The following is a 71,370-nucleotide window of genomic DNA, read 5'->3' on the forward strand; positions in this document are numbered from 1 at the left end:
AAGCTTCACCTTTACCTTACAAGAGCAAACCAGGTTACAAGCTTTGCGAGACAAGAACTACAGAGAAAGCCGCCGCAGCTGAAAAGACCTCAAGGCATATGTTTCACTCCAGGAATGGCCCGAAAAAAAACGGGGGGATTCTCCTTGCTTTGTGAAAGAAATTACTGCTGTGGGTCCGGGAGTTAGTTAGTTGTGAACATGGTTTATTTCCGGAGCCTTCAAACGGTCCCCGAGGTCTCGCATCTTCTCTCCATCTGGAATGGATGCCTCCTGCTGAACGCATTTTCTTTCCTCCCCTTTCTTGCAAAATACATCATGCACCATTTACAGCCAAGCGTCTCCTCGGCTTGGTTTGCAAGATGCTAAAACGACTGTTCTCCAGTTCTTCGGATTTTTTCATTCCTCGCCTCATATCCTTTTTTTGGGAGGGAGGGAGGGGGGACAAGGCTGAATTTTTCCCTATTATGTTCTCCCTTACTCTCTTTTTCCCCCTGTTGTGGCTAACCAGTGGCCAGCAGCAGAGTCAGACAGTCAGGAGGTTGGGGAGGAACATGGGCCAGTGCTGGGGAAGGTTCAGACAAGGGCTCTGCGTTGGAGGCAGAGATGGGGCCAAGGCCACCTGGCAGTGATCAGGTGCCTTCAGAGCTAGACAGCAGTGAGGCAGAGGAACAGCTGGAGCCTGTTCCCAGTGTGCGCACGCGCAGAGCTGCCAGAAGAAAAGAACAGCTCAGAAATCAGGGTCGACTTGGGAGTAAAAGCACACGTGGACGGTGAATGGCCCCTCCCGTAGGACATAAAAGAGGAGCGAAAGAGGAGTGGGCTTTTGCAGGCAACAATTCGTTCGTTCCTTTGTTTCAGGAGTGTGAAGATCTGTCTGTGAATCTCAGAGACTCTGTGCCAAGTCTTTCCTTGGACAGCACTGCTTTGGGGAAAATATTTACAAGGCAGCTTTCCAAGCTAGATAAGGTCTGTGGTCATAAATTCACCTTCGAAAGACTGTTTGCCAGGCCTTGGCTGAAGGCGAATGGGAGGAATTCACATTCGTTTAATAAAAGGGGTTTTGTCGGGACCAGGAATCTGCTTCCTGCTTTTTGGGGAAGCCAGAAAACACTTCCTTTCGCCAAAACCCTCCCTGGAAAATTCTTTTCTTCTCCCACACTTACCTTCAAAAATTGCCGGTCATTCAATCTTTGCTAATTCTTTTGGTGCAGACCAAAATTGGGATCGATGTTTTCTGTCCTCTCCAAGCACTGATGAAAAATCATGCACAGGTGTGTAGCATTGATGAATTGTTTTGGTATGTGCTCAAATTAGCCTTTTAACAAGCTGTTTAATGTGGTTCTTTCAGTGTTTTAATGGTTTTTGTTTGTTGTTATTGCTTTAAAATATTTTTAAGCGTTTAATTGTAATATAATATTTCTGAGTGTGTGCTTCCCAGTCATTTGCTGATAAGGGTGGCTATAGAAATGGAAGGAAGGAAGGAAGGAGGGAGGAAGGGTAGGAAGAAAGGTGGGAAGGAAGGAGGGGGGAAAGGAAGGACGGAAGGATGGAAGAAAGAAAGAAAGAAGGAAAAAAGAAAGAAAGAAAGAAATTTCCACACCTGTGAGAATAAGATCATTCGCAGAGCAAACTTGGTTTCCTGAGAAAACAAGGGTGTTACCCTAAAACTTTAGAAGGGCTTAGTCACATCATTAAAAAATAAAATAAAATAATTTGAAGCTGAGTTGCTCGGGTTCTGTGGGAAGAAAACTGGGATTGAACAGAAGAAGAAGAAAAAAATACAAAGGAAAGTTCAAAGGAAGACAAAGACTGAGGCTACGGTTTGAGACACGCAGAGTTTGGGTGCGGCCAGCAAAAATTGGTTACGAGTTCTAATTCATCAGAAGGAACTGAACAGAGTGGATTGGAATAAGAGAGTTGGAAGGGACCTTGGAGGTCTTCTAGTCCAACCCCCTGCTCAAGCAGGAAACTCTATGGCCTATAGCAGTGTTTCTCAACCTTGGCAACTTGAAGATGTCTGGACTTCAACTCCCAGAATTCCCCAGCCAGCATTCGCTGGCTGGGGAATTCTGGGAGTTGAAGTCCAGACATCTTCAAGTTGCCAAGGTTGAGAAACACTGGCCTATAGTACCATTGCAGAAAAATGGGTTGTCCAATCTCTTCTAAAAAAAACTTTCCAGTGTTGGGGCATTCACAACTTCTGGAGGCAAGTCGTTCCCCTGATGAATGGTTCTCACTGTCAGGAAATTCCTCCTTAGTTCTAGGTTGCTTCTCTCCTTGATTAGTTTCCATCCGTTGCTTCTTGTCCTGCCTTCAGGTGCCTTGGAGAACAGTTTGACTCCCTCTTCTTTGGGGCAGCCCCTCTAATATTGGAAGAAAGGAAGGAAAAGGAAGGAAGGTGGGAAAGAAGGAAGGAGAAGAAGGAAGGAAGGTGGGAAAGAAGGAAGGAGAGAAGGAGGGAAGAATGAGAGAAAGAAGGAAGGAGGGAAGGAATGAGAGAAGGAAGGATCTCTCCTTGATTAGTTTCCAGGTGGGAAGGTGGGAAAGAAGGAAGGAGAGAAGGAGGGAAGAATGAGAGAAAGAAGGAAGGAGGGAAGGAATGAGAGAAGGAAGGATCTCTCCTTGATTAGTTTCCAGGTGGGAAGGTGGGAAAGAAGGAAGGAGAGAAGGAAAGAAGGAAGAAGAGAAGGAAGGAAGGAGAGAAGGAAGGAGAGAAGGAAGGAGAGAAGGAAGGAGAGAAGGAAGGAGAGAAGGAAGGAAGGAGAGAAGGAGGGAAGGAATGAGAGAAAGAAGGAAGGAGGGAAGGAATGAGAGAAGGAAGGATCTCTCCTTGATTAGTTTCCACCCATTGCTTCTTGCCCTGCCTTCAGGTGCTTTGGAGAATAGCTTGACTCCCTCTTCTTTGGGGCAGCCCCTCAAATATTAGAAGAAAGGAAGGAGACGGAAGGAAGGAGAGAAGGAAGGAAGGAGAGAAGGAAGGAGGGAGGGAGGGAAGGAAGGAGAGGAGGAAGGAAGGAAGCAGAGAAGGTAGGAGAGAAGGAAGGAAGGAAAGGAAGGAAGGAAGGAAGAAAGGAAGGAAAGAAGGAAGGAAGGAGAGTAGGAAGGAAGGAAGGAAGGAGAGAAGGAAGGAAGGAGAGAAGGAAGGAGTGAAGGAGGGAAGGAAAGGAAGGAAGGAAAGAGAAGGAAGGAATGGTGGGAGTGAGGGAGGGAAGGAAAGAAGAAAGGAAAGAAGGAAGGAGGGAGGCCGGAAGGAAGAGGAGAGAGGAGAGTAGCATGAATGGGTGGGAAGGGAGAAGAGAGGAAAGAAAAAAAAAGGAAAATGGAAAAGAAAAAGCAAGGCCCTGCCCCACCGGGGGGGGGGGGGGAGGAAGAAGGCAGGTGAAGCCAGTCCACAATCTGAGTTCCATTGGAAAACCGGAGCTGGGATGTCTGTTTACTTAAAACCAAATCCAATGACGTCCCACCGTCCTTCCTCCATCCACCTCTGACCTGCTCAAGGGACGCCATCTGCCTGCCCCTTCCTATCATACCTCCCCCATAAAAAGCGATGGAGGAGGTGGTGGCAAATGGGGGAACGGGAGGGACCCCCACATAAACCCCTCGTGCCAGGAGCAAGAACCTCTCCAGAGCGTGGTTCAAACAATAAACATCTGGCAACGCACATTAAAAACAGGTGGAGCTCCGAGTGCTGGTCTTTGATTGCCGTTTTGGCTTTTATTTAAAAACAACAACAACTACCACACCTTGCAAAAACCCGTTGCGATCCTCCCCAAATTTGAAGGTATTGGATAGCCATTTGACTGAAACGGTATAGGATTTCCTGCCTAGGCAGGGGGTTGGACTAGAAGACCCCCAAGGTCCCTTCCAACTCTGCTATTGTATTGTAAATGGATCCCTCTGGTCCCTACCCCATTGCTGGGGCCTTGAAACTTTTGAATCAGAATAGAGCTGGATGGGACCTTGGAGGTCTTCTAGTCCAGCGCTCCCCACCCACCCCCTGCTCAAGAAGGAGATCTTATACCATTTCAGACAAGATGAAGTCCAGTCTCTCTTGAAAAACCTCCTGTGATGGAGCACCCACAACTTCTGGTGGCAAGTAGTTCCACTGGCTAAATTGTTCTCACTGTTAGGAAGTTTCTCCTTCATTCCAGGTTGTTTCTCTCCTTGATTAGTTTCCATCCATCCATTGCTTCCCTCTCTTTTGGAGAATAACTTGTCCCCCTCTTTTTTGTGGCAGCCCCTCAATTATTGGAATATTGTGGTCATGTTCCCCCTAGTCCTTCTCTTCTCTAGACTGGCCATACCCAATTCTTGCAACCATTCTTTATATATTTTAGTCTCCAGGCCTTTAATCATCTTAGTTGCTCTTCTTTGCACTTTTTCCAAAGTCTCAACATCTTTTTTGCAATGTGGTGACCAAAACTGGACGCAGTACTCTAGAGGTGGTCTTACTAAGGCTTTATAAAGCGGTACTAATACTTCACATGATTTTGATTCTATGTTTATACAACCAAGATTATATATTTGCTTTTTTGGGGCTACTGCCCTACATTGCTCATAGTTAAGTTGAGTTGAGTTGTTGTGATGAGTTGAGTTGTTGAGTTGAGGAATTGAGTTGTTGAGTTGAGGAGTTGAGTTGAATTGTAGAATTGAGTTGAGTTGTTGAGCTGAGGAGTTGAGTTGAGGAATTGAGTTGTTGAGTTGTTGAGTTGAGTTGTTGAGTTGAGGAGTTGAGTTGAGGAGTTGAGTTGAATTGTAGAGTTGAGTTGAGTTGTTGAATTGTTGAGTTGAGGGGTTGAGTTGAGTTGTTGAGTTGAATTGAGTTGAATTGTAGAGTTGGGTTGTTGAGTTGAGTTGAATTGAGTTGATTTGTTGAGTTGAGGAGTTCAATTGAGTTGAATTGTAGAGTTGAGTTGAGTTGTTGAATTGAGTTGAGTTAAACTTGGAGACCACCTTGGCAATTTTCCATCATTTTTGGATAGGACAAAAAAAGAGGGGTGGGGAACAGAACATAATGCAGTTAGTCCTTGACTTATGGCCACAATTAGTATTAGATCTTCGGTTGTTAAACAAAGCAATTGTATTGTGACCAACTTTATACAGATAGTCCTTGACTTGCAACTGTTCACTTAGTGTTCGTTCGAATTACAACGGCACTGGAAAAAGTGACTTATGAACGTTTTTCACACTTATGACCATTTTAGCATCCCTACGGCCATGTGACTTACATTCAGACGCTTGATAACTGACTCACTTTTATGACGGTCAGTGTCCCAGGGTCACTTGATCCCCCTTTTAACGACCTCCTGACAAGCAAAGTCAATGGGGAAGCCAGATTCACTTAACAACCATATTGCTAATTTAATCACAGCAGGGATTCACTTAACAGATACAGCAAGAAAATTCGTAAAATGGGCCAAAAACTCACTCAACAAATTTCTCACTTAGCGATGTAAATTTGGGGCTCAATTGGGGTCGCAAGCTGAGGATTACCTGTAATCTCCCCCCTCCACCCCAGTTGTTAAGCAAACCGCTGAAGTTTTGACTCTCCTCCATCATTCAGTCAGAACTGAGGAAGCTTCTTGGGTGAGAGGCGAAACCTCTTCAGGAAAAAAATGAAGAAAGTCCAGCTGCCTTTTGAAAAAGCATCTTTGGGACCACCGTGACCTAGATGATGAAGAACCTCCATAGAATAATACCCAGGAACATTTCTTTGACCCTTGACCTCTTCAATTCCCAGCCCTGTGTCAGATGGACGAGGAAGCTGCATATCATTTTTTAAAATCTCTAATATTAACTGAGAAATTTACTTTTGAAATCAAGCCACAATCCGTGCCTGCCTGCCTATCTACCCGGACTTCAAAAAGGTAACATAAAAGATTTCCGTTGGAGAAATATTAACTGTTTATTTTTCTCGGTAATTATTAATCGCCCCCTAGAAAACAAAGGTTATATGATGAAGGTTTTCTAAAAGAGCACGTGGCAAATAGGGAAGGCTTAAGTCTTTGAAAAAGAAATGAAAAGAATTATTTAAAGCTGGGAGCATTTAAAATATTTTGTTGGCTGGTTTTTTTTCTTTTTGAAAGTACCGGTATGTCTGGTGGCTCTTTATCTGTACAGGAGTGTTAAATTGTCTGGAACAATTTAACCACTTTGAGATTTTTCCACTGTTTCAAAAGATTATTGTATTGTATTGTATTGTATTGTATTGTATTCCATTCCATTCCATTCTTTATTCTATTCTGTATTCCATTCTATATTCTGTTCTATTCTGTATTCTATTTTATATTCTGTTCTGTATTTTATTATATTGTATTGTTTCATATTCCATTCCATTCCATTCCATTCTGTGTTCTGTTCTGTTCTGTTCCATTCCATTCCATTCCGTATTCTATTCTATTCTATATTCCATTCTATATTCCATTCTATATTCCATTCTATATTCCATTCTATATTCCATTCTATTCTATTCCATTTTATTAATTCTGGATTCTATATTCTTTTCTGTGTTCTGTTCTTCCTTTCCATCCTTCTCCTATACATCCTTCCTTCTTTTCTTTCTTCTCCTCCCTCCTTCTTCTCCATTCTCTTCTCCATCCCTTTCTCTGGGTCCTGCTTTTCCTCCTCCTTCCCCTGCTCCTCTTCTCCCTCTTCTCTTCTTCTCCCTCCTGCTTATCTTTTCTTCCCCTTCCCTTTCTCTGGATCCTACTTCTCATCCTCCTCTTTTTTCCTCCCCCTTCTCTTCCCCTTCTTCTTCCTTCTCCTCTCTTCCTATTCCATCCTCCTCCTATACCATCCCTTCCTTTGTTCCTTCCATCTCATCTTCTCTTTTCCTCTTCTCCCTCCTTCTTCTCTTCCCTTTCTCTGGATCTTTCACCTCCTCCTTTCCCTCCTTCTTCTCTTCTCTTCTCTCCCCCTTCCCTTTCTTTAGATCCTGCTTTTCCTCTTCTCTCTTTCTCCTCCTCCTGTTTTATTTCCTCCACATCCTTCTCATCTTCCTCTTCTTTTCCTCCTCTTCTCCTTCCCCTTCTTCTTCCTTCTCCTTTTCCATCCTCCTCCTATACCACCCCTTCCTTCCTTCCATCTTATCTTCTCCCTCTTCTCCCTCCTTCTTCTCCATTCTCTTCCCTTTCTCTGGATCTTCCTCCTCCTCCTCCTCCTCCTCCTCCTCCTCTCCCTCCTTCTTCTCTTCCCCTTCCCTTTCTCTAGATCCTGCTTCTCCTCTTCTCTCTTTCTCTCTCTTTCTCCTCCTCCTGTTTTCTTTCCTCCACATCCTTCTCATCTTCCTCTCCTCCTCCTCCCTCTTTCCTCCCGCTCCTCCTCCTCTTCCCTTCTTCCTTTCCTCCCTTCTCCTCCCGAGCAGATCAATCAGGCGAGTATTCCTATTCGGGAGCAGTCAAAACTCCGGCGCCTTTTTCTTATGCTAATCCAGACTGACATCACCGCTCCGCTTCCAAGCCCGAGAGGAAGGCGTATAAAGCAGGCTGCCGGAGCCCGAGGGGGAAAGAGAGAGCGGGCTTGGCCGCTGGCCGGAGGCTGCGCTCCCGAAGCGTTCCCGGAGCCTCGTCTTGGTGCAGCCCGGTCCTCCTTCTTCTTCGACGGGGGGGAAAGCTTTGCCTGGATCTCCTCCCCCGCCGCCCTCTCCTCCAGCCCCTTCCCAGCTGTTTTGCCCTGCCAGAGACTTATTAGCCTCCGTCGGACCTTCTGCTAAGCCCCCCCCCCCCCAGGCGCGCTCACCGTCCCACTCCGAAGGTGCCGGCTGGGGAGAGAAAGGGGACCGGGAGGAGAAGGAGAAGGAGAAGGAGAAGGAGAAGGAGAAGGAGAAGGAGAAGGAGAAGGAGAAAGGCGGTGGAAGAAAAGGTTTCCACTTCTTTTTGAAAGGAGAAGGAAGGAAGGGAGGAAGGAAGGGAGGAAGGAAGGAAAAATAAGGAAGAAAGGAAAGAAAGAAAAAAGAAAGAAAGAAGGAAGGAAGGAAAGAAAGAAGAAAGGAAGGATAAGGAAGGAGGGAAGGAAGGGAGGGAGGAAAGAGAAGGAAGGGAGGGAGGAAAGAAGGAAAGCAATAAAGAAAGAAGGAAAGGCAGGAAGGCAGGAAGGAAGGAAGGAAGGAAGGAAGGAAGGAAGGAAGGAAGGAAGGAAGGAAGGAGAAAGGAAGAAAAGAGGACAAAAGAAGAGAAAAGAGGACAAAAATAAAGAAAAGAAGAGAAAAGAAAGCGACCAAAAAGGTAAGCAAAACAAGATCCCTAACTTTCCCCAGCTTCTTTTGGGGAAACTATTAAAATTGGGGGGACCGTGGATCGCTGGGGACAAGGCGGGGCTGAAATCCATCAATCCACCGCCCCATCTCCCAAAGGGTTGCCTTGTTTTTTTTCTTTCTTTAAAAGCAACACCCCCCCCCCCAAAAAAAAACCCCTCGGTTCTCCCGCGGGTGCGGAGCGCGCTCAAGCGCTGCGGTATCCACACGGGAGAGAAAGGAGCCGATCGGGATCGCTCCGAATTTGCAGCGCGGCGGGCTGCCCGGCTTGGGAAGTCCGTTTTCTCTATGTACAAACGCAGCTCGGAGGGAGTTTCTGGGGGGGGGGGTGTCTCTGGGGCAGGATGGGTCGGGGCGATAACCAGGACAAGGCAGCAGCAGAAGGGCCCTTGGGAAGGAATGGATAGAGCTGGAAAGGGACCGTGGAGGTCCTCTAGTCCAGCCCCTTGCTCAATAGATTCAATATATAGGGTAGGGTAGAGTAGGAAAGGAATGGAGAGGAAAAGAAATGAAAGGAGGAAGGGAAGGGAAGAGAAGGAGGAAAGAAAGAAAGGAAAGGAGGAAGGGAAGGGGAGAGAAGGAAAGGGAAGGAGAAAGAAAAGAAAAGGGAATGGAAGCAGGAAGGGAAGGGGAGAGAAGGAAAGGAAAGGAGAAAGAAAAGAAAAGGGAATGGAATGGAATCAGGAAGGGAAGGGGAGAGAAGGAAAGGAAAGGAGAAAGAAAAGGAAAGGAAAGGAAGAAGGAAAGGAAAGGAAAGGGGAAAAGAAAGGAGAAGAGAAAGAAAAGGAGAGGAGGAAGGAAAGGAAAGGAGAAAGGAGAGGAGGAAAGAAAGGAAAAGTAAAGAAAGGAGGAAGGGAAGGAGGAAGGGAAGGGAAAGGAAGGAGGAAAGGAAAGAGGAAAAGGAAAAAAAAGGAGTGGAATGGAATGTTATGGAATAGAATAAGAAATCAGAATAGAATAGAATATAGAGAAGAGAAGAGAATATGAGAAGCAAAGGGGAGGTGAAGGGAGAAGAGAGAGGAGTGGAAGTAAGAAGAGAACAGAACAGAATGAAAGGGAAAGGGAACAGAACAAAACAAAGCAGAGCAGAGCTGGATGGGACCATGGAGGTCTTCTAGTCCAGCCCCTGCTCAAGCAGGAGAGCCTATGCTATCTCAGACAAGTGACTGCCCAGTCTCTTTTTGAAAACCTCCAGTGAGGGAGTAGCCACAATTTCTGAAGGCAAGCTGGGGGGGGGAGGAGGGGGGGAGATGTGAAGTCCTGAGTGGGGCTGTCCTGCGGCCATCCAGGCGGAGAAGGGCTGGGGAAGACCCTGAGAGCCGGAGGTTCTCCGGGGTCCCAGGAAAACGTTGGGAAGCCACCTGGGGTTGTGTGCTGAGAAGGCATTTGACAGATAGCGAGAAAGCTCCAACTTCTACAGGTATAAATCTAAATCTAAACTTTTGCTTTGAATATTTTTTAAACATTTCAATTTTTTTCTGGCTTGTCCTTTGGTCCCCTGGGAGCCGGTTGGTGGCCTTATAGGGGAGATGGGAGGTAGAAAAATATAGGATAAATAATAAACAAGTGTGTGTGCGTGTACTTGTTGAAAAATGTCATCTATTGGGGGGGGGGGAAAGAAACCAGCAATACGGGTGCTATTGAAAAAAGCCTTTGTGAAATGGGATTCAACCATCCTATTATTTGGGAAGTTTTCCAAAATCCACCTTTAAGGCTCAAAAAAAGTTTGGGGGGAGGGAGGCAGAGATGCTACCAACATATTTATTTATTTATTTATTTATTTATTTATTTATTTATTTATTTATTTATTTATTTATTTATTTATTTATTTATTTATTTATTTATTTTATTTCCTTCCTTCCTTCTTTCCTTCCTTTCTTCCTTCCTAACTTTCCTTTCCTTTCTTTTCTTTCTTTCTCTTCTTTCTTTCTTCCTTCCTTCCTAACTTTCCTTTATTTCTCTTCTTTCTTCTTTCTTTCTTTCTTTCTATCCTTTCTCTTCCTTCTCTCTCCTTTTTCTTTCTCTTATTTATCTTTCTTTCTATTTCCTTTTCTTTCCTTCTCTTTCTCTCCTTTCTTTCTTTCTATCTTCTTTCTTTCTATTCTTTCTTTTCGTTCTTTCTCTTCTTTCTTTTCTTTTCTTTCTTTCTCTCATTCCTTTCTGTTCTTTCTTTCTTTCTATCTATCTCTTTCTTTCTCTTTTTACACTAGGCGGTGGGGGCACAATGAAACTATAAAACGGTATATAGAAAAAGGGAAATGTTCAGAGTTAAACATGATAGAATTTAAAAACAAACATGAAAATAATTTTTTTTAAAAAAACTTTTTTTTAAAGGAGGCAGAGAATCATTCATTGGCTGTGCTTCTACTTGTAATCTGAATTTATTTATTTATTTATTACATTTCCTGCCTTTACAAGGTGACTCTGGCCGATCCTGAATTAAGCAAACCAAAAGGGACATGGTGGCTCAGTGGCTAAGATACTGAGCTCGTTGATCAGAAAGGTCGGCAGTTCGGCAGTTCGAATCCCTAGCGCCGCGTAATGGAGTGAGCTCCCGTGACTTTCCCAGCTTCTGCCAACCTAGCAGTTTGAAATCACGTAAAAAATGCAAGTAGAAAAATAGGAACCACCTTTGGTGGGAAGGGAACAGCGTTCCGTGCGCCTTCGGCGTTGAGTCATGCCGGCCACATGACCCCGGAGACATCTTTGGCCAGTGCTGGCTCTTTGGCTTTGAAACAGAGAGGAGCACCGCCCCCTAGAGTCTGGAACGACTAGCACAGATGTGTGAGGGGAACCTTTACCTTTATCTTAAGACAGTGGTTCCCAAACTTGGCAACTTTAAGACTTGTGGACTTCAATTCCCAGAATTCTCCAGCCAGCAGAGCTGGCTGGAGAATTCTGGGAATTGAAGTCCACAAGTCTTAAAGTTGCCAAGTTTGGGAACCACTGTCTTAAGAGAACCAATTAACCCCAGCAGTTCGAACAAGCCCAACTTCCAAAACTACCTTATGTCAAAACAAATCAAGGTTGTGGTACGGTACCAATGCCCTTGCTCTGTTTGTTTGTTTGTTTACTTATTTATTTATTTTACTGAGTTGGTTGTGTGTATTTGATGGACCCAGCCGCTGTTTGCTCCCTACCCTGCTGCTTCCCTTCCGTGCAACACCACGAGGTCTAGAAACTTGGGTGGGTCGGGATAACAAGAGAAGAGAGCTGCTAGTCCACAACAAGAGTAGTATTGAGGGTTTGTATTCTGCCGGTAAATCCAGCATCTATTTGACAACAATTCCCATCAATTTGAAACACGTTGAGGCTTCCAGAAGCCTCTTCTAATCCTAGAGGATTGGCCAAAGGAAAGCATAGTTTGCTACTCCCCGCAATGCACAGAATAGGATTGTGTGTTCGATTCTATCCAGGGGACAAGGATCCTGTTCTGACTGAAGCTTCCCAAGATCATGAAGCCGACTCCTCGTCCCGATAAAACCTCTTTTATTTCGGTTAAAAGGAATTCCTCTCCAGCTAAGTCCCGGCTGTCAGTCTTCCATGAGATTTCACAACTACAGACCTTTATCAGGCTTGGAGAGCTGCCAGGCCCGATATCTTCTAAACGCCACGCTGTAGCAGCAATTCCTTGGCAAGGAATCAGGAACAGATCTTCACCCTCATGAATTGAACTCCTGCAAACTCCACTCCCCTTTCGTTCCTCTTTTATTCCCTGTGGGAGGGGCCATTCATCGTCCACCTGTGCCTTTACTCCTGAGTCGACCCCCTGTTCCTTAGCTGTTCCCTTCTCCAGGCAGCTCTGCGCATGCGCACACTGGGAACAGGCTCCAGCTGTTCTTCTGCCTCACTGATGTCTGACTCTGAAGGCAGCTGATAACTGATATACAGCCCTGGCCTCCTCTCTGCCTCCGACACAGAGCCCTCATCAGAGCCTTCCCCAGACTCCAGGACTGGCCCAGGTTCCTCCCCAACCCTCCTCACTGTCCGACTCTACCACCAGCTCCACTAGCGGGCCACAACACACAGCAGCTTGTATGCATTTGTAAAATCAGGCAGCAGAGAAAGAAGCTCTCAAATCCCGAAAGTTACAGACAGTCCTCGACTTACAACAGTCACACTTAGTGACCATTCGAAGCTACAACAGCACCTGAAAAAAGTGACTTACGACTGTTTTCCCACACTTACATCCGTGGGTATCATCCCCGTGGTCACGTGATTGAAATTCAGACGCGTGGCAACTGACTCATCTTTACGACGGTTGCGGTGTCCCTGGGGGGGGGGGTGTTACATGTTCCTCTTTTGCGACTTTCTGGCCAGCCATAGGGACAGGCAGATTCACTTAACAACCGGGTGGTTAATTTAACCGCTGCTGAGATTCACTTTCTTTTGTGAAGAACGGTCTCGCTCAGCAACATAAATTTTGGGGCTCAATTGCGGTCAAGGATTATCTGTATACACTCAGGACGTGATTTAAGTTGCAGAATTGAAACTTCTCTTTGGAGGTTTCAATGGATAAAAAGGAATTACTAAAATAAAAAGGAGGGATTTTGGGCATGCTGCTGTGACCCACCAGCGACCAACAGAGCTGGCAGCAGATTCGGACAATGAGGAGGTTGGGGAGGAAGATGGGCCAGTCCTGGAGTCTGGGGAAGGTGTGTGTGTGTGTAAACATCTGGTATGGGAGCTGGATTAAACACAGGGAACAAATACTTTTGATTTCCCTAGAATTTGCCTTCTGAAGGTAAGGAGAGGGCTAAGTAAACATTGTGTAAAGGAGATACAAAGAGTTCACACTTTTAGGCTGGGGGTGTATTTACTTGGCCTTTCTTTCTGTTGAAAAAAAAAGCCAAGGTGGCGCAGTGGTTAAATGCAGCACTGCAGGCTACTGCTAGATCAGCAGTTCAGCGGTTCAAATCTCACCGGCTCAGGTTTGACTCAGCCCTCCATCCTTCTGAGGTGGGTAAAATGAGGACCCAGATTGTTGGGGGCAATATGCTGACTCTCTGTAAACCGCTTAGAGAGGGCTGAAAGCCCTATGAAGCGGTATATAAGTCTACTGCTATTACTACTACTGCTACTGCTATTGCTATTGCTATTGGGGAAGGCTCTGATGAGGGCTCTGTGTCGGAGGCAGAGAGGGAGCCAGAGCTGTCTGACAGTTATCAGCTGCCTTCAGAGTCAGACATCAGTGGGGCAGAAGAACAGCTGGAGCCTGTTCCCAGTGTGCCCATGCGCAGAACTGCCAGAAGAAAAGCTCAGAAATCAGGGTCGACTTGGGAGTAAAACCACAGGTGGATGATGAATGGCCCCTCCCAGAGGGAATAAAAGAGGAGCGAAAGGGGAGGGGGCTTTTGCAGGAAACAATGCATTCGTTCATTCCTTTGTTTCAGGAGTGTGAAGATCTGTCCGTGAATCTCAGAGACTCTGTGCCCATTCTTTCCTTGCACTGCGTTTGGTAAAATATTTACACGGCAGCTTTCCAAGCTAGATAAGGTCTGTGGTCATAAATCCACCTTCGAAAGACTGTTTGCCAGGCCTTGGCTGAAGGCGAATGGGAGGAATTCACATTCGTTTAATAAAAAGGGGTTTTGTCGGGACCAGGAATCCGCTTCCTGCTTTCCTAGGTCAGAACAATAGCAATATTTCTGCAAATATTGAAGTAGGGAATCGACAGAGAGAGAGAAAAAAATACATTTTACGTGGAAGGGCCTATTTACGCATTTCATCGCCGGTGACTAACTGTTATAAAGGCAGAAGAAGACAGATGTGCCTTTCCATTCCTGGGAAGGCCAACTGGTTTTTTGTGACTGTGTGAAGAGAAACAAGTTTTTCCAGGCGACTCCGACAAGCTTTTCAATCCAGACATATGAACGTTGATTTGTATCTGAATAACACCCATTCTTGGGAACAATCGGTTTGCATTTAAGGAGGGGGAGGGGGTGGAGGGGAAGAAAGCGTAACTCTGGGTATTTAAATTGGGGTGTGTGTGTGTGTAAACATCTGGTATGGAAGCTGGATTAAACACAGGGAACAAATACTTTTGATTTCCCTAGAATTTGCCTTCTGACGGTAAGGAGAGGGCTAAGTAAACATTGTGTAAAGGAGATGCAAAGAGTTCACACTTTTAGGCTGGGGGTGTATTTACTTGGCCTTTCTTTCTGTTGAAAAAAAAAAAACGATGTGAAAATTGTTCCTTTTCTTACTCAAATTTTGGTCAGCCGCTATCGGCAGGGTTTATCCTGGGCTCCAAAGTTAACCTATGGAAGGTTTTAAGGTTTCTGCTTCTGTGACTCCATCCAGCCACCTCCTGCTCTGCCGTCCCCTTCTTCTTCTTCTGCCCTCCATCGTTCCCAGCATGAGGCTCTTCTCCAGGGAGTCCTTCTTCCTTCTCATTAGGTGGCCAAAGTCTTTGAGTTTCCTCTTCAGGATCTTCGAAAGACAAGCCAGGGTTGATCTCCTCTAGGACTGACCGGTTGGATGGCCTTGCAGTCCAAGGGACTCAATGCAGGAGTCTTCTTCTCCAGCACCAGAGTTCAAAGGCCTCCATTCTTTGGCCCTCAGCCTTCCTTATGGTCCAACTTTCACAGCCATCCATTGCAATTACATTTATCTCTATATCTGTCTGTCTGTCTGTTTTGTCTACATTCATCCATTCCCCCCTCTCTCCCTCTCTCTTTTCATTTATCTCTATCTACTGGTATCTCTCTCTCTCTCTGTGTCTCTCTCTGTGTCTATCTATCTACCTACCCCCTACCTATATTCATCCATCCATCCATCCATCTTCTCCCCCCCTCTTTTCATTTCTCTCTCTCTCTCTCTCTAACTATCTCTCTCTCTCTATCTATCATCTACCTACCTACCTACCTACCTACCTATATCTATCCATCCATCCACTCTCTGCCACTCTCTCTCCCTCCCCCTACCTATATCCATCCATCCATCTTCTCCCTCCCACTCTCCCTCCCTCTCTCTCTTCCCCCTACCTACCTATATCTATCCATCCATCCATCTTCTCTCTGTCACTCTCTCTCCCTCCCTCCCTCTCCCTCCCTCCCTCCCTATATCCATCCATCCATCCATCTTCTCCCTCCCGCTCCCTCTCTCTCTTCCCCCTACCTATATATCTATCCATCCATCCATCCATCTTCTCTCTGTCACTATCTCTCCCTCCCTCTCTCTCTCTCTCTCCACCTACCTACCTACCTACCTACCTATATCCATCCATCCATCCATCTTCTCTCTGCCACTCTCTCTCCCTCCCTCTCCCTCTCTCTCTCTCCCTACCTACCTCCCTACCTATATCTATCTATCCATCCATCCATCTTATCTCTCTATCAAATGGGGAAACCGTAGCCTTGACTAGACACACTTTTGTTGGCAGGGTGAGGTCTCTGCCTTTTAGTCTGCTGTCAGGAGGGCCTGGAGGAAGGTTGTCCATGGGGTGGCGATGGGTCGGATACGACTTCGCAACTAGCAACAACAAACTCGGCTATTTAAAAAGGAAAAGTCATAAAATCGGATGCAACTCACTTGGCGACCGAGTTTTCTTGTTCCAGTGCTGGCTGTACGTTGAGGACTGCCTGCCTATGAATATATGAAGATTAGTATTTTCCTGCAGATTTCATTGGTCACCCTCTGTTCAACAACAGCGAGTTTCTGAATTAATTGGCCATGGCTTTATAATTATTTGGCATCTGGAAAGCAAATCATATACAAAATAGTTCTCAACTTACAACCATTTGTTTGGTGGCCAAAGTGACAACAGCACTAAAAAAAAAAGCAATAGCAATAGCAATAGCAATAGCAGTTAGACTTATATACCGCTTCATAGGGCTTTCCAGCCCTCTCTAAGCGGTTTACAGAGTCAGCATATTGCCCCCAACAATCCGGGTCCTCATTTCACCCAACTCGGAAGGATGGAAGGCTGAGTCAACCCTGAGCCGGTGAGATTTGAACAGCCGAACTGCAGAACTGCAGTCAGCTGAAGTAACCTGCAGTGCTGCACTCTAACCACTGCACCACCTTGGCTCTTAGGAACTTATGACTGTTTTTCACACTTACGACTGTGGCAGCCTCCCTGTGGCCACGCGATCAAAATTCAGAGGCTTGGCAACTGGCATGTCCTTATGACGGTTGCAGTGTCCAGAGGTCACGTGATTCCTCTTTGGTGACCTTCGGACCAGCACAGCTGACGGGGAAGCCAGATCCACTTAACGACCATGTGACTCACTTAACAACTGCAGCGATTCACTGAATAAGAAACGTGGTGCAATGTGGCAAAAAAAAAATCACTTCCCCAATGTCTCGCTTAGCAACTGAAGTTTAGGGCTCATTTGTGGGTCGTAAGTTGAGGACTATCTGTAGTTATAGACTGCAGGTTGGAAATGGTGAGTTTGCATCCTTCCATGGGCACAAAGCCAGGGGAGACTCTCTCTCATAGGTGGCTCAGGGGCTAAGATGCTGAGTTTGTCGATCAGAAAGGTCGGCAGTTCGCCGGTTCGAATCCCTAGCGCCGCGTAACGGAGTGAGCTCCCATGACGTGTCCCAGCTTCTGCCAACCTAGCCGTTCGAAAACAGGTAAAAAAATGCAAGTAGAAAAACAGGAACCACCTTTGGTGGGAAAGGAACAGTGTTCCATGCACCTTTGGTGTTGAGTCATGCCGGCCACATGACCACGGAGACGTCTTCGGACAGCGCTGGCTCTTCGGCCTTGAAACGGAGATGAGCAACGCCCCCTAGAGTCGGGAACAACTGGCACAGATGTGCGAGAGGAAGCTTTAGCTTTACCCTTTCTCAGCTCTAAGAAAAAAGCAATGGTAAACCACCATTTATCATTGTCCAAGACCTACAGCATTGACAAGGGAGGGATGAAAGCCAATTTTTAAAATGAATTTAAAACGAAAGATTCTGCTTGGGATTTAAGCGTTTCCCCCCCCCCCGCCCCCTGCTTCTTAAACTAAACAAACTTAATACAAGATTTATTCTGGGATATTTCAATCTTTCCGAAATTTACTTTAGGTGACTTAAAGAAGTGGTGGTTTTTATCCTTGCGGTAGAGATCCCTTGCGAGAGAGACAGATCACCCCCCAATGGATCCCTCTCATCTATTTTCCTCCCCACCCTTCTTGCTGAAACAGATCACATGGCTATGTCAGAAAACAAAAACCCGAATTAAGACCAAGCGTTCCTTAATTCTTTGAAAAGGGGAGAAATGGGCTTGATCCTATGTAAACAGGACTTGGGGGAAGCTGACTGTGGATTTGCAAGTCTGCTTCCAAAATCTCTTTTCTTTGTTTAATCTTCTGTCCACACATCCCCTCCAGGCCCCCAGGCTCCAGCCTGCCTCCTTTCGCCTTGAATGCATGCAAAATACACCTTGCAAATATATATATATATATATATATATATATATATATATATATATATATATATATATATATATATATATATATATATATATATATATATATATATATATATATATATATATATATATATATATATGTTATATTTGTGCTGATAAATAAATAAAGGGAGACTAGTATAGATCTATTTCAAGATATTTAGCTCTCATATACACACACACGTGTGTGTGTGTGTGTGTGTGTTTATTTGTGCTGATAAATAAATAAAGGGAGACTAGTATAGATCTATTTCAAGCTATTTAGCTCTCATCAGCTAGCCATACCCTTACTGGGATTTGAACTAAGGGTATGGCTAGCTGATGAGAGCTAAATAGCTTGAAATAGATCTATACTAGTCTCCCTTTATTTATTTATCAGCACAAATAAAAAAAACACAAATATAACAAAGGCAACAGTAAAAATATTGGGTTTCTGTCGTGATGGACTCTTGTGACGAGCCGATTGACAGATGATGGAAGCAGTTAGCTTCCTCCCATAATTGGGGCTTACCAGGGGTTGTAAAAATCTAATATATAGGGAAGTCACAATAAGGTTAGGGCTAGAGTTAGGAAAATATATAGAATATTAACTGAATTAGAAGAGCAGGCAAAAGCTTTAAAGTTAATTTGGGAATCAGATTTAGGAGAAATAAATGATATCGATTGGAAAAATATTTGGAATAGAAGAGTATATGAGAACAGGCCAGTTAAGAGTTAAGGAGAATGGATATAATGTGATATGGAGGTGATACCTAACACCACGTAAATTAAATCAAAGAGATGGGGAATACACAAATATTTGTTGGAGGTGCAAGAAAGAGGTTGGAACATACACACATATGTGGCGGGATTGTGATAGTGCACAAAAAATAGGGGGACACAGTGTTTAGAGAAATTAGAGCACTCTTGACTGTAAATCTAGAGATGTCACCGAGAATTGCATTAACTGTTGCTGGTGGGAAAACGGGATATAAATGAAACAAAAAAAAGAAGGAATTGATTGTAAATTTGATCATGGCAGTTAAATTAGGGATGGCTAAATATTGGGGACGAAACTGGGATATTCAAAGAAATGAGTGGTATAATGAAATTTGGAGAATGGCAACAAATGATAAATGAACAATGGAAATTTAAATTTAAAAAAGGGATGATTAAAGTAAATAATTATAATGAAATATGGGTTTTTTTAAAAATAAAATCAGTGTTTGTGGAAGGCAAAGGGAATAAACCCTTTGAGCCGAGGTGGCACAGTGGTTAGAGTGCAGTACTGCAGGCCACTTCAGCTGACTGTTATCTGCAGTTCAGGGTTCTAATCTCACCGGCTCAGGGGTTGACTCAGCCTTCCATCCTTCCGAGGTGGGGGAAATGAGGACCCAGACTGTGGGGGCTAATATGCTGACTCTGTAAACCACTTAGAGAGGGCTGAAAGCCCTATGAAGCGGTATATAAGTCTAACTGCTATTGCTATTGCTATAAACCTTCTCAAGAATATATGTTGTTTTGGAGGGGATAAGGGCACAATTGGAATATATTGTATATCTTTTAGTTGTTATAAATGAAGAAATATAAAGGGGAAAAAACAGGGTCTCGGGAGGTGAGGTTGCCCTGTAATATTAGGGGTTTTTTTGTATTTAGATGGTACTGTATATGTCCATGTTTGTATTATTGGCATTTTTAAAAAATAAAAAATATATTAAAAAAAACAAAAATTACATGATAATGTAACAGGGAAGCTTCAAATCACAATAAGGGTTTCTATTAATAACTTACTTTTTGGAAACCTCTGAAGGAGAGAAATTACCCACCGGGTTCACACACACAAGGCTAAACCATCATTTAAGGTACCTCATACACAGCACGGAAAACGGCAAGGTTTCATTAAGATCGATAAGCAACGCCCTCTGGGTGAGCAGGATGTGTGAATGCGGTCCTTGTCTGTCTGGTTATATGAGGTTAAATTCAGGATGTGGTATCAGCTGAGATTGTGGATTGAAATGAGAGTAAGGTTGGATTATATATGTGATATCCGGACTGTGAAACTGAATGGGACCCATAGATGGCAGCACAGAGCAAGGATTTTTTTTCTACTGAAGATTGCCCTCTAGTGGTCCGGTGGAGGTTTGCAGTTTGGAAAACAAGAGTCCTTGTTGCGGGATGATTACTTATTTATTAGATTTCTTTTCATCTGGCCTCTATTATGTTATAAGTAACTAGAGTCTTGATTCCTACATTGCTTCCAAGAATTGGAGTTTAATCTTTCTTCTGGTAGCTTCCAAGGATTGGACTTCTACATCCATAAATCTCAACCACCATGTGTACGTGGTACAGAGAGCACGTTGGCTAATGGGTTATAGTAGTTAGAAAATATTGCTTCTGGTGGGTTAAACACCCATAGTAAAGTCCAGACCTTAAAAATAGACAGGAACACTTTAAAACAAATGGATGTTTTTAATAGAAAATAGCGCTTTTCTTCTGCTGAGCCCCTCCCCCACCTTTTCACTTTCTCTGCCACTTCTTCCTTCCTTTTTTCTCTTCCTTGATCTCTTCTTCTCCCTCCTCTTTCATTCTCTCAAGCTCCATCTTCTTCTTTTCCTTCTCCTCTTCCACCTCTCCTCCTCCTCTTCTCTTACCCCCTCCTCTTCTTCTTCTGCTCCTCCTCCCCTCCCTCTTCTTCTTCTCCCCCTCCTCCTCTTCTCTTCCTCCTCCTCCTCTTCTCCTCCTCCTCTCCTTATCTTCTCCTCCTCCTCCCCTTCTTTTTCTCCTTTTCCTTTCCTCCTTCCCTTCTTCTCCTCCCCCTCCCCTTCTCTTCTCTCAGCCCTCCCCTCTTCTTCTGGTCCCCCTCCTCTTCTTCTTCTCCCCCTCCTCCTCTTCTTCTTCTTCTCCTCCTCCTCTTCTCCTCCTCCTCTCCTCCTCCTCCCCTCCTTTTTCTCCTCTTCCTTTCCTTTCCCCCTTCTTCTTCTTCTCCCCCTCCCCCTCCTCCTCTGCTTCTCCTCCTCTTCTCCTTTCCCCTCCTCCTCCCCATCTCTTCTTTTTTCTCCTTTTCCTTTCCCTCCCCTTCCTTTCCTCCTCCCCCCTCCCCCTCCTCTTCTGCTTTTCCTCCTCCTCTTCTCCTCCCCCTCCTCCAACAGTAGCCCCTGCAGTTCAGAAGCCCAAATTAGCAGAGAGAGATAACAAGTGATTTCTGAAACGGCCCATCTCTTCGGTCCAGGCCACGAAGACTGCAGGATTAAGGCATGAAGTTTTGAAGTGGACTTATTTAAGGCCGAGATAAAAGTCATTGAGATACATCAGCTGCTGGAACAGACGGGAGACAGGATGAAAAATGGATAAAAGCTTTGCTAGGGCAGAACTTATCTCTGCCTGCTTAGATTGGCTTTCTGAAGAAAGGGGACATGGGGGCAGGAGGGAGGTTGTAAAGCCAGAGCTCCATTGTCCTATTTCTCCCCCCCCCCCGCACCAGGAGTGACAGTTTTAAAAGCTGGACTTTTTGGACAACTGTAATTTATAGCAATAGCAGTAGACTTATATACCGCTTCATAGGCCTTTCAGGCCTCTCTAAGCGGTTTACAGAGAGTCAGCATATTGCCCCCAACAATCTGGGTCCTCATTTTACCCACCTCGGAAGGATGGAAGGCTGAGTCAACCCTGAGCCGGTGAGATTTGAACCGCTGACCTGCTGATCTAGCAGTAGCCTGCAGTGCTGCATTTAACCACTGCGCCACCTTGGTGCAAGACCAAGATAAGAGAATATTTGTACCTCAGGGTTGAGCCTTGGCTTCCTTGGTGTTCTCTGAGCCTGGTTGTTTTCTTGGAGACGTTTCATAAACCAACTAGGTAACATCATCAGTGCTAGAAGAGAATGGGGTTTATGGAAGAGGAGGAGGAAGACTGTGGGATTCTTGGTGCTCTCTGAACTTGGTTGTTTTCTTGCAGACATTTCATGACCCAACTAGGTAACGTATTCAGTGCTAGAAGGGAATGGGGTTTGCAGAGAGGAGGAGGAGGAGTATGGGGTCCTTGGTGCTCTCTGAGCTTGGTGGTTTTTTTGCCAGGAGGAAAGGAGGGAAGGGAGGGAAAGCGAAAGAAAGAGAGAGAGAGAGAGAGAGAGAGAGAAAGAAGGAAGGAGGAAGGTTTAGGTTTATTAGATTTATATGCCGCCCTTCTCCCAAGGACTCAGGGCGGCGTACAACATTAAAAGAAACACATAATACAAAAGTTTAAAAAAAATTAAATAAAATATCCCAAACCCAATTAAATTTGACAATGACATTTTTTTTAAAAAAAAATTCGAATTGAAATTAACAGTAATCAATACTTTTGATTTGTTTTGTTCAGGCCAGGCTGGCTTGCTGGAAAAGCCGACTTTTTAGGGCGCATCGGAAGGACCGGAGGTCGGGGATTATACAAAGCTCCGGGGGCAGCTCATTCCAGAGGGAAGGCGCTCCCACAGAGAAGGAAGAAAGAAAGAAAGAAATTAGAAAAAGTAGATGGAAGGAAGGAAGTCAGAAAGATTAACGGAAGGAAGGGAGGAACGAGAGAGAGAGAGAGAGAAGGAAAGAAAGATTAAAGGAAGGAAGGAAAGAGAAAGAAAAGGAAGGAAAGAGAAAGAAAGAAAGAAGGGGAGGAAGGGAAGAGAGGAATGGAGGGAAAGAGAAAGGGAAAAAGAGAGAGAAAGAGAAGAAGGAAAAGATTAAAGGAAGGAAGGAAAGAGAGAGAAAGAGAAAGAAGGAATGGAAGGGAGGAAGGGAGGGAAACAGAGAAAGAAAGAGAGGGAGAGAGAGAGAAAGAAAGAAGTTAGAAAAAGTAGATGGAAGGAAGGAAGAGAGGGAGGGAGAAGGAAAGGAAAAAACAAAGAGAAAAGAAAGAGAAACAGAAAGAAAGGTAAGGAGGAGAAAGAAAGAAGGAAAGAGAGAAAAAGAATGAAAAAGAAAGGAAACGAAGAAAGAAAGAAATGGAGAAAGGAAGGGAGGGTGATGGATGGATGGAAGGAAGGAAGGAGGGAAGGAAGGAAGGAAGGAGAAGGAAGAAGCATGAATGAGTTTTCATTATATGCAATTTCAGTGGAAAACATGCAACCAGCTGGATCGAAGTATTTGATGCTCTCCTTCACCCCTTTTTGAGCGCAAAGAGTTCACAGTGAGCTGACCGACTTTCTCTTCTCTTTCTCCTCTTCCATTTTAGGTGGATTCCTGGAGGAAAACGTTCCCCCACCTCAGGAAAAAACAACGGGAATCTCCTGGCCTGCAGACAAAGAGAGGCAACTCATTTATTTTCCCCCCTGTGAGAAATTGACAGACTCCAAGGACGATGATGAAGCGGCAATTTTTAATCCCCTTTTTCCTGGCTTTCGTCTTGCAAAATGGGACGTGCAATGGAATCAAATGGCTGTAAGTCTCCTTTTTTTTCTCCATCTCCTCTTTCGAATAACAGCCGTATCAACAAAGCCAAGCATAGGCTTAAGATACAGAAGGATCTTGACAAACTTGAGCATTGGGCAATAGCTAATAAAATGAAATTCAATGGTGAAAAGAGGAAGGTTCTACATTTAGGCAAGGAAAACGAAATGCACAGGTACAGTATAGGTGGCACCTCACTCAATAGTAGTAACTGTGAGAGGGATCTTGGAATCCTAGTGGAGAACCATTGAAATAGGAGCCAGCCGTGTGCAGCAGCTGCCAAAAAAGCCAACACAGTTCTAGGCTGCATCAACAGAGGGAGAGAATCAAGATCCCGTGAAGGGTTAATACCACTTTATAAGGCCTTGGTAAGGCAACCCTTGGAATACTGCATTCAGCTTTGGTCACCACAATGTAGAAAAGATGTGGAGACTCTAGAAAGAGTGCAGAGAAGAGCAACAAAGATGATTAGGGGACTGGAGGCTAAAACATATGGAGAATGGTTGTAGGAACTGGGTATGTCTAGTTTAATAGAAAGAAGGACTAGGGGAGACATGATAGCAGTCTTCCAATATTTCAGGGGTTGCTCCAAAGAAGAGGGAGTCAAGCTATTCTCCAAGGCACCTGAGGGCAGAACAAGAAGCAATGGGTGGAAACTAATCAAGGAGAGAAGCAACTTAGAACTGAGGAGAAATTTCCTGACAGTTAGCATAATTAAATTGCCTCCAGAAGTTGTGAATGCACCACCAACACTGGAAGTCTCTAAGAAGATGTTGGATAGCCATTTGTCTGAAACAGTATAGGGTTTCCTGCCTAGGCAGGGGGTTGGACTAGAAGGCCTCCAAGGTCCCTTCCAACTCTGCTATTGTATTGTATTGTAAGAGGGAGTCAAGCTATTCTCCAAATCACCCGAGGGTAGAACAAGAAGCAATGGGTGGAAACTAAACAAGGAGAGAAGCAACTTAGAACTAAAGAGAAATTTCCTGACATGAGGACTTGGAGGAATTTGCCTCCAGAAGTTATGAATGCTCCAATGCTGGACGTTTTAAAGAAGATAACCATTTGTCTGAATCAGTATAGGGTTTCCTGTCCAGGCAGGGGGTTGGACTAGAAGACCTCCAAGGTCCCTTCCAACTCTTCTCTTCTCTTCTATTCCATTCATTTCTATTCTATTCCATTCATTTCTATTCTATTCCATTCATTTCTATTCTATTCCATTCCATTCCATCTATTCAGATGGGCAGGAATTGCTTTATAGCAGAAGACAAAACAAAATTAGTCCTCGACTTATAACCATCCATTTAGTGACCATTTGAAGTTACAACCCAACTGAAAAAAGTGACTTAGGACCATCTTCACACTTGTGACCATTTTACACTTATGACCATTGCAGCATCCCCAGGGTGATGTGATAAAAATTCAGACCCTTGGCAACTGACTCACATTTATGACGGTTGCAGTTTCCCGGGGTCGTGTGATCCCCTTTTGCAACCTCCTGACAAGCAAAGTCCACGGGGAATCCAGATTCACTACTTCACAACTGTGTGACTCACTTAACAACAGCAGTGATTCACTTAACAACAGTAACAAGTAAGGTCATAAAATGGGCAGAGCTCACTTAAGAACTGCCTTGCTTAGCAATGGACATTTTAGGCTCAATTCTGGTCATAAGTCAAGGACTAGCTGTATCTGGTTACAGTCTTTTCTTGATTTTGTAATGCAAAACCAACGTGAATGGGAGACAAAAAAAAAACTGAATAAAATGCATGTTTGGGTAAAGTTATGTCAGGAAGCATTATCTTTGAGAAAACAGTCAAATTCGGGGCACAAAACTGAATCTATTTTTGACAGAGAGAGAGAGAGAGTGAGAGAGAAAGAAGAAGGAAGGACAGAAGGAAGTAAGGAAGAGAGAAAGAAAGACAGGAAGGAAGGAAGAAAAGAAAGGAAGGAAGAAAAGAAGGAAAAAGAAAGAAAGAAAAAAGAAGGAAGGAAGGAAGAGAAAGAAAGAAAAAGAGGGAGGGAGGAAGGAATGAAAGAAGAGAGAGAGAAGGAACAAAAGGAACAGAAAATGTAAAGAAAAAGTGAAGAAAGAAAGAAAGAAAGAAAAGAAAGAAAGAAAGAAAGAAAGAATTCAAAGAGGTAAATTTAAGGCTAAGGAGAAAAAAAACCGTGAGCAAAATTAGATTTGTCAGATTTGTTCATCCACCCCTGTGTGTGATTACAGGTGTATCAGATTTCTCCCCTGCGTGCTTTGGGGTAATTTATCATATTATGAAAAATCTTTCTCTTTTGGGGGAGGTTAGCTGCAAAATTGTTCAGGAAATATTTTGCGTAGGTTAGCAGACTTTCCTTTTACTGTTTGATCTAAATCCTGTGCTGGTTTGCGTTGCCATAAGCAAACGTTTTCTCATTACAGCTAGTCCTGGAGTTTGGGACGCTTCGAAATTACAACGGGACTCCAGTACCAAAGTTGGAAGGGCCATAGCTCAATGCCCCTGGTGGCCTGATTGCATTTTGGACGCAATTTATGATGACTAGCAGAATCCTGTAGTCATTTCACTGAGATTTACATTTTTGCTGAAAAATGTCACTTACTTCCAGTTTTTGGGAAAAAAAATCCATGCAGAGAACTAGGAGAGAGAGTGGGGGGAGAAAGGTTGGGGTAAAGTTGTGTCAGGAAGCATTATATCGTTGGGAAAACACTCAAATTCGGGGCACAAAACTGAATCTATTTTTGACAGAAAGAGAGAGAGAGAGAAAAAAAAGAAAAAGGAAGGAAGGGAGAAAGAAGGAAGGAAGGGAAAGAGAGAAAGAAAGATAGACAGAAAGAAAGAAAAGAAAGGAGGGAAGGAAGGAACTAGGAGAGAGAGTGGGGGGAGAAAGGTTTGGGTAAAGTTGTGTCAGGAAGCATTATATCGTTGGGAAAACACTCAAATTCGGGGCACAAAACTGAATCTATTTTTGACAGAAAGAGAGAGAAAAGAAAAAGAAAAAGGAAGGAAGGAAGAGAGAAAGAAGGAAGGAAGGGGGAGAGAGAAAGAAAGATAGACAGAAAAGAAAGAAAAGAAAAGAAAGGAGGGAAGGAAGGAAGGAAGAAAAGAAGAAAAAAGAAAGAAAAATAAAGAAAGAAAGAGAGAAAGAAAGAAAGAAAGAAAGAAAAAGACAGACAGACAGAAAGAAAGAAGGAAGGGAGAGAGAGAGAGAAAGATCAAAAGAAAAATACATCTCTCCCATATAACATTGAATACATCACAATGCATTGAATAAATAAAGAAATGCATGGAAAATTGCACAAATGCACACCTAAATTTTTCACCTCTGTCCTTGCTGCACTTAAACTCCACTGAATTTAATTCGATTTAGGCTCGGGCTCCCACCCTCAATAGTTTTTAGGATTTCTCTAGGCCTGGAGGAGAGAACCCCAACAAAGGAATTGAGAAGGAATGTTCAAACAGACCAATAGGAGGCGCCCTTTGCAACAACAAGCACCCCACGCAGAGAAGGGGCTGGAATTAGCACCTGGCCTTAAATCCTCCAAATGTTCATTTCTGTTGGACTAGAAGACCTCCAAGGCCCCTCCCAACTCTGTTCTTCTATTCTTTTCCTCCCAACTCCATTATATTCTGTATCCTTCAGAAGATCTGGAGAAGGAACAGACAACCTACAGGAGAAAGAGTATGAGTAGTTGGAGATCCTCGAATCACACAAAACCTGATAATTTTTCACGGATGTGCTATTTTTCTCCCTGCTAAGCAAAGCCCATCGTCCTCCACTGGGCTGAACTCCGTTTGAAGTCCATCAAGCAACGCCCGGCTGTTGGCTCAGCGCCAGCCAATCCACAGCACTTTTATCTTTTACATCGGATTTGTTTAACCCAAAGTTTCTAGGTCACGCTGCTCTCTTCGGAGTCATGAGTTTGCAAATCCTGCGGAGTTGGCTTTTTCTTCAAAGACAAACTGTCTCCTCGGTTGGTTCCTCTAAAGCAGGGGTGGTCTTGGCTGGCTGGGGATTCTGGGAGTTGAAGTCCCCCAAGTCTTAAAGTTCCCAAGTGGGGACACCCCCGGGCTCTAAAGGCATCCAACTTGGTTCTCTTTGTTCTGCTCCGGAGAACAAACCGTGTTTATCAAAGGCCAAGTATTCTGCCCTCTTACTTTCCTGCAAGGGGAAATCAATCAATCTATCTATCTATCTATCTATCTATCTATCTATCTATCTATCATCTATCATCTATCATCTATCTATCTATCTATCTATCATCATCATCATCTATCTATCTATCATCTATCTACCTACCTACCTATCATCATCATCATTATCTATCTATCTATCATCTATCTATCTATCTATCTATCTATCTATCTATCTATCTATCATCTATCTACCTACCTACCTATCATCATCATCATTATCTATCTATCTATTATCTATCTATCTATCTATCTATCTATCTATCTATCTATCTATCATCTATCTATCTATCATCTACCTACCTACCTACCTATCATCATCATCATTATCTATCTATCTATCTATCTATCTATCTATCTATCTATCTATCATCTATCTACCTACCTACCTATCATCATCATCATTATCTATCTATCTATCTATTATCTATCTATCTATCTATCTATCTATCTATCTTTATCTATCTATCTATCTATCTATCTATCTATCATCTATATCTATCTATCTATTATCTATCTATCTATCTATCTATCTATCTATCTATCTATCTATCTTTATCTATCTATCTATCTATCATCTATCTATCTATCTATCTATCTATCTATCTATCTATCTATCTATCTATCTATCTATCTAATACACACACACACACACACACACACACACACACACACATTTAGTGTCACAACCCTGGTATGCCCCAATTATGGGAGGAAGCTAACTGCTTCCCATTATCTGTCAATCGGCTCGTCACAAGAGTCCATCATGACAGAAACCCAATATTTTTACTGTTGCCTTTGTTATATTTGTGTTATATTTGTGCTGATAAATAAATAAAGGGAGACTAGTATAGATCTATTTCAAGCTATTTAGCTCTCATCAGCTAGCCATACCCTTGCTGGGATTCGAACCTGTGCTGTATTACATCTTAGGCAGATGTCTTAGCCATTAAGCCACAGGTTCTCCTCCTTATCAGCTGAAGCCAGGGAGGAATGGTATGGTATGGTTTATTATTTATAGGCCGCCCTTTTCCCTGAGGGGACTCAGGGCGGCTTACAATTTATGGGGAGGGGAATACAAGACAGTAAGACATAAAACAATACATAAGTAAAAGTAGAACACAACATTCATACATCATTCGGGTGGGGACGGATTACAATCTTTATCCCCAGGCCTGACGGGATAGCCAGGTCTTAAGGGCTGTGCGGAAGGTCTGGACGGTGGTGAGGGTATGAATCTCCACGGGGAGATCGTTCCAAAGGGTCGGAGCTACTACCAAGAAGGCTCTCCTCCGCGTAGTTGCCAGTCGACACTGACTGGCAGATGGAACTCGGAGGAGGCCTAATCTGTGTGATCTAATAGGTCGTAAGGAGGTAATTGGCAGGAGGCGGTCTCTCAAGTAATCAGATCCACTACCATGGAGGGCGAGAGCTGGCTGGGGGATTCTGGGGAGTTGAAGTCCACAGGACTTAAAGTCGCCAAGGTTGAGAAACACTGTCATAAACAGAGGCACCACGCATCTTATCTGCGTGGCAACAGAAATTGTGGGCACCATTGTGATCTTAAGTCTCTTCGGGTGGTTTGGAACCAATCGTTCTGAGAGGTCTACACCACTCGGTACTTCTGAAGTCGGATTTCTTCACGAAGTTCTCCATGTGGTCCATCTCCTACTGCACATCCCTCGTCTTACTTCCCCAGATGGGAAGGAAAACCATTTCCAAAGCTTTCTCCGCCCTGGCCTCTTTCTGATCCGAAGTGAATTTATTCTACTTTGCCCAAGGCAATTAAGCTCTTACTAAATCCGTCCTTTGCCGTGAGCGATAGGTTTTCTTGACAGTCTCCCTAATGTTATTTGAAAACCCTGTCGCTATTGTTGAAATTTAATTTGACACTTGTTTATATTACCGGCGGAAACACTGAAGAACAGTAATAACTTCTTTTAACCCTTCCTTGTTTTAATGGCAACCCAGATGGGACTATGCATAATTCAAAAAGAAAGGGGAGGGAAAGAAAAGGAGGAAGGGGAAGGGAAGGAAGGAAGAAAGGAAAGGAAAGGACAAAACACTCCTGGATTTTATGATTAGGTCTTCTTTTCTTCTTCTTCTTCTTCTTCTTCTTCTTTCTCTTTCTTCCTTCTTCTTCTTCTTCTTCTTCTTCTTCTTCTCTCCTCCTCCTCCTCCTCCTCCTCCCCCTCCTTCACCACCTCTTCCCCCTCCCCTCCTTCTCCCCTTTTCTTCCTCTTCCTCTCTACTCCTCTTCCTCCACCTTCACTGCCTCCCCTCCTTCTCCTCATCCTCTCCTCCTCCTCCTCTACCCTCTCTCTCCCCTCCCCTTCTTCTCCTCCTCCCTTCCTCCTCTTCTCCTCCTCCTCTTCTTTGCCTTCTCCTCCTCTCCCCTCTCTCCCTCCTCTTCTTCTCCCTCCTCCTCTCCCTCCTCTTCTTCCCTCTCCTCCCCCTCTTCTCCTCCTCCTCTTCCTTCTCCCTCCCCTCCCTCCCTTCTCCTCCCCCTCTTCTTCCCCTTCTTCTCCTCTCCCCCTCCCCTTTCCCCCCTCCTCTTCTCCTCCTCCTCTCCTTCTGTTCTTCCCCTTCTCCTCTCCCCCTCCTCTTCTCCTCCTCCTCCTCCTCTCCCCCTCCTCTCCCCCTCCCCTTCTTCTCCTCCTCTTCTCCTCCTCCTCCTCTCCTCTTCTTCCGCTTCTCCTCCTCTCCCCCTCCTCTTCTCCTCCTCCTCTTCCTTCTCCTCCCCTCCTCCTCCTCTTCTTCCCCTTCTCCTCCTCTCCCCCTCCTCTTCTCCTCCTCCTCCTCTTCCCCTTCTCCTCCTCCTCTCCCCCTCCCCTTCTCCCCCTCCTCTTCTCCTCCCCCCTCCTCCTCTTCTTCTCCTGCTCCTTTTACTTCCTCACCATCTCCTCCCCCCTTTTCCTTCTCCTCCCCCCTCCCTTCTCTCACAGTTCAAGGGGACTCTGAGCGGCTCTTATGCCTCATCACCCAAGAAATATGGGAACAAACACATCTCTCCAAGCCAAGAGACTTTCACACAAATTCTCGTCTCCTTGGAAGGCAAAGCCAAAAGGAAATTCTTTTTTCATCAGGCTGAACCAAACTTGGCAGGGGGGGGGGGAAACTGCAGGAGTTTTTGCTGCAACACCAATAGTGGGATAGATGGAATAAAAATTAGGCATGAAGCAGATTCCCAAACTCTGAAGAATGTGGGCAGACAATAAACTACTATGCAGCATAAATAAAAAAAAATTCACTGTGAAATTCATTGGTGCTCTTTCATACTTTTTGCTGCTTAAACCTTCATTCTTCAATTCTGAAATTGAGGAATATTAATGCAGGGAAAATATAGTCTTTTAGATGTCTATAGAGATTTGTAGAGATAAGGGACGTGATGGCTCAGGGACTAAGACACTGAGCTTGTGGATCAGAAAGGTCAGCAGTGTGACTCACTTAACAACTGCAGCGATTCACCGAATAAGAAACATGGTGCAATGTGGCAACAAAACTCACTTCACCAATGTCTCGCTTAGCAACCAAAGTTTAGGGCTCATTTGTGGTCCCAAGTTGAAGACTACCTGTAGTTATAGACTCCAGGTCTGGAAATGGTGAGTTTGCATCCTTCCTTGGGCACAAAGCCAGGGGAGACTCTCTCTCTCATAGGTGGCTCAGGGGCTAAGATGCTGAGCTTGTTGATCAGAAAGGTTGGCAGTTCGACGGTTCGAATCCCCAGCGCCGCGTAACAGAGTGAGCTCCCGTGACTTGTCCCAGCTTTTGCCAACCTAGCAGTTCGAAAGCGCGTTAAAAATGCAAGTAGAAAAACAGGAACCACCTTTGGTGGGAAGGGAACAGCGTTCCGTGCGCCTTCGGCATTTAATCATGCAGGCCACATGACCACGGAGACGTCTTCGGATAGCGCTGGCTCTTCGGCTTTGAAACGGAGATTTTCTTTTGAAGACATTTTGCTTCTCATCCCCCAAGCTTCTTCAGCTCTGAACTTTTGTTTTTCAAAAGAAAAATAAAACAGAAAGTCGTTGCCTCCTGAAAAAAAGCACCTTTGGGGACAACCGTGACCTGGATGGCAGAGAATCTCTACAGACTTTTAGCTACACAATTTGAGATGAAGACCCTTGGAATGAGGTAGAGAGAGGAGTCAATTGCCCAGCATTTGAATTTTGATCTTGTGACCATGGGGATGCTTCAACGGTTGTAAGTGTGGAAAATGGTCACAATGTGTGCCTCTCTTTCTCCTGGTGCCCTCAAGACCCAGGGGGTTACAATTCCCATCATTGCCAACCGACATGATGGGAATAATGAGGTCAGTCCCCAATCTCTAGATGAGAGAGAAGAACCGTTGATAGAAATGATGTTTCTTATTTAAAAGTTTGGAAACAAGACTCGGCAACGAAAGACGATCGGAGGCTGCATTTATCCATCGCCCGCCAGCTCTTCAAAGCACGTCTGATTCAATGAAAAACAGGGAAACCCAAGAAGGGAGTGAAATGCTTGGTTTGTTTTCACACGGCAAGATGTTCCTCTTCCCAACCACCAGTTAGTTTCCCTCCTCGGAATGTCTTGATTCAAAGGCTTGGTGCCTCCCTTGTCCCAAATTCCTGGCTATTCTTTAGCAACTTTTACAAAAGCTTTGGGGCACCTCTTGAAAAGATAATAGAGCCAAGGTGGCACAGTGGTTAAAGTGCTGTACTGCAGCCACTTCAGCTGACTGTTATCTGCAGTTCGGCGGTTCAAATCTCACCGGCTCAGGGTTGACTCAGCCTTCCATCCTTCCGAGGTGGGTAAAATGAGGACCCAGACTGTGGGGGCAATATGCTGACTCTGTAAACCGCTTAGAGAGGGCTGAAAGCCCTATGAAGCGGTATATAAGTCTAACTGCTAACTAATAGATAAATGAGGTAGACATTCAAGAGATATAGATAAATGAGATAGCTAGATAGATAGATAGCTCGCTAGCTAGCTAGCTAGATGGATGGAGGGATGATATAGACAGAGATAGATAGATAGATAGATAGATGGAGGGATGATATAGATAGATAGATAGATAGATAGATAGATAGATAGATAGATAGATAGATAGACAGAGAGAGACAGAGACAGACAGACAGACAGACAGACAGATTGATCAAATAGATAAATAGATATAGGTAGGTAGGTAGGTAAATTGATTGAATAGATAAATAGATATAGATAAATGTTAGATAGATAGATAGATAGATAGATGATAGATAGATAGATAGATAGATAGATAGATAGATAGATAGATAGATACAAATCAATACAATAGCAGAGTTGGAAGGGACCTTGGAGGTCTTCTAGTCCAACCCCCTGCCTAGGCAGGAAACCCTATACATTCCAGACAAATGGCTATCCAACGTCTTCTTAAAGACTTCCAGTGTTTGGGCATTCACAACTTCTGGAGGCAACTTCTGTTCCACTGATTAATTGTTCCAACTGTCAGGAAATTTCTCCTCAGTTTTAAGTTGCTTCTCTCCTTCATTAGTTTCCACCCATTGCTTTTTCTCCTGCCCTCAGGTGCCTTGGAGAATAGTTTGACTCCCTCCTCTTTGTGGCAACACCTGAGATATTGGAAGACTGCTATCATGTCTCCCCTAGTCCTTCTTTTCATTAAACTAGACATACCCAGTTCCTGCAACCGTTCCTCACATGTTTTAGTCTCCAGTCCCCTAATCCTCTTTGTTGCTCTTCTCTGCACACTTTCTAGAGTCTCCACATCTTTTCTACATCATGGCGACCAAAACTGGATGCCGTATCCCAAGTGTGGCCTTACCAAGGCCTTATAAAGTGATATTAACCCTTCAAGTGATCTTGATTCTCTCCCTATGTTGATGCAGCCTAGAACTGTGTTGGCTTTTTTGGCAGCTGCTGCACACGGCTGGCTCCTATTTAAATGGTTGTCCACTAGGACTCCAAGATCCCTCTCACAGTTCCTACTATTGAGCAAGGTACCACCTATACTGTACCTGTGCGTTTTGTTTTTCTTTCCTAAATGTAAAACCTTCCTCTTTTCACCATTGAATTTCATTTTGTTAGATAGTGCCCAATGTTCAAGTTTGTCAAGATCCTTCTGTATCTTAAGCCTTAAGTCTTCTGGAGTGTTGGCTATTCCTGCCAGCTTGGTGTCATCTGCAAATTTGATGAGTTCCCCATTTATTCCCTCATCCAAATCATTGATGAAGATGTTGAAGAGTCCTGGGCCTAAAGCAGAGCCTTGGGGTCCTCCACTGCATACTTCCCTCCATGAAGATGCAGCTCCATTGAGAACTACACGTTGAGTGCGGTTGGTCAGCCAGTTACGAATCCATCTGGTGGTGATGCTGTCCAACCCACATTCTTCTCCTTTATCTAGTAGTAGGTTATGGTCTACCTTATCAAATGCCTTACTGAATATAGCAGTAGACTTATATACCGCTTCATAGGCCTTTCAGGCCTCTCTAAGCGGTTTACAGAGAGTCAGCATATTGCCTCCAACAATCTGGGTCCTCATTTTACCCACCTCGGAAGGATGGAAGGCTGAGTCAACCCTGAGCCGGTGAGATTTGAACCGCTGACCTGCTGATCTAGCAGTAGCCTGCAGTGCTGCATTTAACCACTGCGTCACCTTCGCTCTGAAGTCCAAGTAAACTATATCGATGGCATTCCTCTGGTCCATTAATTTTGTCACATTATCAAAGAATGCAATAAGATTAGTCTGGCATGATCTGTTTTTGACAAACCCATGTTGGCTTTTGGCTATTACTTTGTTTACTTCTAGGTGTTTGCTAATTCGTTGCTTGATTATCTTTTCCAGAATCTTTCCTTGATTATCTTTTCCAGAATCTTTCCTGGTATTGAGGCCAGACTGATAGGTCTGTAGTTTCCTGGATCTGTTTTTTCCCCTTTTTTGAAGATGGAAACCACATCAGCTCTTTTCCAGTCCTCTGGTAGTTCCCTGGTGCTCCAGGATCTCTGAAAGATATAGTTCAGTGGTTCTGAGATCTCGTCTGCCAGTTCCTTCAGAACCCTGAGGTGTAATCCATCCGGTCCTGGTGATTTGAACTCATCTAGGGTAGACAGGTGCTCACTTACCATTTTCTTCCCTATTTCAACTTGTGTTCCTAATCTGACTTTTGTGGTGCTGTTTTTGATAGGTTGGACTGTTTTATCCCTTTGTGTAAAGACAGATGCAAAACATGAGTTAAATAGTTCAGCTTTCTCCCTGTTGCTTGTCACCTTCTTGCCACTTTCTCCCAGCAATGGACCAATTGTTTCCTTAACTTTTTTCTTGTTTTTAACATGTTGGAAGAAGCTTTTTTGTTATTTTTTACTTTTGTGGCAAGCCTTTCTTCATTGCGAGCCTTAGCTTTCCTTACTTCATCTTTACAGGCTCGGGCTATTTGCTGATATTCTGCCTTAGTTATGTCCCCCTCTTTCCACTTTTTATACTTAACTTTTTTGTCTTTCAATTTGTCAGAGAGTTCTTTACGCAGCCATGCTGGTTTCTTTTGGGAGATGCTATTTTTCTTCTTCATTGGTATTGTGCTAGACTGGGCTTTTGTAATCTTATTTTTCAAAATTTCCCAAGCTTCTTGAGATGGATGGATAGATGGATGGATAGAGATAGACAGATAAATAGAGACAGATTGATTGAATAGATAGATATAGATAGGTGATAGATAGATAGATAGATAGATAGATAGATAGATAGATAGATAGATAGATAGAGATAGACAAGATGGATGGATGGAGAGAGAGAGAGACTTCTGAGAGAGAGAGAGACTTCTGAGAGAGAGAGAGACAGAGAGCGACAACATATTTTTACATCATTAAATTTCATTTTGTTAGATAGGGATCAGGATAGCTAGATAGGAATTTCATCTTGCTAGAAGCGGATCAGGGTGGAAAAATAATCTTTTCCGAGTCAGAGGAGAGTGATCTTCGAGGCCTGCCAATCAGCCATTTGTTCTCCCCAGAGAAGGGAAGTCATCTTTGTAATATAGTTGGAAAAAGAAAATGGAGCTGTTGGCAAGAACTGAGAACAACTCTGGTCATTTGGGAGCGCGTTAGAAAAATGATCAGATTTCTCTGTCCACGCGAAGACGGCGGCCGATGGTTGCATTTCACCGAGAGCTCAACCGTTCCAATTTTGGCTCATCCGAAGTAACTTCGGGGTTATTCCCAATTGGGAAAGGACCCTCAAATCAACCCCATCATGCTTGTAGTAGAGCCTCTCTCTTAACCATGTGGAACGAACACATGTTCTTCCGATCACATCCGTGGGCTCACTTCCATCTGGCAAGCTTGGAGGTCGACAGTGGTCCTTAATGGATGGACTTTATGGCCGAAGGAAATGGGTTTTTTAATAGCCTCGGTTAAAGTCCTGGATTAGAGGAGGTTTCGATCCAAGGCTTTTTAGCAAATCTGGAAACTTTTCCAATTCCTTCTCTGAGGAAGTGGAATCCGGAACCCAAGCAGTCTTCCATCTCGCTATGATGACCCACCATCCTCTCCCCACCAAAAGCCTGCCAACTTCTGACTTTAAAAAAATTGGCAAAGAAGGATAAACTTGCCACAGATTATTAACCAAGGTACCTACTGTATATATCTGTTATATATATATATATATATAGATAGATAGATAGATAGATAGATAGATATAGATATAGATATAGATATAGATATAGATATAGATATAGATATAGATATAGATATAGATATAGATATAGATATAGATATAGATATAGATATAGATATAGATATAGATATAGATATAGATAGATAGATATAGATATAGATATAGATATAGATATAGATATAGATATAGATATAGATATAGATATAGATATAGATATAGATAGATATAGATATAGATATAGATATAGATATAGATATAGATATAGATATAGATATAGATGATATAGATATAGATATAGATATAGATATAGATATAGATATAGATATAGATATAGATATAGATATAGATATAGATATAGATATAGATATAGATATAGATATAGATATAGATATAGATATAGATATATAGATATATTCTATCTATCTATCTATCTCTATACATACACACACACACAAACACACACACAAATCTCTCTCTCTGTAAGAGAGATAGAGAGAGGGGGGGGTGTATAGATAGATGAGAGAGAGAGAGAGAGGGAGGGAGGGAGAGAGAGAGAGATTTAACTAATAGATATATACTGCAGGTACCTCGGTTAATAATCTCTGGCAATCTCTATTTATCTATATTTATTTATCTCTCTCTCTCTCTCTCTCTGCAAGAGACAGAGAGATATAGTTAGAGAGAGAGATAAATAGAGATAGAGAGATTTAACTAATAGATCTCTCTATCTATCAATCTATCTGTCTGTTTGTCTGTCTGTCTATCTTTTCTATATTTTAAGATGCAGAAGGATCTTGATATTGGGCACTATCTAACAAAATGAAATTCAAGGCCTTGGGAAGGCCGCACTTGGAATTCTGCATTCAGTTTTGGTCGCCACGATGTAGAAAAGATGTGGAGACTCTAGAAAGAGTGCAGAGAAGAGCAACAAAGATGATTAGGGGACTGGAGACTAAAACATATGAAGAACGGTTGCTGGGTTCAACAGAATTATCGATTATATATCAACAGGTTATATCAACAGAATCTTGCACCCCTCTTCAAAGTGCCAAATTATTCTCCTCCTTTAGGGGGGGTGTCTCCTCCAGTTCCTGCTCTCTCCCTCCAATGTCTCCTGGCAGAGTTCTCCTCCTGGAGATGGTTCTTGCAGCCGGCTGGCTCACCAGGTGGTCTCCTTTCCTTTTTTTTCTCAGAGCTTTGTTCAAGACTCCTTCGGCTTTGGCCTTGAACCAGAGCCAGCACTGCAAGCAGCTGGAAGGGCTGGTCGTTTCTCAAGTCCAACTGTGCCGCAGCAACCTGGAGCTGATGCAGACGATTATCCAGGCTGCCCGTGAGGTCATCAAGACGTGCCGGAAAGCCTTTTCCGACATGCGGTGGAATTGCTCGTCCATCGAGCGAGCTCCGAATTACTTGCTGGATTTGGAGAGAGGTAAAAGGGGTGGGTGGGAGAGAAAGTCCTCCCAAAATTTTCCAGACCTGTTTGAAACCGGGCTGTGGGACAGATGGGCGAGCATATGCAATGCATGCGTAAAGCTCCATTTGGCGCGAGTGGAGGGCGCCTGCACTCACACGTGAAACGGCAAGGGCAAGAGGGCGCTTGCCCTGGCACACAAAGTTCCACTTGGGCGAGCACAATAGCAATAGCAATAGCAGTTAGACTTATATACCGCTTCATAGGGCTTTCAGCCCTCTCTAAGCGGTTTACAGAGTCAGCATATCGCCCCCAACAATCCGGGTCCTCATTTCACCCACCTCGGAAGGATAGAAGGCTGAGTCGACCCTGAGCCGGTGGGATTAGAACCGCTGAACTGCAGATAACAGTCAGCTGAAGTGGCCTGCAGTACTGCACCCTAACCACTGTGCCACCTCGGCTGCCACAAGTACAAGCGCCCTTGGCACGCAAATTCGTGCGAGAGGAGGACCCGTAGGCCTGCCACTTGCACGAATGGAGATGTGCGCAGGCATCAGTACCTCACACACACGCGCGCGCGCACACACACAGGCCTCGATGATGTGTGATAGCGATAGCACTTAGACTTATACACTGCTTCACAGGGCTTTACAATCCTCTCTAAGCGGTTTACGGAGTCAGCCTCCCGCCCCAACAATCTGGGTCCTCGTTTTACCCACTTCGGAAGGATGGGAGGCTGAGTCAACCTGGAGCCGGTCAGGATCAAACTGCTGGCAGTCGGCAGAGTTAGCTTGTAATACTGCATTTTAACCCCTGCGCCATCAGGGCTCTTGATTAGATAGATAGATAGATAGATAGATAGATAGATAGATAGATAGATAGATAGATAGATAGATAGATAGATAGATAGATAGATAGATAGATGATAGATAGAGATAGATAGATAGATAGAGATAGATAGATAGATAGATGATAGATAGATAGAGATAGATAGATAGATAGATAGATAGATAGATAGATGATAGATAGAGATAGATAGATAGATAGATAGAGATAGATAGATAGATAGATGATAGATAGATAGATAGATGATAGATAGATAGAGATAGATAGATAGATGATAGATAGATAGAGATAGATAGATAGATGATAGATAGATAGAGATAGATAGATAGAGATAGATAGATAGATAGATAGATAGATAGATAGATAGATAGATAGATAGATAGATAGATAGATGGATGGTCTGTCCCCCCTACCATGGCTCTTAACAAACGCAAGCAGATAAACTTACAAGGAAGTCTTTCTTTATCAGTTCTCAGTTCAAACTGGCTTCGAGCCCCAAAATAACATAAATACAAGTCTCCGACAAGAGTGCAAAACAAAACTCTTTCAAGCAGATAACAGAATACAAAACACTCTTACAAGCAGTGCACCTCTTCCAAAGTCTCCACGAACCAGGTTTACATGAAACACCAAAGCACTTATCCAAGTGTAACAAGCAATGTTGTACGAACCGAGAAACCCACGAAGGAACGTATGTTGACTCCTGCAACTAGGGCGTGGCAGTATCCGACCTTTTATCTCCAAACCTGCCTCTCACAAGCCCCAGCTGCATAAATGAATCTTGTATTCCCTCAAGGACTCACCGCAGACATCTGCTGAGTCACAACAGATAGATAGATAGATAGATAGATAGATAGATAGATAGATAGATAGATAGATAGATAGATAATGGTAGGTAGACACAGACAGACAGACAGACAGGAATAGTACTTAATACCACTTCACAGTGCTTTCCAGCCCTCTCTAAGCGGTTTACAGAGTCAGCCTCTTGGCCCCAACAATCTGGGTCCTTGTTTTACCCACCTCGGAAGGATGGGAGGCTTGAGCCCATAAGGATCGAACTGCTGGCAGTCGGCAGTTAGCTTGCAATACTGCATTTTAACCCCCGCGTCATCAGGGCTCTTGATTAGATAGATAGATAGATAGATAGATAGATAGATAGATAGATAGATAGATAGATAGATAGATAGATAAATGATTGATAGATGATAGATAGATGATAGATAGATAGATGATAGATAGATAGATGATTGACAGATAGATGATAGATAGATAGATAGATAGATAGATAGATAGATAGATGATTGATAGATAGATGATAGATAGATAGATAGATAGGTAGGTAGGTAGGTAGGTAGATAGATAGATAGATAGATAGATAGATAGATAGATAGATAGATAGATAGATAGATAGATAGATAGGTAGGTAGATAATGGTAGACAGACAGAGACAGACAGACAGGAATAGTACTTAATACCACTTCACAGTGCTTTCCAGCCCTCTCTAAGTGGTTTACAGAGTCAGCCTCTTGGCCCCAACAATCTGGGTCCTTGTTTTACCCACCTCGGAAGGATGGGAGGCTTGAGCCCATAAGGATCGAACTGCTGGCAGTTGGCAGTTAGCTTACAATACTGCATTTTAACCCCTGCGTCATCAGGGCTCTTGATTAGATAGATAGATAGATAGATAGATAGATAGATAGATAGATAGATAGATAGATAGATAGATAGATAGATAGATAGATAGATAGATGGACACAGACAGACAGACAGACAGACAGACAGGAATAGCACTTAGACTTACTGCTTCACAGTGCTTTCCAGCCCTCTCTAAGTGGTTTACAGAGTCAGCCTCTTGGCCCCAACAATCTGGGTCTTCATTTGACCCACCTTGGAAGGATGGGAGGCTGAGTCAACCTTGAGCCTGGTGAGATTCGAACTGCCAATTTGCAGGCAGCTGGCAGTCGGCAGAAGTAGCCTGCAGTACTATGCTCTAACCACTGCGCCATCGAGGCCCTTACATGTTGTCGGTCTCCTTCCCAGGTACCAGGGAGTCTGCTTTTCTCTACGCTCTCTCTGCCGCAGCCATCAGCCACACCATCGCCCGAGCCTGCACCACCGGGGACCTCCCTGGCTGCTCCTGTGGTCCCATCCCAGGTGAGACCCCTGGACCTGGGTATCGCTGGGGAGGATGTGCTGACAACCTCAACTATGGTCTTGTCATGGGGTCCAAATTTTCAGATGCTCCCATGAAGATGAAAAAATCAGGATCACAAGCCAATAAGCTGATGCATCTACACAACAGTGAAGTAGGGAGACAGGTAACCAATCCAAGAGGGTTGTTGTCATTGTGCAATCATCAAATTGGGGGGTTGGGCCAGAGGGGAAATACAGCAAGTTCTGACAGGTTCTGGAGAACCGGTAGCAGAAATTTTGAGTAGTTCGGAGAACCGGTAGCGGAGGTTTTGAGTAATCCAGAGAACCGGTAGCGGAAATTTTGAGTAGTTCAGAGAACCGGTAGCGGAAATTTTGAGTAGTTCGGAGAACCGCAAATGCCATCTCTGGCTGGCCCCAGAGTGGGGTGGGAGTGGAAATTTTGCAGTACCCTTCCCCTGCCATGCCCACCAAGCCACACAACACCCACCAAGCCATGCCCACAGAACCGGTATTTTATAAAATATTGAATTTCACCACTGGGTTGGACACACAAATAATTTTGTGTAGTGATTAAGTTGCCGGCTTAGAAACTAGCTGGGAAGGTTTGCATGTAGCAACTGTGAGACCCTGGGGACGCTACAACCGTCCTAAGTACATGCCAGTTGCCAAGCCTCCGAATTTTGATCAGGTGATCCTGGGGGTGGGGGTGGGGTGTGCTGTAACGGTTGTAAGTGGGAGGACTCATTTTGGTCGCTCATTTTTTTCTAAGTCACTTTAGTCCAGGGGTCAGCAAACTTAAACACTCAAAGAGCCACAAAGGTCCTAACCAGAAGCCCACCATTCCTGGAAGTCTAGTTCTCCCACCATAGAGTCTTCTCCTACCGCTGCCTTCTTTTTCCTCTACCTGTCCTAACCGAAAATCCTATCAATTGTGGAGCCGACTGGCAACAGGGAGCCGCAGCAGAGGGATGAAAGAGCCACATGCGGCTCCAGAGCCGCAGGTGGCCGACCCCTGCTTTAGTCAGTGCCTTAGAGCAGGGGTATCAAACTCAAGTCCCATTGACCGTATCCAGCCCAGGGTGCTTAGATCTGGCCCACAGAACCACCCTAGAAATAGCCAAGCACCACGGTGCCTCTGCCAGAGCTCGGGAGGGCCGTGTGCGGCTCCGTTTTCATGGCAGAGGGCTGCGGGAAGATTCCCCCAGCCCCGCCCGGGCCACCAGATGTGTCCCCTGACATGAGTAATGTCGAACTGGCCAAGTCCATCCTGGCCATGCCCATCCCCCTCAATCAAACACAACCCTGATGCGCCCCTCAGTGAAATCGCGTTTGACACCCCTGTCTCAGTGTCACTTACAAAGAGACTGAAGAGCACTTCCTTTCAGTGCCGTTGTAACTTTTGGTGGTCACTAAATGAATGTTTTCAGAGTCCCGACTAGAGCAAGCCAGGGATGCTTTGCGAGTTGTACACGAAGGTCTCCCTGTAAGAGAACAGAGCTAACGTTCAAGAAATTGAATGCAAAGCTCGTGCAAATTTACTCGCTTGTTCCAAGTCTCTAAGACAGAGGCGGCCATGGGGTTTGGTCCAAGAGATCATCAGTGGTGCGATCAAACCTTGCACCTGGGCAGTGTGTATAAAAACAAGCAGCTCCCACCAAGCCAGATCAGATCCCACCAAGCCCACCCTTGTGACTTTTGGACCTAACCCTGAGATCTTACAAAGTATGTAGAGAAGAGCAACAAAGATAATAAAGATTCTGGAGGATAATGTGGCAAATATCTGAGGGAGCTACAGGAGATACGTCCAGCCTTTGAAGAGAAGGATGAGTGGGACATGATAACGGTCTTCCAATATTTGAGGGGCTGCCCCCAAAGAAGACGGGGTCAACCTATTCTCCAAGGCACTTGAGGGCAGGACAAGAAGCAACGGGTGGAAACTCATCAAGGAGAGAAACAGCCCAGAAGTATGGAGAAATTTCTTAACAGTGAGAATAGTTGGTCAGTGGCTTAGCTCAAGTGCACCATCACTGGAGGTCTTCAAGAACTTGAATAGCCCTTTGTCGGGAAGGACTAGGGGGACATGATAGCAGTCTTCCAATATTTGAGGGGCTGGCACCAAGAAGAGGAGGGGGGTCAACCTATTCTCCAAAGGTCCAGAAGACAAGGAATAATGGATGGAAACTGATCAAGGAGAGTTCCAGTGTAGAACTAAGGAGAAATTTCACGACAGCCAGGACAATTAATCAGTGGAACGACTTGCCTCCAGAAGTTGTGGGTGCTCCACCACTGAATAACAGAAGAGAATAACAGAGTTGGAAGGGACCTTGGAGGTCTTCTAGTCCAACCCCCTGCTCAGGCAGGAAACCCTACACCACTTCAGACAAAGGGTTGTCCAATTTCTTCTTAAAGACTTTCAGTGTTGGTGCATTCACAACTTCTGGAGGCAACGTTGTTCCACTGATTGACTGGGTTGGCCTAAGGCTCTGTGGTCTATGCCTTGAGCAGGGGGTTGGACTAGAAGACCTCCCGGGTCCCTTCCAGCCCTAGGAGTCTATGATCTCCCATTCTGAGGACAGAAAGTCGTGTACCATACAGGGTTCCCTGCCAGGCGTGTCACCAAGCATGTTAGATGTTGTTGGGGCATAAAGATTGGATGGTTCCTTCAACGTTCTTGTGTTTTTTCCCCACAGTCCCTGAAGGCTTCCTTGGAGATGAAATGCAAGTGTCACGGAGTATCTGGTTCCTGTTCCATCAAGACTTGTTGGAAGGGCCTTCAGGACTTGAAGGACATCGCCCTGGATTTAAAAAACAGATACCTTTCGGCCACCAAGGTTGTCCATCGGCCCATGGGCACTCGCAAACATCTAGTGCCCAAGGAACTTGATATCCGTCCCGTGAAGGAATCTGAGCTGGTTTACTTGCAGAGTTCCCCTGATTTCTGCATGAAGAACGAGAAAGTGGGCTCCTACGGGACGCAGGACAGGTAAGGAGTGTCCAGGTGTGGGCATGGATAAGAGGATTAGGATTAGGATTAGGATTACTTTATTTATATGCCGCCCTTTTCCCTGGGGGGACTCAGGGCGGCTCACAATCCAAGGGGGAGGGGAGTACAAGACAAAAAATACACACATAAAACAGTACATCGTTAAAAAACGCAACAGTCATACTATTCGGGTGGGGTTGAAATCTTGGCGCCAGGCTTGTCGGGACAGCCAGGTTTTAAGGGCTATGCGGAAGGTCTGGAGGGTGGTGAGGATACGAATCTCCACGGGGAGTTCGTTCCATAGGGTCGGAGCGACCACCGAGAAGGCTCTCCTCCGGGTAGTTGCCAGTCGACATTGACCGGCTGATGGAATTTGGAGGAGGCCTAATCTATGGGATCTTATTGGCCTAGTGGAGGTAATTGGCAGTAGGCGGTCTCTCAAGTATCCAGATCCAATACCATGAAGGGCTTTGTAGGTAACAACAAGCACCTTGAACCGCACTCGGAGATCAACAGGCAGCCAGTGCAGCTCGCGGAGGATAGGTGTTACGTGGGTGAAACGAGGTGCACCCACGATCGCTCGCGCGGCTGCATTCTGGACCAGCTGAAGTCGCCGAATACTCTTCAAGGGCAGCCCCATGTAGAGCACATTGCAGTACTCCAGCCTAGAGGTCACAAGGGCACGAGTGATTGTTGTGAGGGCCTCCCGGTTCAGGTAGGGACGCAACTGGTGCACCAGGCGAACCTGGGCAAATGCCCCCCTGGTCACAGCTGAGCTTCTTATTCTAGGCTGCATCAACAGAGGGAGAGAATCAAGATCACGTGGAAGGGTTAATTCCACTTTATAAGGCCTTGGTAAGGCCACACTTGGAATACGGCATTCAGTTTTGGTTGCCACGATGTAGAAAAGATGTGGAGACTCTAGAAAGAGTGCAGAGAAGAGGATTAGGGGACTGGAGACTAAAACATATGAAGAACGGTTGCGGGAACTGGGTAGGTCTAGTTTGATGAAAAGAAGAACTAGGGGAGACATGATAGCAGTCTTCCAATATCTCAGGGGTTGCCACAAAGAAGAGGGAGTCAAACTATTCTCCAAGGCAACTGAGAGTAGAACAAGAAGCAGTGGGTGGAAACTAATGAAGGAGAGAAGCAACTTAGAACTGAGGAGGAATTTCCTGACAGTTAGAACAATAAACCAGTGGAACAACTTGCCTCCAGAAGTTGTGAAAGCTCCAACACTGGAAGTCTTTAAGAGGAGATTGGACAACCATTTATCTGAAGTGGTGTAGGATTTCCTGCTTCAGCAAGGTGTTGGACTAGAAGACCTCCAAGGTCCCTTCCAACTCTTTAATTCTATTCTGTTCTATTCTGAATTTTGGACCCCTTTGGGAGTTAGGGTTAGGATAGGTAACAGTTTACGATGAACGGTTGCAGGAAGTGGGCATGGTTAGTCTAGTGAAGACCAGGGGAGACATGGGAGAAGTCTTCCAGTGTTTGGGGGGGGGGCTGCCACAGAGAGGAGGGGGTCAAGCTATTTTCCAAACCACCCGAAGGCCAGACAAAGAAAAATAGATGGAAACTGATCAAGAACAGAGTTCTTTTCGGGTGGGGAGGGGGAGTAGAACTCCTTAGCATCAGAGCATGTTAATTATTGTATAAGAAATATACAATGCCACAGAGAGGAGGGGGTCAAGCTATTCTCCAAAGCACCCGAAGGCCAGACAAAGAAAAATAGATGGAAACTGATCAAGAACAGAGTTCTTTTCGGGTGGGGAGGGGGAGTAGAACTTCTTAGCATCAGAGCATGTTAATTATTGTATAAGAAATATACAATGCCACAGAGAGGAGGGGGTCAAGCTATTCTCCAAAGCACCCGAAGGCCAGACAAAGAAAAATAGATGGAAACTGATCAAGAACAGAGTTCTTTTCGGGTGGGGAGGGGGAGTAGAACTCCTTAGCATCAGAGCATGTTAATTATTGTATAAGAAATTACTTACACCCATTTGTTTAGTGACTGAAGTTACAACAGCACTGAAAAAAAGTGATTTATGACCATTTTTCACACTTGCTGTACTACCATTGCAGCATCCCTGCGGTTACATTATCAAAATTATAATAAGGAGGAATGTCCTGACAGTGAGAACATGCAACCGATGGAACAGAAGTTGCCTTCAGAAGTTGTGGGAGCTTCATCCCTGGAGGCTTTCCAGAAGAGACTGGACTATCGTTTGTTAGAAATGGCGTAGGATCCCCTGCTTGGGTGGGGTGAGGGGGTTGGACTCGATGACCTACAAGGTCCCTTCCAACTCTGATCACCTCTAAACATCTGGAGGGCAGCTGCCCAAGGCCGATGCTTAGCTCGAATGATGTCCTAATGTATGGTTCTCCAGCCATCCCGCAAGTTAGTTGGTCTTTAATATTTTGCTTTTCGCCTGGAAGATTTTGTGTTTTAGACAGACGCTCCTTGTCTTTGGCCAAACAAAAGTCTTCGAATTGGAGCAGCCCCACGGTAAATAGGCAGGGATCCAGCTGGCCTGGAAGGGGTCTAGGAGAATCATTTACCTCTGGGGCGCACTCTGGATTCAGACTATCTGAGATCTTCCAATGCAGGTTTATTTGTTTTGAATTTATGGTCTCCGGGTGAAGTTTCCTTCTGGGGAATGCGGCTTTGCAGAGTTGTCAGCTTGGATCTCAACCTCCCTCAGTTAGGCTGATGTGTTGGCACAGCTGGAGGTCACACCCTGAAAGTCTCTTACCAGCCCTTCGAGGTAGGCCAGGCCAAGAAATGTTAGCCAAGCCTCTTATGTAAATCCAGTACAGGTAATCCTCGAGTTACGGCCACAGTTGAGCTCCCAAATTTCTGTTGCTCAGTGAGACGGTTGTGAAGTGAGTTTTGCCCCGAGTTACGACCATTCTCTCCACCGTTGTTACGTGAATCACGGCGGTTGTTAAGTCAGTTACATGGCTGTTGAATGAATCCGGCTTCCCCCTTAATAGGTCGCAAAAGGGGATCAGGTGACCCACCAGGGCACTGCAACTGTCATAAATATGAGTCAATTGCCAAGTGTTTGAATTTTGACCATGTGACCACAGGGATGCTGCAATGGTAGTACAGCAAGTGTGAAAAATGGTCATAAATCACTTTTTTTCAGTGCTGTTGTAACTTCAGTCACTAAACAAATGGGTGTAAGTAATTTCTTATACAATAATTAACATGCTCTGATGCTAAGGAGTTCTACTCCCCCTCCCCACCTGAAAAGAACTCTGTTCCAACTGCCAGTTGACTTATATTAACACACCCCGATGCTACTCCTTCGCTAAACCAGGAGTGGACGTGGCCAGCGCATGACTCACCCAGCCTGCGAGCTGGGAGTTTAGACATTCCACTCCCCCTCCCCACCTGAAAAGAACTCTGTTCCAACTGCCAGTTGCCTTACATTAACCAAGCCCGATTGCATAGTTTCGCAGCGAAGCACGGGTATCCAGCTAGTTCTACATACGTTTTTATGTGTGGTCTTTGATTACATATCTCATTGATTACAAGTGGGACTTCAGGAGTCCAGAAATTATTATTGAGAATGGATTATATTACATGTCCACAAAGTGATGTCGAGTCAGGCTGGATTTGAAAGCAGACCAGAATATCTGACTCGACAAACCCATTTTTTTTTTTTACCTCTGGCCAAATAACTTCGTTTAAAGCATGAGTAGGGCTTGCTCATACTTTAAACGAAGTTATTTGGCGAAGGAAGAGAAAAAGTGTGAGGGTGTGCAATATATATATATGTTCACACTTCCCCAGATGTATATAAAAACACAACGTGAATGTGGATGTTTTCCAACTGGCTCAAATCAATCCCTCAGGCACCTCCAATATTTTGAGCTATGAAAATGTCCGCTTTTACTAAAATGTGGATTTGGCCGTTAATAGGCCGTTAATAATTTGGCTGAAAGAATCGTAAAGTAATTCCAAACTTTCTTCTGAGGTGTTTTCCCTTTCCTTCTGTTTCACATTGCCTTGTTCTCCCTTCCCCTCCCTCCTTTCCTTCCCTTATTTCCTATTTTTATTTATTTATTTACTTATTGGTATCCTGCCTTTATTATTTTTATAAATGACTCAAGGCGGCAAAACCAAACAATATTCCTCCCCTCTCTGACACCCCCCCCCCAAATAACAATGGTATGTGGAGGATTCGGCTGAGAGGGAGATCAAGGTTGCCAAACCAGCTTTCGTGCCTATGGTGGGACTAGAACTCACCGTCTCCTGGTGATTGGCCCAAAGTCACCTACCTGGCTTTCATGCTTAAGGCAAGCCTAGAATTCAATGTCTCCTGGTTTTTAGCCTTCCTTCCTTCCCTCTCTTTCCATTCCCATCTTCTTTTTTCCTTCCTCATTCCCATTTTCCCTCCCTCCTTCCTTCCTTCCTTCCTTCCTTCCTTCCTTCCTTCTCCCTCCCTTCCTCCCTCTCTCACTTCCATCCATCCTTATGTATCCTCCCTCCCTCATTTTCATTTCCTTCCTTCTCCCTCCCTCCTTCCCCTCTTCCTTTTCCATTTACCCTTCTGTGTCCTCCCTCCCTCCCATCTATCCTTATGTCTCCTCCCGCTCTTCCTCCATTCCCTTTCCTCCCTCCCTCCCTCCTTCCCTTCCTTCCTCTCTCTCTCCCTTTCATCCATCCTTATGTATCCTCCCTCCCTCATTTCCATTTGCTTCCTTCTCCCTCCCTCCCTCCTTCCCTTCCTCTCTTCCTCTTCCATTTATCCTTCTGTGTCCTCTCTCCCATCCATCCTTATGTCTCCTCTCTCCCTCCTTTCCATTTCCCTTTCCTCCCATCTCCCACCCTCCTTCCCTTCCTCCCCCTTTCTCCCTCCATTCCTCTCTTCCATTCACCCTCCTGTCTCCTCCCTCCCTCTCTATACCTCCCTCCTTCCTGCCTCGCCCTCTCTCTCTCCCTTTCATCCATTCTTATGTATCCTCCCTCCCTGATTTCCATTTGCTTCCTTCTCCCTCCCTCTCTTCCCTTCCTCTCTTCCTCTTCCATTTACCCTTCTGTGTCCTCCCTCCCTCCCATCCATCTTTATTTCTCCTCTCTCCCTCCTTTCCATTTCTCTTTCCTCCCATCTCCCTCCTTCCTTCCCCCCTCTTTCTCCCTTCCATCCATCCTTGCCTCCTCCCTTTCTCCCTCCATTCCTCTCTTCCATTCAACCTTCTGTCTCCTCCCTCCCTCTCTATATCTCCCTCCTTCCCGCCTCTCTCTCTCCCTCTCTGCCTCTCATTGACTCTCCCTTCTGCCTGGCAGCTGAAGAAAGGGCTTCCCCCCTTTTGAAGCTGCCTGCGAACAGGGCCTGGGGGAGCACCTCAAGTCGGGGTGTCCGAGCTACGACGCTGCCAAAACATGCACCCTCTCCTCCCTCTCCAGCCCCCCCCCGCTTTGCCTTCCTCCTTCCATCTGCTCCATTCACTTCGATATGTCAGTGGGGCAGTTGATGGGTTTACGGCTGGAATACAGACATAAATGCAGAACACGAGAGTTTGCCTGAATCGATTAATCACACCTGTCAAAGTATCCCAGGTTTTATTCCCCTCCGCATTTTGCTCTTAAAATTGCTCGCCGGAGGGAAGGCTGCCTGAACCCTCTTGTCTCATCCTTATGCATCGCGTAGAGATTGCCTCGACTTACAGCCGTTCGTTCAAAGATACAACAGCCCTGAAAAAAAGCGACGGACAACCGTTTTTCACACTTAACGACTGTTGAAGCATTCCCCGGTGCCCTGAGATCAAAAGCGGGGCATGAGAATGTGGGGATGTATGTACAGGTTAGGTGAGGGAAGCTTCCAAGTGAGTTGGGGCATTTCAAAAGATTGCGGAGACATTTAGAGGTAAAAAAAAAAGCAGATGGGAATCGTGATAAATCAGTGATAAAGGCAGCGATAAGGGAAGGAAAGATTGAGCTCTGTTTCCCCTTCCTTTTCCTTATTTTACGTAGGTAGGCCTCGATATATGACCACAATTGAACCCAAATGTTCTTTTGCCAAAGCGAGACAGTTTTTAAGTGAGCTCTGCCCGGTTTTGCGACCTTTCTCGCCGCAAACTCTTAGGCGAATCCCTGCCGTTGTTAAGTGAGTAGCGTGGTGGTTTGTAGTGTATCCAGTTTCCAAATGGACTTCGTCAAAAATCTTCCAAATTTTGCAGAAATGGCAAAGCTGAACTGTCAGAGAACAAACAATATTTATGGGGTGTTTGGGAATGGGAATTCCATTCATGGGGATGGGAATGAGGTTTAAAAGGGAACAAGCATTTGAATTTGAATTTTATTATTTGTATGCCGCCCTTCTCCGGGAGGGACTCAGGGCGGCAAACAACTCAAAAGGGGAAAAGGGGAACATAGAACAGAATACAAGTAATTAAAATAGGCAAGAATCACACAACCACACAAGTCGAGAGGGGAGGGGAACTCGTCAACCCCAGGCCTGCCGGCAAAGCCAGTTTTTTTTTTTTATTAATTTTTTTTTAATTTTTAATTTAAAACAAGTACAACATCCTTCTTTACATGCTATAGAAAGTGTATCAGTCGGTCACAAATAAACTTTCGTACATCTCCTCTACAGTCAACAAACATAACTCATGTTAACTCAAGTGTTTTAACTCAGATATTCATACATATCACCATCGTCATATATCCATTTTCATTTGACTGTAATTATTATTTTAAAATATTAATAATAATAATACTCTTAAACAATACATGCCCACACCAGTGGGAAAAGAAATTTTTTTAAAAAACCAACAACAACAAAAAAAGAAAACATAAAAGACAAAAAGAACAAAGGACAAGGCAGGGAAGAAAAAACAAAAAATAAAAAAAGAAAAAACAACACAGGTATATATTATATATATAAAAAAATATATCAGCTGGTTACAACATGTTTTGGTGCATCTCTTCCTTTAATTCATATTAATTCAAATATCTTAACTCAAATGTTTACCATATTGACATCATTATACTTCCACTTTTAGTTAACTACAGTTATTCAAACATCCTTCAACCTTAACTATGCCAAAGATTTAGTCCATAACCACATGCTGACATTTCATTTACTTATTTGTAAAATCCTCTATTAACATCAAATCCTCATATCCTATTTTAGCTGAGCATCCATAATATTTAATACCAAAAAGTCCATCTTCCATGCAGTATAGTTTATTATCATTCTCCCTTCTTTATGTAGTTATATCATATATCATAACATTTAAAATATATACAGTTAAATATTAATTAATATGGGGAAAATGTTATGATATATGATATAACTACATAAAGCCAGGTTTTGACGGCTTTTCGGAAGGCCTGGAGAGAGGTGAGGGTCCGGATCCCTGCGGGGAGTTCGTTCCAGAGGGCTGGAGCTGCCACAGAGAAGGCCCTCCCCCGGGTAATAGCCAGGTGGCATTGGCTGGTAGATGGCACCCGGAGGAGGCCAACCCTGTGAGATCTAATGGGTCTGTGGGAGGTAATTGGCAGCAGGCGGTCTCTCAAGCAGGCTGTGGATGGATCGATGTTGGAAAGCAAGATCTCTGTTTAATCCACTTAGTTCGATATGCAGCAGGATGGGGAGCTGTTTTTCCAGACTAAACTTTGCAAAACGATCTAAAAAGAGGAATTGAGAGGAAAGGAGATTGGAGAAATTTTTTTTAGAAAAACAAACGGGAGAAAGAAAGATAAAGGTTGCAACCTCCTTAAGCACCGAGAAGTGTGTGTTTCTTGTCGAGCACCAAAAGGCAGGACGAGAAGGATGGATGGAAACCAATCAAGGAGAGAAGCAACCTAAGAGAAATTTCCGGACAACGAGGGCAATTAACCAGTGGAACGACTTGCCACCAGACGTTGTGGGCGCTGCATCGCTGGAGGTTTTCAAGAAGAGACCGGACAACCATTTGTCAAGCAGGGTCTCCTGCTTCAACATGGGGGTTGGACTAGATGACCTCCAACATCCCTTGTCCCAAAGGCGCTTTTTCAGGAGGCAACTGGACTTCCTTGTTGTTGTTTTTTCTTTTGAAGACATTTCGCTTCTCATCTAGGAAGCTTCTTCAGCTCCGACTGGATGGTGGGGGAAGGGAAGGATTGATACTCCTTGCAGGCAGCTGGTCCTTTGCCTCCTTTGAGAGGGTCCTTGAGGCCACTTGGAGGATTTATCTGTGTCCTCAGGAGGGTCACCTGAATGGTGCAAATGGTTCCTGTAATCTGCAATTTTCCCTCTGGAAATCCATTCCACCCCATTCCAAGGGTCTTCACCCCAAATTGTATAGTTAAAACTCTGTAGAGATTCTCAGTCATGCAGATCACAGTTGTCCCAAAGGGGCTTTTTTCAGGAGGCAACTGGACTTTCTTCTTTTTCCTTTTGAAGACATTCCAAGGTTCCTTCCCACTCTGTTGTTCTACATTCTATTCTAGGTTCTTAAAGGGACGCGGTGGCTCAGTGGCTAAGATGCTGAACTTGTCGATCAGAAAGGTCGGCAGTTTGGAGGTTCGAATCCCTAGCGCCGTGTAACGGAGTGAGCTCCCGTGTCTTGTCCCAGCTTCTGCCAACCTAGTAGTTTGAAAGCAGGTAAAAATGCCGTGGCACGACAAAACCGCAAAGCCCTTATCCGCGGAGACATAAGCGCGTCGCTAAAGCCGCGACGTCATCACCGCGCGTCGTCACCTCCGTGACAACAGCACGGCAACAGAAGGGCGCTTTAAAACGGCGCCGTGGCAGAAAGCCGATTTCAATTAAGGTAAGGGTTAGGATTAGGTTTAGGGGTTTGTTTTAGGGTTAGGTTTAGGGTTAGGTTTAGGGTACTGAGTGCTTGGGAATGCGCGGATTTGCCCTCCGCAATTATGTCATCGCGGTAGGGTCGCATTTTTCCTTAGCGCTTCAAACGGCGCGAATTAGTCTTCACGCTTATGTCTCCGCGGATAAGGGCTTCGCGGATTTGTGGTGGAACCAAGATGCTGAGCTTGTCGATCAGAAAGGTCGGCAGTTTGGCGGTTCGAATCCCTAGTGCCGCGTAACGGAGTGAGCTCCCGTGTCTTGTCCCAGCTTCTGCCAACCTAGCAGTTCGAAAGCAGGTAAAAATGCAAGTAGAAAAACTGGGACCACCTTTGGTGGGAAGGGAACAGCGTTCCGTGCGCCTTTGGCATTGAGTCATGCCGGCCATATGACCACGGAGACGTCTTCGGACAACGCTGGTTCTTTGGCTTTGAAACGAAGATGAGCACCGCCCCCTAGAGTTGGGAACGACTAGCACATATGTGCGAAGGCAACCTTTACTTTTGCCTTTATTCTATGTTCTTAGAAGGACGATTGAGGTGATTCTGGGTTCATTATTACAGTTGTGCGTTAAGCATCACCTGTAGTTTATTTTTCACCTGCATTTTGGTTCTAAGCTTCTGGAAATATAGAAGGCCTAAAAAAAAAAACTACATGGGGAAGAAATAATAAAACCTGGCCAGAATTGGGTGGTGAAATTTAAATGTATGAGTGTCAATCATCAGAGTGGGTTCACCCCAGGAGAAAATTCATTTTATTTCCATTTTAGAGACTCCCACCCAGCCATCTAGCCCACCATTCTTTTCTCTTAATAAAAAAAATCATTTATTTCCCTTGCTCTGCCAACTGTACTGTCTATTCTATAGCTACATATTTGCCGTTGAATAAAATAAGATAAACTATAAAAGCTTCAAATAATAAATAATATAATAAAATATAGAATAAAATAAAATAAAAGGTAGGAAGGAGGGAGGGAAGGAGGGAGGAAAGCAAGGAGGGAAGGAAGGAGAGAAGGAAGGAGAGAAGGAGAGAAGAAGGAAGGAGAGAAGGAGAGAAGAAAGGAGGGAAGGAAGGAGGGAAGGAGAGAATGTAGGAGAGAAGGAAGGGGGGAAGGAAGGAGGAAAGGAAGGGGGAAAGGAAGGAGAGAAGGAGAAAAGAAAGGAGGGAAGGAAAGGAAGGAGGGAAGGAGGGAGGGAAGGAGAGAAGGAGGGAAAGGGAAGGAGGGAAAGGGAAGGAGGGAGGGAAGGAAGGAGGGAAGGAAGGGGAGTAGGAGAGAAGAAATGAGGGAAGGAAAGAGAGAGGGAGGGAAGAAGAAGTAGGACCGTTGTAAGATAAGATGGATCTATGGGATGTTAAGAAAGCAATCTTCAAGTATATTGTCAACTGTAGGGAAAAATTGTTATAAATACATATTATTAATAACAGTTATGAGATCATATAATTGTGAATGAATATATGAAATTGATAAAATAAAAAATAAAAAAAATAAAAATAAAAAAACAATAATAAAATAAAATAACAAAAAGTCAAATAAATAAAAATAAAATAAAGAAAAGTAAAGTAAAATAATAAAATAAAGTAAAATAAGGTAAAATAAAATAAAACAAAAGCTTCAAAACAATACATTCTTTTGGAAAAGAGGGCCCCACAATTTCTGCTTATTTACCGAGATAAGGAATCTTATCTTTCTGTTCCCATGGCTGGTTTGATATCCCCCAGAAGGCCAAGGGAGATATAGGTTGGGTGGATGGATTCTATCCAGTCCAGCCCCACTGAGGCTTCTTCGGGGGTCTTAATCTTTAAATGAGATATAAACAAGTGATAAGAGCTAATTAACCAAAGAGGAGGTGAATTTTTCTTCCTTGGATGTCTTCCAGCAAAGGATTGTCTCTCTGCCTCTCTCTGTTCTTTCACTCGCCTCTCTCTCCCTCCCTATCTGTTCTTTCTGTGTTTTCTTTCTCTCCTCTCTCTTTTCTCTCTGCTCTTTATCTATCTTCCTTTCTTCTCCCTTCATCTTCCCTTCCCTTCCTCTTCCCTTCTTTCCCTCTTCCCTTCCTTCCTTCTCCGCCCCTCTTCCCTTCCCCTTCTCTGCTTCCTTCCTTTCTTCCTTCCCCTCCCCTCCCTCTCTCCTCCCTTCCTTCATCCCTCCCTCCCTTTTCTCAGTTTCTTATATTGACTCCAAAACAAAGAATCTGTTCAATTTTGAAGTCCTTTGTTGCTGGCGGGAGAAATTTCAAACTTGCTCGAGCTTTGGTTGGAATCCAAATGTTTTCAAAGCATCGTCCTTGTTGTGATGCTGCTGCAGAAGCAACAGTGAATTGTGTAAAAGTCCATCTGTGGCGCAATTGAGCCGAATTTCTCTGATTTCCTTCTGAATTCGCTTGGGGATCCGGACCTTTGCAGATAGCCGTATAATTAATTCGAGAGGGAGAGAAAAATTAATTGTGGACACATCAAAAAATTTGCAGAAATGGCAGAACTGATCTGTCAGAGAACAAATAACATTTATAGGGTAGGTGTTTTTTTTTTAAAGACTGGACATTTTGCTGAAAGAAGTAAAAAATAAATTCATGACTTATAGCTTGAAGATAAAGAAAGATGGAGATTAATTGATGGGCTGAAGGGACTGGCAAAATATTTAGGGAAGGAGCTGAAATCAAAACGTGTTGAAAAGGAGGCCCAAAGTCACTTATACATTTCTTAACTTTCGTTTTTTTCCTTTTCTCGCCCTGTTTTTAAATTTTTTCTTTCGATTCTCTTTTTGTTGTACGAACATGCCTCACAAATACAGGGGGGCGTCAACTTATGAAGATAACTGAGCCCAAAATTTCTGCGGCTACGCGAGAAACACCCTGTTAAGGGACTTTTTGTCCCACTTTAGGACTTTTCCTGCTGCCGTTGTTAAGGGAATCCCTGCAGAGGTGAAGATAGGAACACGGCTGTTAAGTGAATCCGGCTTCCCCATTGATTTTACGTGTTGGAGAGTCGCAAAAGGGATTGGACTAGAACCAGGGATCCCCAACTTTTTGGACCTTGGGGGACCACTAAATTCATAATTTTAAATCCCGCCGACTGCTAATATGATCTGCCTAATGACCAGCTGGGTGGGCGTGGCTAGGTGGTCATGTGATTGGGTGGGCATGGCCAACTCAATGTCACGCCAGCCTCTACTCACCCCTCCCCTCCCAGCCACTCCTTGCCTCTCCGCCCGGGCTCCTTAGGGCCCCAAGAGGAAGCAGTTGCTGGAGCTAAGCAGCCACCAGGAGAAAGAGTTGGCAAAACAGCTCAGTTCAAATTGGATCTGAGCGAGAAGGAGGCTCAGCAGAAGCACCTCACTGAGGACTAGGAGCATAGGCTTTCCAAGCAGAGGGAAGACCTGCGGGAGTGCAAGGCCAGGTGCCGGCACCTGGAGGCTCAACGGGCTGAGATGGTCAGCCAGTTCCAGGCCATGATGCAGTCCCACTGGAACGAGGCCCTCCGGGTCTTTGCCACCACCGGCTCTTCCCTCCAGCCTTCGCCCAAAGCCCCCCACCAGGAGGCTAAAGCAGACCCCAAGTTGTAATTTCTGCCCCCGTCCAACCCCCACAAAAAGACCCCAAAAGGGGAGACTCTCTGCAGCAACACAAACATTTATTGCACATATCCGTCCCAGGGGGCGTAGTTTGAAGAGCCCTGATTTAGTGCAATATAAAACTTGCAAATTATTTTTACGTGGACCACCGAACGTTTCTTCTAGACCACTGGACTAGAAGACCTCCAAGGTCCCTTCCAGCTCCATGATTCTGTGATTTTGTCATTGCTTCTTGTCTTTGCCAATTGGGAGGTGGTGATAGAGGAGGGGTCTGGACAGGTGGGTGGGCCATCCTGACACTCACAATGTGCAGACAACGCTTCTCTGGGCCCATCCCTGGACAAACACACAACGTGGAGGCCGCAAGTTATGGGCGCTGACTCAGGATGGCACAGAGTTTCTAAAAAAAAACACACCTCCAGGGACTTCTAAATATTTACCCATCTTCCCAGGCTGGCTCTGAAAAAAAAAGGAAGGGGGCTCAAGAGAGGGAGGGGATGGGTCTGGGGGTGGGGAGAGAGACGGGACTTGAACCTGGAGAGCTGAGATCTAGAATAACAAATGGGGGGCCCCAGCGGCATCAGGAATAATACACGAGGAAGACCAGGAATAAGGTCTCAGCACTTCATCAATCCCAGAGCGATGAGGGAGGGGGCTGTTCCCATAAATCTTGCTGGATTCCTTTCCTCCTCTTGGTGGGGAGGGGTCTGCGGTGAGAGCATCCCCCCCCCCCGCAATTTTCCTCGCCAGCCTTTGATTGGGCCGTTAAGGTTGGATTTGTGCAAAGCAGCCCCTTGGCTGTACGTTTTGGGAAAGAGCTGCAAGGGTTTTGGAGGAAGGGAAGGGGGAAGGGAAGAAGAAAGAAGAAGTAGAAGAGGAAGAGATGGGAAAGGGAAGGAGAAAGGGAAAGGAAGAAGGAAGGAAAGAAAGGGAAGGAGAAAGAAGGGGAAGATGAAAAAAATAGGAAGGGGAGAGGGAAGGAAGAAGGGAAGGAGAAAGAAGTAGAAGAGGAGAGGAGGAGATGGGAAAGGGAAGGAGAAAGGGAAAGGAAGGAGGAAGGAAAGAAAGGGAAGGAGAAAGAAGGGGAAGATGAAAAAAATAGGAAGGGGAGAGGGAAGGAAGAAGGGAAGGAGAAAGAAGTAGAAGAGGAGAGGAGGAGATGGGAAAGGGAAGGAGAAAGGGAAAGGAAGGAGGAAGGGAAGAAAGGGAAGGAGAAAGAAAAAGAAGGGGAAGAGGAAAAAATAGGAAGGGAAGGGAAGAGGGAAGGGAAGGAGAAAGAAGTAGAAGAGGAGAGAAGGAGATGGGAAAGGGAAGGAGAAAGGGAGGAAAGGGAAGGAGAAAGAAAAAGAAGGGGAAGAGGAAAAAATAGGAAGGGAAGGGAAGAGGGAAGGGAAGAAGGGAAGGAGAAAGGGAAAGGAAGGAGGAAGGGAAGAAAGGGAAGGAGAAAGAAAAAGAAGAGGAAGAAAAAGGAAGGGAAGAGGAAAGGGAAGGAGAAAGAAGTAGAAGAGGAAGAAGGGATGGAAGGAGATGGGAAAGGAAAGGAGAAAGGGAAAGGTAAAAGGAAAGGAAGAGGAAAGGGAAGAAAGAAGGGAAGGAGAAAGAGGAAGAAAAAGAAGGGGAAGAGAAAGAAAAAGAGGAAGGGAAAGGAAAAGGGAAGAAGCAAAGAAAGGAGAAGGGGAAAGGGAGAATAGATTGACCCCCCTCTTCTTTGTGTCAACCCCTCACTGCTGCCCCAAAGACTGTAAGGTTGCACTATCAAAGCCTTGGTCAACCCTGACTGGCTGTCGTTTCCTCTTTTTCCAGGCAGTGTAACAAAACGTCCAATGGAAGCGACAGTTGTGACTTGATGTGCTGCGGCCGCGGCTACAATCCTTACATGGACAAGGTGGTGGAGAGATGCCACTGCAAGTATCACTGGTGCTGCTACGTTACCTGCAAGAAGTGTGAGCGGACTGTCGAGAGGTACGTGTGCAAATGAAGCCTTGCCCACGCCTCTCCGCTGCTTCCCAGTGTGCCAAAGGGAGACGCCGCGTGCCACCTTTCCCCCCCCCCCCATGGGACTCTCAAAGAAGGCAGAGGGAAACAAACAAACTTCCTTGCAAGGAAATCTGGGTTTAATCCAAAGAAACCAGTCCTTATCTTCAGCCGGCAGAGATTGCATCCTTCGATGTTCTTTTCGAACAGTCGCTCATCGCCGACCACGCCGGCTGACGAAACTCTTGGAAAGAAAGGACTTTGAACTGGATCAAGGCGGCACTATCCTTGCGAGAGGAATCTCGTTCACGGAGACGAAGAATCGTGCGTTTGATCTTGGCCACCCACTTTTGCCATTTGGGATCTCTCGGACTGTTCGTGGTCTCGCGGGTTATAAGTTGTTGGGGGAAAGGGAGAACAGCTTTTCCTAAAACGCGTGGACCTGATCAGTGGTGGGACTCAAATAATTTAACAACCGGTTCTCTGCCCTAAGGGATTCTTCCAACAACCAGTTCACCAAACTGCTCAGAAACTTAACAACCGGTTCTCCCAAAGTGGTGCGAACCGGCTGAATCCCACCACTCGACCCGATGCGGGAGAACATTCGCTTTTCTGCAGGAATGAAGTCGACACCCTATACGAATGATGCTCAGTTCCCCCCCAAAACAGGGAGGCTGTGTCGAACTTCCCCCCCCCCCCCTGGAATGGTTTCTCTTCTAGCTTTGCTCTTCATCCTTAAACATCGTTTTCATTCTACTCTTTCTGGTTTTTTCTTTAAACTGGCGGCATTGCTAGGACAGACCAAATGGAAATGCCCAACCCTTAAAATGTTCTGTTTGTTTCAGTGGCGAAATCTAATTTTTTTGCCCACTGGTTCTGTGGGCATAGCTTGGGGGTAGTCATGTGACTGGATGGGCGTGGCAAACTTTTTTTCACTTTTTAAAGCATTTTTCCCCTGCCGGTTGGAGCGGATAGGCAGGGGAAAAAAACGCTTTAAAAAACGGAGAGAAAAAGCTTCTGACAATGTGAGCTGTGCGATCCTCTTTTTTTTTTTTTTTTTTTACTACCGGTTCACAGAACCAGGGGAAATTGTCCCTAGCGGTTCAGCCGAATCGGGCTGAACTGGGAGGATTTCACCCCTGATTTGTTTGTTGTTTTTTTCATTCATGCCAACATTTGATTTTTGCTGGAAAACTCTTCCCCTCCTTTTGTGGTGGCCAAAAATTGTGGAAACCTTTTGGGAAAAGTGTATTTTTGAAGTTTGATGGCGAATAACACCACTTTCTTTTGGGGTTTCAAGATTTTTTGGAGTATAAAATGCACCTCCCCCCCCCTAAAAGAGCATGGAAATGTTGGTGCATCTTATACACCGGATACATTATTGGCCTCCCAAAGCCCCACCCCCGCGTCCCATTTTTGCGAAAAATGGTGCGTTTTTCACAAAAACAGAAGGCATTTTTGCCTTCCCCCACCCCCCCCCAGAAGAACTCTGCAAGCTTTAGCAAGGCTGGGGAAAGGCAAAAATCCTCCTGTTTTTGTGAAAAACAGGCCTTTTTCCTGCCATTTTTTGCAACAATGGGGCGTTTTTACCTTCCTCCAGCCCTGCTGAAGCCTCAGTGGCGAAATTCAATTTTTTTTTACTACAGGTTCTGTGGGTGAAGCTTGGTGGGCATGGCATGCTTGGTGGGTGTGGCTTGGTGGGCGTAGCAGGGGAAGGAGACTGCAAAATCCCCATTCCCTCCCCACTCCTGGGGGAAGGATACTGCAAAGTTCCCATTCCATCCCCACTCCAGAGGAAGGATATGCAAAATCCCCATTCCCTCCCCACTCCAGGGGAAGGATACTGCAAAATCCATATTCCCTCCCCACTTCAGGGGAAGGATACTGCAAAATCCCCATCCCCTCCCCACTCCAGGGGAAGGATACTGCAAAATCCCCATTCCCTCCCCACTCCAGGGGAAGGATACTGCAAAATCCCTATTCCCTCCCCACTCCAGGGGAAGGATTCTGCAAAATCTCCATTCCCTCCTCATTCCAGGGGAAGGATACTGCAAAATCCACATTCCCTCCGTACTCCTGGGGCCAGCCAGAGGTGGTATTTGCCAGTTCTCCGAACTACTCAAAATTTCCGCTATCGGTTCTCCAGAATCTGTCAGAACCCCCTGGATTTCACCCCTGTTATAACTGCTATTCTAATAGCAAATCCTTCGTAAAAGTTATTGCATTATATCGTCTTTCCATTGATATATCATTTTATGGTACTACTAAAAAAAATGTGGTGCTATTAGCTAGTTTTAGAAAATACACTTTTCCCAAAAGGTTTCGACAATTTTGGCCACTACTGGCGATTTTCTCCATGAAAGAGGCCATGGAGACAGTTGATATGGCTATTTTTGGGTTGGAGGGGTGGGGCGAGAATCAGAGAAACATCTGGACTTTGGAGAGCATGTGGTGGGCGCACTCGCAATATGGTTGATATGACGGACCGAGCCCGGCTTCCCGTTTGATCAAGGACATTCTCTTTGGTGAAATATTTTTTGCTTCAAAGCTTTATAGCAAATAAATATGATGCTAACAGCTGCTGATTTGCTGGGCAGCTGACCAGTTCTTTGGCTCCTTTCATTTATTAAAAATAATACTGGAAAAAAAATGGGCGGAGCAAAAAAGAAAATTCCATGGATATAATCACATAGTTAATGCTTCCTGCGTCTTTTGTCATAATGAGGGGAGAGATCCTTGGGGCTCTCTGAACTGGGTGGTTTTCCTGCAGGCGTTTCATGAGCCAAACAAGGTAACATCCATCATTTCTAGTGATGTTGTGATGATGCCAACACTGATGATGTTCCCTAGTAGGGTCATGAAACGTTTGCAAGAAAAGAACCAAGCTCAGAGAGCACCAAGGACCCCTCATTTCAACCCCCAAGGTACAAGTATTTTCCTTTATTGGTCTCTTGCTACATCTAGCCATGGATACAGGTAGCAGAAAAGCTATACCTTCCCTTCCCTCCTTCTGTCCATATATCCCTCGATTACTTCTTTCTTTCCTGCTTTTCTTTTTATCCTTCCTCCCTCCCTTTATATCTCTCCTTCCTCCCTTCCTTCTGTCCATATATCTCTCCCTTCTTTTCCTTCCTTCCTTCCTGCTTTATAGCTGTCTTTCCGCCCTCCCTATATTTCTCCTCTCCCTTCCTCACTCTACTATTTCTTTTCTTTCTTTCTTTCCTTTCTTCCTTCCTTTTTATCTCTCCTTCCTCTCTTCCTCTATTTTCTCCCTCCGTTCTTTCTTTCCTTCTGTCCATATCTCTCTCCCTTCTTTTCCTTCCTTCCCGCTTTACCTCTATCTTTCCTCCCTCTATTTTTCCCTTCCTCCCTCTACCATTTTTTCTCCCTTCCTTCCTTCATCATCCTTCCTTTTTATCTCTCCTTCCTCATTTCCTTCCTTCCTGCTTTACCTCTATCTTTCCTCCCTCTATTTTTCCCTTCCTCCCTCTACCATTTTTTCTCCCTTCCTTCCTTCATCATTCCTTCCTTCCTTTTTATCTCTCCTCCCTCATTTCCTTCCTTCCTTCCTTCCTTTTTATCTCTCCGTCCTCCCACCCTTCCTTCTTCCTTCTGTCCATATATCTCTCCCTTCTTTTCCTTCCTCCCTCCCTCCCTCTCTGATTTGTTTCTGGGTCCATTTCCAACCAATGATTACCACCTTCAAAGCCATAAAGTCAAATAAACAATAAATACATTTCAGAAAGGGCCCGTTCTTCCACTTCCAGATCTCAGGAATATCCACCGGATCGACTCTCTCGTCCAGGATCAAATCTCACACTTGATGTTCAACGCAGTAGCCAGAATCGGGAGACATCTAAACGTTTGATCATGATTACCAGGCAGTTGGCAGAGCTCTGGAGTGGGAGAGAGATATAAGACATGGTTCCACCACAAAACCGCGGTGGACTAAAGCGCGCTCGACGAAAGCGCGTACGTGACGTCATCACAGCGCAACGAAAACATCACGCTGTGAGCGGTAAATTTAAAATTAAAGCGAAAACCTTACCCTAACCCCCCCCCAAACCTAACCCTAAACCTAACCCTAAACCTAACCCTTAACCTAACCCTAAACCTAACCCTTAACCTAACGCTAAACCTAACGCTAACACTAACCCTTAACCTAACCCTAACCCTAACGCTTAACATAACTCTAAACCTAACCCTTACCTTTATGTGAATCGGCTTGCTTTAATTTTATTTTAATTTTAATTTAATTTATTTTTAATTTTTTTCGTTGCGCTGCTGATGACGTCACATACGCGCTTTCGTCGAGCGCGCTTTAGTGGACCGCGGTTTTGACGGGTCACGATAAGACATATATCACTCCTGGGTACCTTAGAGGTTTACATCAGTGGTGGGATTCAGCCGGTTTGTACCGGTTTGGGCAAACTGGTAGTGGCAATCTACACCCTCCCCAGTGCTACGCTGTCCAATTTAGCCATGTTTTCTAATCTGTGCATATGCATGCAAGACGCATGTGCAAGCAAAGTGCATGCACGAGCAAAGCGCATGCCCAGGAGGCCGCATGCATGCACTGAATGCGTGCGTGCTTTCACATTTTCGGTGCGCGGCGAACCGGTGGTAAAATTAGGTGAAACCCCACCTCTGGTTTACACATCAGGAAACCCGTACAGGTGACTCACACAACCTAAGATTGGGCTCCATAACTTTACTTCCAGCTAATTTTAACCTAAGTTTATAAGGACAATCTGGGCCTTTGTCGCATGACAGGGAGTCCTCAAGTTACCACGGTTCACTTAGTGACCGTTCAAACTTACGCGGGCACTGCAAAAGGTGGCTGAATGAACGTCCATTGCAGCATCCCATGGTCACATGATCGGAATTCAGGTGCTTGGCAACTGACTCGTATTTACGACGGTCCTGGGGTCGCGTGGGTCCCCTTTTGCGACCTTCTGACAAGGCAAGTCAATGGGGAAGCCAGATTTATTTAACAACAGTCTGACTAACTGAACAACTGCAGTGATTCACTTAGCGACTGTGGCCCGAATGGCTATAAAATGGGGCAAGATTCACTTAATAAATGTCTCACGTGGTAACGCCCTTTTGGGCTCAATTGTGGTCATATTTCAAGGACTACCTGTACCCAGTCACCACTCTGATAGTTCAAAGCTAGCTGCAGCACACAGATGCTTTGGAAATCAAACTTACCACAGAATATAGGAAAGAGAGTTGGATGGGACTTTGGAGGTCTTCTAGTCCAACCCCCTGCTTAGGCAGGAAATCCTAAACCAGTGGTGGCTAACCTTTTTGTCGTTGCATGTTCACATGCAAAGCATGTGCAACCCCCCCTGTGCATGCACGCATGACACCCCATACTGCCCCCGCGCATGCATGCGCGACCCCTCCCGAACCCACATTTTGGGCCTAGCAGGCTTCCCTGAAACCTCCTGGGAGCAAAAATGGGGTGTGGGGAGGAGTGCTGCACCCCCCTGCGGCTCATTGTGAGCCTAGCAGGCCTCCCTGAAGCCTCCTGAGGCGCAAGGGTGCCCCCACTCCCAAGTGTGACCCCTCCACACTTGCGCACACATTTCCCACTTGTGCCCCGCTCCCGTGCATGCATGGCAGAGACCTGAAAATCAGCTGGCCGGCAGGAGCCGCGCACACATGCGGGGTGGATCTCAACTGGGGCAAAGGCTCGCGTGCCCGCAAAGAGGATGCCACCTGCCACCTGTGACACCATCACAGCCATAAACCATTCCAGACACATGGTTGTCCAATCTCTTCTAAAAAATACTTCCAGTGTTGGGGCATTCACAACTTCCGGAGGCAACTTCTGTCCCACTGATTCATTGTTCTCACTGTCAGGAAATTTCTCCTCGAGTTGCTTCTCTCCTTGATTAATTTCCACCCATTGCTAGGGAGCGGGCGGCATTCAAATACCATTAAAAGTTTGAAAGTTTGAAAGTTCTACCTTCAGGTGCTTTGGAGAATAGATTGACCTCTTCTTTGGGGCAGCTTCTCAAGCCCTGGAAGATTGGAAGAGCCAAGGTGGCGCAGTGGTTAAATGCAGCACTGCAGGCTACTTCAGCTGACTGCAGTTCTGCAGTTCGGCTGTTCAAATCTCACCGGCTCAGGGTTGACTCAGCCTTCCATCCTTCCGAGGTGGGTAAAATGAGGACCCGGATTGTTGTTGGGGGCGATATGCTAACTCTGTAAACCGCTTAGAGAGGCCTGAAAGCCCTATGAAGCGGTATATAAGTCTAACTGCTATTGCTATTGCTATTGAATGTCTGTGGAGATTCTCCATCAACCAGGTCACTATTGTCCCAAAGCTGCTTTTTGAAGAGATAACGGGACTTTCTGGTTGTGTTTTTTTTGAAGACTCACTATCCTGTCAGAGCTGAAGAAGCTTCTTGGATGAGAAGCAAAACATCTTCAAAAAAAACAACAACAAGATAGTCGAGTGGCCTCATGAAAAAAGCACCTTTGGGACAACAATAAGGTGGATGACAGAGAATCTCTACAGAGTTTTAGCTGTATTATTTGGGGTGGAGACCCTTGGAATGGGATGGAAGCAGGAATGGATTTCCAGAGGGAAAAACTGCAGGCTACAGGAACCATTTGCACCACTCAGGTGACCCTGAGGACACAGAGAAACCTCCAAGTGGCCTCAACGACCCTCTAAAAAGGATGCAAATGACCAGCTGTCTGCAAGGAAATGTAAATCCTTCCCTTCCCCACCATCCGGTCAGAGCTGAAGAAGCTTCTCGGATGAGAAGCGAAATGACTTCAAAAGAAAAAAAACACAAGGAAGTCCGGTTGCCTCCTGAAAAAGCACCTTTGGGACAAGGGATGTTGGAGGTCATCTAGTCCAGTGTTTCTCAACCTTGGCAACTTGAAGATGTCCGGACTTCAACTCCCAGAATTCCCCAGCCAGCGAATGCTGGCTGGGGAATTCTGGGAGTTGAAGTCCAGACATCTTCAAGTTGCCAAGGTTGAGAAACACTGAATTCTAGTCCAACCCCTATGTTGAAGCAGGAGACGCTGCTTGACAAATGGTTGTCCAGTCTCTTCTTGAAAACCTCCAGGATTGCAGCGCCCACAACTTCTGGTGGCAAGTCGTTCCACTGGTTAATTGCCCTCGCTGTCCGGAAATTTCTCTTAGGTTGCTTCTCTCCTTGATTGGTTTCCATCCATCCTTCTCGTCCTGCCTTTTGGTGCTCGACAAGAAACACACACTTTTCGGTGCTTAAGGAGGTTGCAACTTTTATCTTTCCTTCCCCCGTTTATTTTATTTTATTTTTATTTTTTTTTAAAAAGATTTTATTGGTAAAAAGAAAATACAACATCCATAACTTGTAAAAAACAATACAACTACATTTCGAGATTTTCCCATGCTATCAAATCATTATAAACATCAAAGGTTAGGTATCTTATTCCTTCCCTCCCTCTTCTCTTCCCTCATTTCTTCTTTTCCATACCCTTTTCTTCCCTCCCCCCCTTACTTCCTTCTCCCCTGCCTTCCCTCCTTTCTTTTCTCCTTTCCTCCTTTCCTTCCCCCTCCTTTCCCTCCCTCGATCCCCCCTCCTTCTCACATACCTTCCCTCCTTCCCTTCCTCTTTCCCTCCTCCTTCCTTTTCTCTTAATCTCCCTCCTTTCCTCCCTCCTTCCTTCCTTCCTTTCAACTCTCCTTCTCTCTTTCTTTCCCTCCCTCTTTCCCTCTTTACAACCCTCTCCTCTTCCCTCCCTCCTTCCTCCCCCAGTTTCTTCTCTTTCTTCTCTCCTTCTTTCTTCCCATCTCCTTTCCCTTCTCTTCTTTCTCTTCCTCCTCTTTATCCTTCCCCCCTTCTTCTCCCTTCCCTTCTTCGGTCAGAGCTGAAGAAGCTTCTTGGATGAGAAACGAAAGGTCTTGGGAGAAAAACCGGAAAGTCCAGCCGTCTCCCGCAAATAAAGCGCCGTTGGGACAACCGTGTCCTGGATGACGGAGAATCCCCACCGACATTTATCCATCATCGGGATTGACGGCAGAAGAGATTAGAGTAAGATCAGCTAAAGAGCCCACCGCTCCCCAGGCCTATTTCTGTGGTTTTCGGCTAGGATTTGCCCTGACAGCCATAAGTACATCCTGAAGTCCTTCAGCTTAATGGGCTGTTTCTGCTTAATGTAACTTTGCATTCTGGCTTGTCAAGGTTGCTGAGAAATTTCTCGTCCTCTTCACGGGGCGAAAGAACTATCGGCGTTCCTGTTCCCCCCCGATGCTTTTCTTCGCTCTGCGCTCCGTTCCAATTCATTTGCATTTTATTCGGTAGATTTGACAGGCCTGCATCCATCCTTTCTTGTGGATATTAGGCCTGCCGCGCGTTCTAATATTCTACCGTGCATTTTCTATCGTGGGAAAATGGGAGGGGGGACTGTAGGAGTGAGATGCGATGTAGCCATAACAACATTCTTTCTAGAAAGCCAAGGTCATCCTTTGTCTCTGTACCTCTGCACCTGACCGGAATTGGATGGGTGGAAGCTGCCAGTGTGGCAGTGAAAGATTGGACCATGGGATGGACTTGTGGGTGTGGGGGGCAAGATCTTGAACTTTCAACTGGGTGGGGAAAACCGGGAAGCTTTCAGATTTGGGTTTTCCCAGATGTGCCAACATGGCTCTCTCTCTCTTTTTAAAATAGTCTTTATTAGTTATACATTTTTTTAAGGATAAAACATACAAATACAAATACAATTTTAAACATGCACCCCACCCCCCCGTGGTGATAGTCATTCACAGCCCAACTTTTTTCCCCCTTCCTCATTGTTTAGTCTCTAAGCAACATCTTCATGTTACAAAATTCAGGGATCTATTACAATACCCATGTTCACTTTTAGTTCCCATTGTTAACAACTGCTATTTAACGTTCCCCGTTTTAAGTCCCTGCTGTTCTCCTTGTCGCCCACATATACCATAGGTTCCAGCTAAGACAATGTTCCGTTTCTCCTTTGTCCCTCAGCCAACCCGTCATTCTGTCCATTTCTGCACATTCATAGATCTTTTTAATTATGGCATCTTCCGGCGGTATGGTAGTAGATTTCCAAAATTGCGCATAGGTTATTCTTGCAGCCACAATTATATGTAGGCTCAAATGCCATATAGATTTACTCATGTTTTCTGGTTGTATGCTTAGTAAAAAATTCTCGGGTTTCCATTCCATGCTTGTCCCAGTAACCTCTTTTAGCCATTCTTGAATCCTTCTCCAGTATTTTGTGGCCTCAGTACAAGACCACCAAATATGGTAGAATGTGCCATCTTCTTCCCATGGAACATGGCTCTCTTAATAAATTGGAACTTTGAGGAATCCTTTGCCTTGGATTCTGATTTAATTTTGGATGTTATTTGGAACCCTGACAAGATTTTGACCACACCTTTATTATTTGTATACATAACTCGGGGGGGGGGGAATGTATCTAATCCTCCCTTCCTCCTCCAGTTTTCTCCACAACAACAACCCTGTGAGGTGGGGGCTGAGAGAGACGAGCCCACCGAGATGTCTTTCATGTCTAAAGTGGGACTAGAATTCCCAGTCTCCTGGTGATTGGCCCAAAGTCACGGTGTTGACTTTCATACCTAAGGCAGGACTAGAACTCACCATCTCCGGTGATTGGCCTAAAGTCTCCCAGCTGACTTTTCAGGTCTAAGATGGGACTAGAACTCCCGGTCTCCTGGTGATTGGCTCAAAGTCACTTGGTTGACTTTCATCCCTAAGGCAGGACTAGAACTCACCATCTCTGGTGATTGGCCCAAAGAAATTGGTCCAAAGTCACCAGACAGTTTTCATGCCTAAGGCAGGACTAGAACTCCCAATCTCCCGCTTTTTCTAGTTTCCTTAGTCTCATAACTGTTGACGCCTGGTATCCTTTTAGTCAATGGTCTCAAATTTTCAGATTATGATTTGGATGATGATATAATCAATTCCTGGCCAAAAAGAATTCTAAATAAAAACAAATACATTTATTCTTGCTTTTTGGCTTGAAGAAATAACCCATCTTGTAAAAAAGAAATCTCTCTTCTTCTGGCTTTGCAACTTCCTATGAAATTCCTACAGTGGGTAGCCACCCCCGGACCCCAACTACCAGTTGTAAGCTACTTTTTCCAGTCCTGTTATAACTTGGGTCCTTAAATGAACAGCTGTAAGCTGAGGATGAACTTTCTGAGGAAATACATGCAAGCTCCAGTTCTAGCTTTGCACGTGGATATTTTTCTACTTACAAATCGTGTTTTTGCATCTGATCAGCCTAAAGGATAATAGCAGCGGACAATTACGGAAATAGGACATGACATTCGTATTAAACCCAACAGTGTAATTATGTCGATTGGATGAATTACAAACGCATGTTTCTATAGCTATTCTATTGTTCCCCCTCTGGTTATATAATTCTTTTTTTAAACACACATTAGGGACATATAATATTTGCTCTGGAGTGGAATAAAACATTTGGGGTAGGGGTTATTCCTTCGGAATCCTTTCTCCTTAGAAGGGTGTCCTAATTTTCTCCCTTTTTTTCCGTTTCTCAAGTTTTTAATTTTTTAAAAAAATTATATCAAATCAACACATGAAAAGTGTGGCACCTGGGTGTCATATATTCTAACACAAATAAAACGAATAAAATTCAATCATAATTATTACGTTCAGTAACTTATGTATTTCTAATAATAATATCCATTTATATTACAGTCCGTCATTATTCAATTATTCCATGTTGTACTTTTATTATTATAATATTCCCCCTTCTCTTGTTTCTATCTCTTATTCTAGGTTTTAATCATGTCATACTTTATTAAAAAAAAAACTTTTTCTGTCTATCTAATCTAACTTCTAATCATGTCACCTACAGAGAGAGGGGGGAGGGGGAGGGAGGGGGGGGAGAGAGAAGGAAAAGCAAATGAGAACAACAACAAAAAGAAGGACCATCCATCTATTGTCTCTTGCCCACTTCAATATTTTAATGGATCAGTGGCTGCTGAGCTTGTCAATCAGAAAGGTCGGCAGTTTAGCGGTTCGAATCCCTAGTGTTGCATAATGGAGTGAGCTCCCGTAACTTGTCCCAGCTTCTGCCAACCTAGCAGTTCGAAAGCACGTAAAAAATGCAAGTAGAGATATAGGAACCACCTTTGGTGGGAAGGGAACAGCCTTCCGTGCGCCTTTGGCGCTGAGTCATGCCGGCCACATGACCCCAGAGACGTCTTCGGACAGCGCTGGCTCTTTGGCTTTGAAATGGAGATGAGCACTGCCCCCTAGAGTCAGGAACAACTAGCACATATGTGCGAGGAGAATTTTTACCTTTTAAAGGAAAGAGAGGAAAAAAGGAAAAGCAAATCAGAACAGTTAAAAAAAGAAAAGAAACGTCATCTATCCATTGCCTCTTGTCCGCTTCAATACTCTAATTGCTATGCTTTTTCTATTGACAACCAACGTCAGAGAGCACCAAAGGACCATATAGTCCTCCTTTTCCTCTTCCTTCTCCTTTCCACAACTCCCCCCTCCCTTCCAGCACTGATGATGTTCCCTAGTTGGGTCATGAAACGTCAGAGAGCACCAGGGGCCTCACTGTTCCTTCTGGAGCTACAAATATGCTCTTCTATTTCCAACTTCAATGGTCTTCTGTTCTCTTCCTGAAACCCTTAAGGTTTCTTCTTCTTCTATATATCAATGTCTCCACGCTTATTTTTTTTAGAGAGAGAGAGAGAGAGGGAGGGAGAGAGAACCCCCAAAGCTGAGACAGAATAGGACAATAATGGGAACCAATAAGAGGTGGTATTTGGCGGTTCGTATCCGTTCGCCCGAACTGGTAATGGAAATCGCAGGTGGGCTCCCACCCCAGTTCTATGCCCTCCTATTTAGGCCCGTTTTCAAGCCACGTGGATGTGTGCAAGCCACCCGCATGATCAAAGCGCATGGACGGAAGGCTGAGTACATACATGGACGGGGTGCGTGCGAGCGAAGCGAGCATGTGCGTGCTCATATTTGCGAACCGGTAGGGAAAGTAAGTGAATACCACCCCTGGAACCGATGTCCCACTAAAACCAGCTGTAAATCATCTCTAAACCATTTATCTTTCTCAAACCAACGGTGCAAAGCCAACGGAATTATGACGGATCCTTCTGTGGGGTTCCTGGCCCATGGAAGAAAATCTGTTAATATTTATCTTGTCAGGAAGACTGCCAGATCGGAGATCAAAAGGTCCCCGCTTTCTGAGACCCGTTAAAAGTTTGGAAAGAGCTTAGACAACCCCATCCGGGGTCACCGGTTATTAAAATAATTAATATCCGTCAAGGTGGTGTCACAAGGCCATGGAAACGCACGGAAAGCGTCTGACGACGGTGGGAATGGAACCCATTTAGGTCGAGATGCCTGTTTCCCCCAAAGGCTCCGTTCCCCTACTTAACCGTTTCTCGTCCTCTTAAAATTGCCAGTTCATCTACATGGACGATTATCTTGCTATGCAGAGAAATCCTTTTCTGACAGGTTTACAAGTAATTCTTGACTTACAGGTAGAAAGAACCTTGATGGTTGAAGGAGGAGAGGAATCTGGATCTTTCCTAATCCAGGCCCACAAGGTTCCCGTAGAAGCCCATTTAATTTTTAAGTTATTGTCTTTCTTTCTTTCTTTCTTTCTTTCTTTCTTTCTCTTTCTTTCTTTTTCTTTCTATCTATCTATCTATCTATCTATCTATCATCTATCTATCTATCTATCTATCATCTATCTATCTATCTATCTATCTATCTATCTATCTATCTATCTATCATCTATCATCTATCATCTATCTATCATCTATCTATCTATCTATCTATCTATCTATCTATCTATCTATCTATCTATCTAGTTTCTCCTTTTCTTTCCCCTTTTCTTTCTTTTTTTACTCTCTGCCCTTTCCTTCCTTCCTCCCTCCCACCCTCTCTTTCTTTCTTTCTCTTTCCTGCTTTCCTTTTTCTTTCCCCTTTTCTTCCTTTTGTTTTTTCCTTTTCTTTCCCTTCCTTCCTTCTTCTTTCTTTTTTTCTTTCTCCCCCCCCCTTTCCTTTCCTCTCCTTTTTTCCTTCTGTTTTTTCTTTTTCTCTTTCTTTCTTTCCTTCCTTCAGTTTTTTCCCTTTTTCCCTTCTTTCCTTTCTCTTTTCTTTCTTTCTCCCTTCTTTCCTTTCCTCTCCTGTTCTTCCTTCTGTTCTTTTTCTTTTTTTCTTGTTCTTTTTCTCTTCTTTCTTTACTTCTTCCCTTCCTTCCTTTTCTTTCTTTTCCTTCTTTCCTTTCTCTTCTTTATTTCTTTCTCTCCTTTCTTTCTCCCCCCGCCTCTCTCCATTCTGTTTTGTTAAATAAAGCAACAAATACTAAAAAAAAAACCCTCCAAACCCTTGACCTGCTTTGTTTCTCCTCACCATTTGTTTGATATTTGCTGTTGCTCTCCATTACTCTGACTTTTTCCATGGTCCCTGCCCGTAGCCTAAAACTGGTCAGGCAAATGAATGCTTTTGCATACAAAAGGAAAGGCTTTCCTTAGGCACACAAGGAACATTGCTAATCACAACTGACTTCTCCTTCTTCTGTGTCTCCTCTGCTACGAGATCTCTTTACCCTGAGTCCACCATTCCCAGACCAGCTGCAATTAAGGCAAAGAATAGCTTTAGGAGGGCTGTAATTCCACTTCGCATCTCTGCACTCCCCTCGGAGGTCCCTAATGATGGGCTATTACTCTGGCAGCCT

At 44.7% G+C, this 71,370-nt stretch overlaps 1 protein-coding gene across 1 annotated transcript; it reads left to right on the top strand.

The window, feature by feature from the left end:
- The first annotated feature begins 8,087 nt into the window (after positions 1 to 8,087).
- On the top strand, positions 8,088 to 58,560 carry WNT11 (Wnt family member 11). The gene is made up of 6 exons (XM_087722065.1): positions 8,088 to 8,222; positions 22,839 to 23,044; positions 37,078 to 37,313; positions 40,185 to 40,462; positions 42,989 to 43,281; positions 57,463 to 58,560. The coding sequence occupies exons 2-6, from the start codon at positions 22,965 to 22,967 to the stop codon at positions 57,635 to 57,637; spliced, it is 1,062 nt and encodes a 353-aa protein (XP_087578191.1). The 5' UTR covers positions 8,088 to 8,222; positions 22,839 to 22,964; the 3' UTR covers positions 57,638 to 58,560.
- Positions 58,561 to 71,370: the final 12,810 nt, after the last annotated feature.

The sequence above is a fragment of the Thamnophis sirtalis genome, unplaced genomic scaffold, assembly GCF_051295495.1.
Source record: "Thamnophis sirtalis isolate CommonGarterSnake01/CBP01778 unplaced genomic scaffold, rThaSir2_p1.2 scaffold_8, whole genome shotgun sequence".
NCBI classification, from domain to species: Eukaryota; Metazoa; Chordata; class Lepidosauria; order Squamata; family Natricidae; genus Thamnophis; species Thamnophis sirtalis.

Excerpts from the sequence above, each read along its gene's own strand:
- WNT11 (XM_087722065.1), top strand. The coding sequence starts at position 22,965 with ATGATGAAGCGGCAATTTTTAATCCCCTTTTTCCTGGCTTTCGTCTTG. Across the intron at positions 23,045-37,077 it reads TGCAATGGAATCAAATGGCT|AGCTTTGTTCAAGACTCCTT; the intron begins GTAAGTCTCCTT and ends TTTTTTTCTCAG. Across the intron at positions 40,463-42,988 it reads ACAGTGAAGTAGGGAGACAG|TCCCTGAAGGCTTCCTTGGA; the intron begins GTAACCAATCCA and ends TTTTCCCCACAG.